The sequence below is a fragment of the Diplotaxodon limnothrissa genome, linkage group LG7, assembly GCF_057381915.1.
Source record: "Diplotaxodon limnothrissa isolate DT_005_m linkage group LG7, D_limnothrissa_male_GT1.1, whole genome shotgun sequence".
NCBI classification, from domain to species: domain Eukaryota; kingdom Metazoa; phylum Chordata; class Actinopteri; order Cichliformes; family Cichlidae; genus Diplotaxodon; species Diplotaxodon limnothrissa.
Genome location: NC_140602.1, coordinates 65,702,763 through 65,774,580, shown reverse-complemented (window position 1 = coordinate 65,774,580; position 71,818 = coordinate 65,702,763). Strand labels below are relative to the sequence as shown.

The following is a 71,818-nucleotide window of genomic DNA, read 5'->3' as shown; positions in this document are numbered from 1 at the left end:
CATCTCATGTTCTACTAGTGACTCAAGCAGAAGACATTTATGAGATTAAAAATTTAGACTGAAATGAAGTTTTTCTTTTACTTTTACAACACCGGTGAACATCCAAGGGAAAGACATTGAGATAGTGGACTCTTATAAGTACCTGGGTGTTCACCTCAACAATAAACTGGACTGGACTACAAATACAGACATCCTGTATAAGAAGGGCCAGAGTCGACTCCACCTGCTGAGGAGACTGAGGTCCTTCGGAGTCTGCAGGACTCTGTTAAGGACATTCTATGACACTGTGGTAGCATCTGCCCTTTTCTATGCAGTGGCCTGCTGGGGTAGTGGATGCACGGACAGGGACAGGAGCAGGATTGACAAACTGGTGCGGAGGTCTAGCTCCGTGCTGGGATGTCCCCTGGAGTCTGTGGAGGTGGTTGGCGAGAGGAGGATGTTAGTAAAGCTGACATCCATCATGAACAACCCACATCACCCACTGCATGAGTATGTGAGTGGGCTGAGCAGCTCCTTTAGTCAGAGACTGAAACACCCTCGCTGCAGGAAGGAGCGCTTTCGCAGATCATTCATCCCAACAGCAGTTAGACTCTATAACTCCTCAATCACGATGTCATAAGTCACTGGACACTGAACATCCACGGTCACCACTTCATGCATAATGGACCTTCCATGTGTACGGACATGTGCAGGTATATATGTATGTATATGTATGCATATGTATATTTAGTGTGTACATGTGTGTGTGTACATGTCTATACATAGGAATAGTAGTGGTACAATAGTTATGTCAAGCTATATAGTTTATGTCTTCCATATTTCCAACCATATCCATAATCACATACTGTGTATGCTACCATTGTATATAGTGTATTATCTTACTTTTTTTCATTGATTGTACTTATTTGTATTTTTGTATTTCCTTCTGATGTCTGTACCTGAGCTGAGGTGACGCAAAAATTTCCCCGTTGTGGAATCAATAAAGTCTTATCTTATCTTATCTCTTTCTTACTTTGAGTACATTTCAGAACCTGTACTTTTTCACTTTTACTTGAGAAAAGAATTTGAATCTGTACCTTTTTCAGCGCTTTTATTTAAGTACATAATGTTTATACTTTTGCCACCTCTGCCTCTATGTGAGTGAAGTTGCCCCCCCCACCTTCTTCAAATCCAACAAAAGTGGTATCAAACGTTTGTGCTAATTTGTGCTGCAAAAATTTTCTTTTGTGCTGCTATCATTTTAAAGATATTAATAAAAATTTCTAGAGGTCATCAGAGGTCAACCAGCCCCCCCACATGAATTAAATCAAACAAAATGGGTGTCAATCAACTGTGCTACGTTTGTGCTGGTTTGTGCTGCTAAAATTGTTGTTTGTGCTGCTTCTGTTTTAAAGATATTAATGAAAATGTAAAGGTCAAAAGGTCAACCAGCCCCCCCACATTACCCAAATCAAACAAAATTCATGTCAAACGTTTGTGCTGGTTTGTGCTTCAAAAATTTTCGTGTGTGCTGCTATTATTTTAAAAATCTTAATAAAATAACGTCTTGATGCGTGCCTAATCATCCAGGTAAGTAAATCCCAAAGGGTTGATACTGTTCATCTGGACATTTTCAGTGGGAGAAACATTTCATCACTCATCCAAGTGACTTCTTCAGTCTCAGCTGACTGCAGGAGAACCTTCCAGATGAGGCAGGTGCAGTAGATCTCCTGGGGAGGGAGGCAAGAGAGGTCCCCACAATGCTCTCGGCTGCTCTCACTACCCGTTGTCATTTTTTCCTGCAGAACCCAATGCAGGAGTCATACCACACAGTGATGCAGCTGGTGAGGATACTCTTAACTGTGCCTCTGTAGAAGGTGCTCATAATGGGGGTTGAATCTCTTGTGCTTCTCAGTTTGCAGAGGAAGTAGAGTCGCTGTTGGTCTTCTCCACATTCAGGGACAGGTTTTTGTTGCTGTACCACTCTGCAAGATGGTTAACTTCACCCCTGTAGTAGATCTCGTTGTGGGTCAGCAGAATGAAGAGAAGGGGGCTCAACACACATCCTTGGGGAGCCCCCGTATTCAGTGTTCTTGGGCTGCAGGTGTTGCTGTCGACCCGTACTGTCTGCTGTCTTCCTGTCAAGAAATCTAGCAGCCCGTTATACAGCAAGGTGCTGATCCCCAGCAGATCCAGTTTGTGAATGAGTTGCTGAGTTCGGTATGCGAACTCAAATGGATCCAGGTTGGGCGAAAGCGATAATTTGATTTGATGCATGACTAACCGTTCAAAGCACTTAATAAGGGTTAGGGTGAGCAGCACCAAGTTCCTGGGGGTCCACATCAGTGAGGACCTCTCCTGGACCACTAACACAGCATCACTGGCCAAGAAAGCACAACAGCGCCTCTACTTCCTGCGCAAACTCAAGCGGGCAAGTGCTCCACCACCCATCCTGACCACATTCTACAGAGGAACTATTGAAAGTATCCTCTCCAGCTGCATCACTGTGTGGGGCGGTAGCTGCACTGACTATAACAGGAAAGCTCTACAACGCATTGTGAGAACAGCTGAGAGGATAGTTGGTGTACCACTCCCCTCCCTGCAAAACATTTACACCACTCGCCTCGCCCACAAAGCCATCACAATTGTCAACGATGCAACCCACCCCGCGCACTGTCTGTTCAGCCTCCTGCCCTCTGGAAAGAGATACAGAAGTCTCCGCTCCCGCACTACTAGGCTCACCAACAGCTTCATCCACCAGGCTGTGAGACTGCTGAACTCTCTTCCCTCCTGGCTCCCAGCCAGCAGAATCACCAGATTGGCAGAAGTATAGGAAGACAGACTGGACTCTACCCCCCTGGGAGTTCCACAGCATAGTCCATCAGTGCTCGTCCAAGGATGTTATCAGGACCTGGAGCTTTGCGTGTATTGATTTTGGCAAGGGATCTCTGTGACATCATCGATGCATTTTGGGATGTAAGCAATGACAGTTTCTGTATATTCCTGAAAGTCTGTGGTGTTGTCATGTGTGGCAGCCTGTGGTGGAAAAGCAGTCTTGCAGTGCCTCTGAGGACCCTTCTGGCCACACCTGTACCTGCTTATGAACTGGTTTGGTGACTTTGACCAGGGGCCTGGGGGAACCCATGACACACCTAGGTTTCTGCCTAATAGGTGGAATTAAGACACAGTTCCAAAAGCAAACACAACTGATCAGTGCTGAGAGTGGTCCTGTTGCTGAGGTTGGGGTGATCCTGTAATCTCTTATGAACTACCTACAACGCTTCCGTGACTGGGATGCAAGTGAAGACAGATGTAACATCTCTCTCTCACTGTACATGTACTGTTTATAAAATTAGGGAAACATAACCAGAACAAAAAAAATAATTTGCAGGACAAATGTTTGACATCCATTTTGTTCGATTTGAAGAAGGTAGGGGGGGCAACTTCACTCACATGTATTTATAAGGTTGGGAAAACCTGCAGTCAGCTGAGACTGAAGAAGTCACTTGGATGAGTGACGTTTCTCCAACTGAAAATGTCCAGATGAACAGTATCAACCTTTTGGGATTTACTTACCTGGATGATTAAGCACACATCAAGACGTTATTTTATTAATATTTTTAAAATGATAGCAGCACAAATAAAAATGTTTGCAGCACAAACCAGCACAAACATAGCACAAACGTTTGACATAAATTTTGTTTGATTTGGGTAATGTGGTGGTGGGGGGCTGGTTGACCCTTTGACCTTTACATTTTCATTAATATCTTTAAAACAGAAGCAGCACAAACAACAATTTTAGCAGCACAAACGTAGCACAGTTGATTGACACCCATTTTGTTTGATTTAACCTCCTAGGACCTGGCGTCCACATATGTGGACATCACATTTTCGGTTATTTAGACCAAAATACTCAATCTTGCTCTAGAAGGGCCTGATATCCACCTACGAGGACATTACACTGCTACAGTTCTATCAAAATTTTAAACGAATATCCTCATATGTGGCTCTTATTTTTCTTAAAAATAAAAATAAGGTAAAAAAAATAAAATCTGGTAATTCTTTGTTTTTACATTCATCGGGCCCCAATATGCCCAAATATCAAAGAGAAATTAAAAATGAATGCCGTGGAAGAGTTCGGCTCATAGGAGGTTAATTAATGTGGGGGGGCTGGTTGACCTCTGATGACCTCTAGAAATTTTTATTAATATCTTTAAAATGATAGCAGCACAAAAGAAAATTTTTGCAGCACAAATTAGCACAAACGTAGCACAAACGTTTGATACCACTTTTGTTGGATTTGAAGAAGGGGGGGGGGCAACTTTACTCACATCCTCTAGCCTCCCTTTAACACTTCACTCCATCCTAAAAGGTGAGGGGAATGATACGAATCAGCGACTGAAACCTACTGAATGGAAGTATTTCGTGTGCTTCTCCACAAGTTTCTTCCCCTTTCTGTACCTTATTATAAATTATGGTGCCTAAATCAGTAAGCTCCTATATAACTGGTTACTACTGACGTTTCAAACTAAACTATTTAATGGTTGTAAGACCAAGCAAGGATATGCTATCTTTACTTTTATTTGAAGATTCTAAGTACAAGTGGAGTGTGTAACATTGTAGCGATCAGTGTAACTGAATCTGGGGATTAGCAACACGAGTTAAAATGACTATATTACAGGGTAATGGATGTTCACTCACTTTTTTTCCAGTTCAAGGTGGCGGCGGGTGGGGGTGGGAGCTTTAGCCTATCCCAGGTTAAGAAGGGGAAAAAACCCGTGGCGAATTATCAGAAGAATAGACTGAAAGTTGAGGTTTTAAAAGTCAATTTCGTAGGTCAACTATTCCGGAGGGCGCTATTACCTGTTTAGAGCCTGAAAATTATAATATCATTATACAGAAACCTTTTTTTTTTTAACATAAGCTAATTGTTACCTCCGAGGGCAGCTTCAGCTCCAGCCACAAACTGCACTTCAAAGGGACCGCCGAGAGTTCATGCGGCGTTCACGGACTTCTGTTAAATCCCGACTCTTGAGAGTTAGTGGAACGCGTATTAAAATATTTAGACATAATGCATTAGAAAAGCTAAGTGTATAAAATGGGGTTTTGTTTTTTATTGCTTGTAAATAGTTTACATTTCCCTGCTGTCACAGGTTACCAGTCCATCACAAAGAAAGACAGAGAGGTGTTTAGACTCATACTGGCTGATTTATTTCCATCAGACTTTATGAACATGTTTCTGGACTGTGAGAGAACAATACAAACTCCACAGAAGGACCCAACAAGTAAGCAATTTTCTTGTTTCCCACTAAGGGCAAGCACACTAACACTTTCACCTAGTGAAACACTGTCACCTAGTGGTAGACCAAATACTTTTACCAATAGTATTTTAAACTACAGTTTAAGACATGTACTCATAACAACGTATTAAAAAAAATTAAGGGGCATGGCGTTGGTGGGTATAAAAATCCATGAAAAAATAACGTTTTTTCACATTAAAGTGGCAAATTTTGGAGGAAAAAAGCGTGAAAACTTGGTGAGAAAATGACTAAATATATCTATAATTATATATTTAGATATATAATATATAAATCTCCCTCTACCATTGCTTTTTCTAAAGAAATTACTGTACTGTGATTCTATTATAACTTATGGGCAGATTTGGGGCTCAACATAGCAATATACAGTGCAGAAGTCTTGAGCCGCCAAACAACACAGCTTGAACTGTCTTAGCAAAGCGCTCCTGTAATTTCTTTCAATAGTCTTCAGGAATATATATATATATGTGTGTGTGTGTGTGTGCGTGTGTGTATATATATATATATATATATATATATATATATATATATATATATATATATATATATATATATATGTATGTATGTATAAAACCCTTTCCCTGGGAACTTTGCACATATACCAGAAGTATGTTTTGTGTTGCCATGCAGACTCCCAAAATTGTCAGCTATTTTTGGTCTGCCTGGGAGTTTGAAGGATGCTATGAGTAAGACTTTTGCTGCCCTGCAGCTCTAAATGACCGCAGTCTGTGGGGGCTGATGGGGGTGATTAACACGTATGACTCAGACGATACTTTGCCTCAGGGTGAGATTTCTACTCTTTTCACTCTGTTGTGGGTTTACAAAAGAATTTAGATACTAAAACAGCAACAATAAGCTCTGACACATGTGGAATAATCATTGTTTTTCGGTGGGGTCTAACATGTGGACTGATTTAAATCTCCTCATGTGAAGACTGACAATGAAGACCTATCAAAGGCATTAGCATGTTGGATGTTATTCCTATAATTCCTCATCTTAATGTTCCCATTGTGCTCCCACGTGAATCGTATTGGGAGCATCTCATTTTCATCTGGGGGGAGTTTTTCTGTTTCCATGCCAACCACATGGAGCTAGGCATCGAAGCTCAGAGAGAAGGGGTATGTGTGTATGTGCGAGTATGTGTGTGTCTACGTGTGTGTGTGTGGAGGTATATTTCCCTTCAGGTGTTTTGGTCTTAAATTGCTTCCCTCCCAATCTACCACTGTTGCACTCCAGATGACAGTTCACAGCATTACTGTGTGTGTGTGTCTCTGTGTCCTGAAAGAAGCTTTTAGGTGTGAGGTCTATATTTAATGCCATGCTGCACAGTCCTTATATACAGGGAGTGCAGAATTATTAGGCAAGTTGTATTTTTGAGGAATAATTTTATTATTGAACAACAACCATGTTCTCAGTGAACCCAAAAAACTCATTAATATCAAAGCTGAATGTTTTTGGAAGTAGTTTTTAGTTTGTTTTTAGTTTTAGCTATTTTAGGGGGATATCTGTGTGTGCAGGTGACTATTACTGTGCATAATTATTAGGCAACTTAACAAAAAACAAATATATACCCATTTCAATTATTTATTTTTACCAGTGAAACCAATATAACATCTCCACATTCACAAATATACATTTCTGACATTCAAAAACAAAACAAAAACAAATCAGCGACCAATATAGCCACCTTTCTTTGCAAGGACACTCAAAAGCCTGCCATCCATGGATTCTGTCAGTGTTCTGATCTGTTCACCATCAACATTGCGTGCAGCAGCAACCACAGCCTCCCAGACACTGTTCAGAGAGGTGTACTGTTTCCCCTCCTTGTAAATCTCACATTTGATGATGGACCACAGGTTCTCAATGGGGTTCAGATCAGGTGAACAAGGAGGCCATGTCATTAGTTTTTCTTCTTTTATACCCTTTCTTGCCAGCCACACTGTGGAGTACTTGGACGTGTGTGATGGAGCATTGTCCTGCATGAAAATCATGTTTTTCTTGAAGGATGCAGACTTCTTCCTGTACCACTGCTTGAAGAAGGTGTCTTCCAGAAACTGGCAGTAGGACTGGGAGTTGAGCTTGACTCCATCCTCAACCCGAAAAGGCCCCACAAGCTCATCTTTGATGATACCAGCCCAAACCAGTACTCCACCTCCACCTTGCTGGTGTCTGAGTGGGACTGGAGCTCTCTGCCCTTTACCAATCCAGCCACGGGCCCATCCATCTGGCCCATCAAGACTCACTCTCATTTCATCAGTCCATAAAACCTTAGAAAAACCAGTCTTGAGATATTTCTTGGCCCAGTCTTGACGTTTCAGCTTGTGTGTCTTGTTCAGTGGTGGTCGTCTTTCAGCCTTTCTTACCTTGGCCATGTCTCTGAGTATTGCACACCTTGTGCTTTTGGGCACTCCAGTGATGTTGCAGCTCTGAAATATGGCCAAACTGGTGGCAAGTGGCATGTTGGCAGCTGCACGCTTGACTTTTCTCAGTTCATGGGCAGTTATTTTGCGCCTTGGTTTTTCCACACGCTTCTTGCGACCCTGTTGACTATTTTGAATGAAACGCTTGATTGTTCGATGATCACGCTTCAGAAGCTTTGCAATTTTGAGACTGCTGCATCCCTCTGCAAGATATCTCACTATTTTCGACTTTTCTGAGCCTGTCAAGTCCTTCTTTTGACCCATTTTGCCAAAGGAAAGGACGTTGCCTAATAATTATGCACACCTGATATAGGGTGTTGATGTCATTAGACCACACCCCTTCTCATTACAGAGATGCACATCACCTAATATGCTTAATTGGTAGTAGGCTTTCGAGCCTATACAGCTTGGAGTAAGACAACATGCATGAAGAGGATGATGTGGACAAAATACTCATTTGCCTAATAATTCTGCACTCCCTGTAAAAAAGTCTCCAACATCCACATTTACACATCACATATTTCTTCATTATTATTCATTCATTCCTTCAAACTGACTGAAAATCTGACTTTGAAGCCAGACATATTTTTTTTCTTGTTTCCTTAAAGCTCACGATGGACTACTTAAAAACTTTCACTTTTTATCTTTGGCACTCATGGTGATTATTAAGTGTGTTTGGTTTCACTGCTTTTTGAGAGCCTTAAGATTTTTATTATTGTTAGGTTGAGGTTTTGAATTAATTCAATTATAATTTGAGTAATTTTAAGCATTTATTCTTGTTGTAGTTAAGCTCTAGTTATAGGTTTGTTTGTTTTTTAGACTTTTGGATGCGGATTGAGATGGTTTACAGTTCTGGTGCTGTCTTTGAATTCAGTCCTTGTGTTTTCCCTTCACTGTCTCGTCTTTCTGTATTTTTTCCCTTGTCCTCCCTCCAGAGTCTCTTTGTCTCGGTCTTTTGTTCGACTTTGTATTCAGTAATATGTCTTTTGGATTGTTTCCTGTTTGCCTTGATAGTGTATTATGGGATTTACTTCCTATTTACTCTGTTCTCTTGATTACTTTCACATGTTTCTTGTCCCCTTCCTTATTGATATTTGTAGTTTTGTGTAATATCCCTGTATACTGTTGTGTACTCAGACTCCTACATGCAGCTACTAGAGTCAGGTTAACTGGCTATTTCAAATTGCCCATAGGTGTGAATGTGAGTATAAATGGTGCTCTCCATTAGCCTTGTAACAGATTGCCGACCTGCCCAGTGTGTGTGCCCCGCTTCTCACTCTATAGCAGCTGGGACAGGCTCCAGTTCCTCTACGACCCTAAAGTGGGTAAGCAGAAGAAGATAGATGGACTTTATGTCTTTCATATACATTCAAACTACCGTCACAGTGGTTTGAGTGTGTATGAAATATTTGCCAGATTTACTACTACTCATGTTTGTAACATATTTTGTTGTCAGTTTGGGCTCTTTTGCCATTAGTCAAGTTAATTTATTCATAAGCAAATTTAAAAACAACAGAGGAAGACCAAAGTGCGGAACACACTGAAAAAAAAGGATGACAAGACACAAAAACAAAGAAAAGTGGGGGAAAAAAGCTTTAGAGTGTTAAAGTAACCAAAGAATTATTCCAGAGTGTTCTAGCTTAAAAGACAGGTCTTCCTGTCGTGTCCGATTTGGACTCAATGCAGAACTCATAAAATAGGTTTCATGTACAGGAAGGAACAGGAAAACAAACGCCAAATCAGACAAACGTAAGAATTCATAAGAGACAATTCCACTAACTGTTTGCAATTCAACAATCAACAATCAAATCCTCCACCTTAGGTAGAGAGCAGCCGAGTCATCCCAGGTGTGGGAGCTGAAGAGCGAGAAAAAAGGAGGACCCGCCCCTGAAACACAAGGCGTGGTTAACTTGCACACACTCAAACACCATACACACACTGACAGGGAGAGGGGGATAGAAAGATAGTTTAATAATAAAACAAAACAACTGCCTTCTCATCCCAGTCAGTACTCTAAGTGTTGACTTCTTGGCATCACTACAGCACCAATAAGGGCATCACCAAAGTCAATATAATTTATTTACTCAGAGCATCCACATAAATCAATTTAACTGATTTCTGACAGATACCAACACTTTGGCATTTTTAAAAGCCTTACTTTGGTTTGATTCAGTTTTATAGCTACCTGTTCTAGTTTGAAAGCCTTCGACAGATGTCAGGTTCACATTGTGTGGTAGTCACTGCTGGCCTTAACCGCCCAGTCCATGTTGGATTGATAACATTCAAAACTGGTGCCTTGACTTAGCTTTTAAAAATTGGTTTCAGGATTCCTTAGCAAGAGTGTTAGCTTGTAACAGCTTTCCCAAGATATTTTTTATCCATCAGTTTGGCTGTTTTCACAATCAGAGAGCTGAGTGCAGCAGAATAAAGTGAATTTATTAAAAGAAAACTGTATGAAGCTGAAAGCCAGAATCTGATGAATCGTAATAACCTACTTTTCAGCAGTTAGACTGCTTCAAATTGTCAGACAAACACTTTCTCTTTCAGCATTAAATGATGTACTCTGGCAAAATCGCAGAGATTGGTGGAATGTGAAAATGCCTTATCAAAGCAATCAGTCCAGCTACGTGTAGGGAATTCTGACTGTAGTAACAGTGCAGTGTGGTAGTAAAACCACGCCTCAGGTGGCAGTGTGCATCTCTGGGAGAAGAAGCGAGAGGCATGAACAGCTTGTAACCCCTACATCATAAATCCCACCTCCTCACCATTCTGTGTGCATACATGGAAAGGAGGAGGTGAGAAGAGCAACAGCAAGACCCTCAGCCCCAAATAGAGCAGGCATCAGTGGCAGCAGACGGCTTAAGTGGAGGTGGTGCAAAGTGGCCCACAGATGCACAGCAGTTTCAGCTTCAGATTAGACATTAGTCAGTGTGGGATAACATTTCACCTAACTAATGCAATCCTCAGTATTTTGTGAAAGCCTTACATTAGTGAAAACCTGTAACTGTCACAATCTTTTATACTAAACTGCATATTTCTAGCAGACTTACTCACAGGACATCTGACCTTTTTGTTACTATTTTCATCTGCAGCAAAAGCCCTTATATATGTGTGCAACATTACAGTAAACTGTTATAGATATCATCATTTCATGTTTCATGAGTTTTGCTCAAATCCCATCATATTTTTTATTCTTGCACTCTTCTAATGTTGCATGATTTACAGTTGGAAATAATCTTGTTATTGGGCTTTGGTGCTGCCCTTCAGTTTACTGATGATCTGAAACAAGTGTTTACAGCTTCCTACAGGGAATACGTTGGTTGTCCTACGTCCCCGTAGACAGAAATATGATTGTAACCCATGTGAAGTCAGGAAAGTGTTTACTGAGATTACAGAGAAAGAAAACCATTTCTTCATAGACTTCTAAATAACTGCCCATGGCAACTGTTTTCAGTGTAAAACATCTGATGATATGAATTGACTGGACTGATGAGCTGTGGAAACACAGTAGCCAGCTGGTGATGGTGTTTGCTAAGGTGATAATGTCAGACGCTGTGTTTTCACTGTATTCCATTTTCCACAAATGGTCAAAATGATCCATAACTCAAGATTTTAGTATTTAAATCACATGTGTGACAATCCACAGCCTTTAATCACACCCTACGTCTCAGTTGGAAAGAGCCACTCCTGCACTCCGTCGTTTGTCAATGTCAGCCGTCATCTTGGGACCTTCTAAAAGCCAAAACATCAACTGAAATAGGAATCCCCTTATTTACACCCCTTTACCTAGTTTTAATGCTTATGTTATTTAGCATTAATGCTGTTCACTTCTTTGTTTATAGCCTCACTTGCCCTTCTGGTGATACAGAGAGAAAGTCTTTTCCTTGTCTTTCAGAAATAAACCATCTTCTTACTTGGAGACAGAAATAAGGATTAAAAGAATACATCCGTCTCAGACAGTTTCTCCTGTCCAGTTTGAGAATATCAGGAGAAACACAGAAAAGCAGAAGGTAAAATACAACACTGTCAGTTTCCTTGTCTTTTTGGCTTTGCGTGCCATAAGAAAGTCTCTACACATTGAATGAGCATGAGGCAATAAGAATGACAAGGTCCTAAGCTAAGGTCAGAGGTCGCTGTAGTAGTGTCAAGGCGAGTGGAGGTCAGCCCGTCTGAGAAGACCCCATAAATCTTACAGGGCTGGTATGCAAACAACTTTAATCACTGAACACGAGACCTGTTTGTTGGATCAACGGGTTCAACAGCAGACTTCAGAGTAAAGCCAATATTTATGAATTAACATGTTTGCTTTGCATGATGGTTAAACACAAAAGGCTCTGCAGGTAAATCTAAAACCAATGATTTGGCTTTGTTGTCTCTGTGTGGATTTATAAATAAGACACATTTACTTCTTCTCTCACGTTTTAGTTATGAATGCTTGAGCTGCTTGGCATAACTAGTGATGCCGTCATTCCCGTTTTTACTCGTTCAAAAAGAGGTCAAACAATTGTCAGTATATCCACCAGGGATGATCACATTTCACGAGAGATGATTTTTTCTGCACTTTGTGAAGCGTTGCAATAAGACACTTGTTGTTTTTTGTTTAATTTACAGTAAGGAACAGCTCTCAGATTACAGTAGGTGTAGTGTGAAATATCAGTTTAATGCTGGCAAATTTAGCTGCCAGTACTTTACTGTAATTCGACAGCGTGTCATGACATAGACATCCCCGGCTCCTCCACATTTAGAAAACTCATACCTTTGTGCTTACCTAATATGCAGCGTATGTGCCCGTAATAAGGCCTAGACTTCTTCTTTCAAGTATAAGCTATTTGGTCCCGTGGCTCAATTACCCTTGGGGCACCTGTGACTGAAAACTAACCCAGACGTCTAAATGACAGAGCTGCACTGAGTGAGACAGGGAAGGGATGAATTAGGATTATTCAGATTTTGTAAAGATAAAAAAAAACGATATTGCTTTTTGTCTAATATAGTTTAAAACATTTACCTTCTGAATGCTGCAAAACTGTTATCAAAGCTTATGGGAGGTATGCCTGAGAGCCAAGAGAAGCAATAAATAAGGTTAAGGAAATACATAGTACAGTTACATGTTCCAGTCAGAGTCTGACGCTTTACAAAGAGAGAAATGATCATTTTGATTGTGATAAGAGTATTTTTTTTTTAAATGTCTTCGTACAGTACAAAGGGAACAACAAGCATCCAGCAAGTAATGCAACTTTTAGACATCATTAAACAATGCAACAATAAATGGAACTGGGCTATTTGGTTTAAACTAACAGGACAACTCAAAAAATATATCCATCCATCCATCCATTCGCTTCCGCTTATCCTTTTCAGGGTCGGGGGGGGCATTTTGCTGGCGTGGTTCAGATGCACATGTCCCCTTAGAGGGAACAGGACACTGCAAATCAATACACAGATTTTCTGAACTATTGCCTTTCTCCTGTAATGCAACATTTTTATGGTTTGGATGGTATATAAATGGTAAGTCACCAGTTCTTAACACTGATCACCTACAGGGTGTTACAGAGCACTCCGTAACACATAATCAAAATGCTGAATAAGGGAAAATCTTTTAGAGGATCTTAGATACTTAAAGCAGCAGGTTTATGGTTCACTGATGGTGTTATTGTACGCGATCACCAAGAAATCTGTATGAAAATGAAAATGATGTTTTCTTTTTTTAATAAAAATCCTCACTATTTAAATGTTTTTTAACTTAATAAAAAAGAAAAATGTGTAACTCTCCATGTATGCTTGCCAGTCATGGTGAAGACGGTGACGGCAGTGGCATCACCCAGCCATGCACCTCCTGAACTACTGCTTACTCTTTGATTCAGGATGTTTCCTCTGACGTCAACTTGGTGCAAAAGCTCTTTTTTTGGGAGACAAACTCATTAAGATAATGTTAATTCTTGGGTAAGAAGTCGGCGTAACCAGGGCGACTCCCTATAAGTCAATGAGGGTCATAAACCCATCCAAATGTTGCTGCTATTGTTGTGAGGCGCACGGGAGTCAGACAAAAAAGGTCACTTCAGATGTGAACTAATAGATCTGGATGGCTCACAGAAATAAAGAAAAAACAAAAGAGAAGCATGCTAAATTGAGAATGTGGAGAGAAGTTTGAACTGAAGCTTGGGAATGTGTAGTTTTGGACCCTGAAACAAGACCCTCTGTGTAGTCCCACTACCATCATCTTATTACAATAAGTAACTTCATAACACGATTCTGTGCCAGTTAGAAAAACTGCACTGTCACAGTCACATAGATAAAATGTCTCCAGGCGCAAAATCCCTGTGCATAAAAGTAGTTAATGGATCTGCAATATACCAACAATGCATTCATTCTGACAAAAGTTTGTGCGTGTAAAATAAGTGTGTGTGGGTATTTGGGGTCAAAAGCATTTATTTGCTCTCGTATGACAAAAGTGAAAGCCTGGAGTTCAGAGGCGGTGTTGTCATTCCTCTTCTGCCCCCTCCACGAGCTAGAGGTGTGACATCAACAGCAATAATGAAGGCAGCTCATCAATGGCAGGAGCCCGAGGATATAAAAAGGAACTTGGGGAGTCCTGGTCTAATCATAACTGATAGGAGCGGACCACCAAAGCAGGCTGACTCACTTTACAACACAGGTAAGTTCATCTTGGGCTATACTTGGGCTAAAACGGAGGCCCACTAAGGCTTGAATCTAATTGAAGTTATTAGTTGTGTAAGCTTTATTGTAATATATTAGCATTTTTATACATTAATACATTAATAAAATTAATATATGTTGAGATAAAGGATGCAGTGGTTTCAAGGTAGATTAAATTTAAAAATAAATTGACACTTTTAAGACTAAAGGTCAAATATTTTTTTCATTTCAGGCAGTTTTAAAAAAAATATTGAAGTTTTGTTCTTTTTGTATTTTTTGTTTTTAACAGGTAATCAAAATGGGAAAAACTGACTATAAGATTCTACTTATTTCACTCTGCCTTTTACACTTCTCCGTTCACTGTCAAGGACGACCACTAAGGTAATCCTCACAGACCATTTAAGATGATTTTTTTTTCACCATAACAAGTTCATCACTATTAGATCCTAGCTATATCACATATCTGTGCACAGTAAAAGGACAGTGAGTGAGGTCCAGTTCATGCACAACCTCGGAGAGCACAAGCAGGTGCAGGAGCGCCGGGAGTGGCTACAGATGAGACTCCGGGGTATCCACACGGCAGGGGCCCGGAACAGCAGTCGGGAGACGGCGAGCCGGAGGAGGAGAAGGTGGCCGCTGCGTCTGGAGGAGCTGGACGAGCTGAGCGATCTGACTTCTGATGAGATCCAGCACGCTTTGAACGTTTTGGACGAGCTCCTCAAGTCAGAATGAGTTTAGATTTTTTTTTAAATTGTTATTATTATATGACCGCAGCAACATTTCCAGAACCTTCACGGTGCAAAACTTGAGGCTACTTTGTAGATTCTTGTTTCTTTTATAAGTGTTAGCCTGCCTTTACTGTCAGTGTGCATTTTTACTCTATTTATTTAGACTGATTTTATTTATTAAACTGATATTTATGAATTTTTTTGGATTAGGCAAAGCTTCCCTGTTGTGCGTGCACTTTTATATGACAGGTGGTGTGTAGGCCACTCATAAAAACGACTTCTACATCTTGAAGGAGATAAAATTTTGGACCAAATGTGTCGTGTTTTTAATTTCATATATTTTTACATGTATAAATTAATTTATATGATTGCATTGCAGGTTTGCGCGCTGTTTACTTTACTTTTGACTGCAAAGCCAAAATAAATAAGTAGGCTGCAATGCACTTCAAAAATATAAAAAATATAGTTTAAATGACTTTAGTAAGAAGTATGACACTAATGAAGTGGAATAAACGGAATAAAATATTTAAATGTCATGTCATTGTTGTAATTCTTATTATGTGCAGTGTGCGCCTGTGTCAGCACGCTGAACTGTTTTCTCGCGATATTCCACGCTAACTCCGCTCACCCAAACCAAAACAAAGAGTCCTCAAGCTAACAGTAGTTTGTCTACAGAGGGTTTTCTTACAAAAACGCTCGTCTTTTTCTGCCTCTCCAATCTTCGGTGAAAGGTGCAGCGGGCTGTTTAAGCAACTGTCACGACTACAAATCGGAATGTAACGCAAAAAGGTAACAGGGAGCTTTTATAAACTCCTTTTTCTGGTAGCAGTTAGCTCCTAGCAGTCAGGAGATGCTGTAAGCGCTAACTTAATAGGCTAACCTGGTTTCTTATAATTTTATCAGATTACGCAGCTCAACTAAAGTTAACCAACTTAATTTGATATTAACTCAACTCTTTGCTGAGCTGGAGCTGCACTTTGTGTTTAGTGTAGTTCTGTTAAGTGTCAAAACTCTGTAGTGGGTGGTTGTTTGTAGTTGCTGTAAAATAAGAAGCTAATGTGATAATTCACCATTATGCGATATGAAAGCAGGGTACATTGCAATCCATATGGACAGACAGGTGATGTAATGGTTAATCCCAGCTTGAGTGAGTGAATATTTGTGAAATAGTTTGATGGCTCCACTACTTCTGGATCCATAAATTTATTACTGAGCTGGGAGTTGACCTTTGCAAAAACAGCTAATTTTCCCGTAGATGAGGAGGCGGTAGTGCTGTTGTTAATGCAAGGAAGGCTGTCTGTATTGATTTTTGCTGTTGTCCAGATCTTTGAGGAATGGTCTTATCAGTGCATGATGGTGAGAGTTATTATAAGTGCGCTTTGAAGCTTATCTTGGAGGTTAATGAACTGTGTCTTGATGCCGTGACAGCAGAATAGGATGCTAAGGATAGGGGTGAGATAGAATAAGTAGTAAGAAGAGTCTTGTTGCAGGCTAAAACCTTTATGGATTAGCTATATACACTGCTCCAAAAAAATTAAGGGAACACTGGATCATCACAGCATAACACAAAGTCAGCTCATGGATCACATAAATCATTGTGAAACTATTTAACCTGCTTTTTTGTGCAGATGAAAGTGACAACAGGTCAAACAGGAGAGGCAACAACAAGACAACCCCTGTTAAAGGGAATAGCCACAGACCTTTGCTCCCTTCATATCGTTCCTGACTGTTTTTTTTCCTCGAGTTTTGATTTTTGCTAGTGTCCTTGTCAGTGCTAAGACCGTGAGAGTATACCGAGGTATACTGATGAAACGGTCGATATAAAAATTTAACACGGTGTCAAACACAAACATGCATCATCATCCGTTCAGTCTCATATGTACCGATTTGTGTGCATGTAGACTGAATTTAGTATTTACGCCCACATTTGGAGGATGCAGGAATTAATTATTTTGTTGCTCATATCAGAGAACACAGTTCAGCTAAGACCGGTGATTTTTTTAAAATAAAATGTAGTTAATTTTATTAATTGACATTACAGACAACTTGGTTTGGGGTTTGTCGGTAAGTGTCCAGGACTAGGTTTCAAAAAGATTTCTCCTGACCACTACTCATGCGAGGGCCTTCAGCTGGGTCCGAATTTTCTCCAGGACACATGTCAGATTGACTACTTTTTCTTTTTAAATATTTATCTATTGCTATTACACACTGCGTCGTCTCACAGCATCACTATTATGTAATTAGTGTTGATGTTTCTGTGATCTTGCACTTTTCCAGCTTGAAAGCTGCTGAGAGACAACAAGGTTTTGTCCCCCTTTGCTACTCATGTCAATGCAGCGGTAACTCTTAGAGACCCGGGTCTTGTCTTTGTTTGAATGGTGTCCGTAGGTGAGTATGTGGAAGTAGTTAAAGATTTGAAGATTCTCCCACTGAAATACATAATAAATTATTGTTGAATAAAGTTTAATAATTGAAAAAGTATAAAAGTTAAAAGTAAGACAAATACAAGCACACGTGTCCAAAAGAAGTTCACAGGCTAGAGTCAAATGTCAATCATAAATATTCCACCCCTGTAATATTCTCAGCTTTGTAATTCTTTGTCAATATTCTTGATATTTATAATTGAGCGATTTTTATATATTAGTACTATTTCTTAAATTTGTAAACTCTGTAACATATTGTATTATTTAAATAGTTTAGTCTGTTACTGTTACTGTCTCGGAGCAACTGTAACCCACATAATTTCCGTAGGGATTAATAAAGTATTCTGATTCTGATTTATTTAGAGCAGGTAGTTGTACTGCCCTCTAGTGGAAGAGAATGTAATTGTTCTGCCCCTTACTCACTCCGATGGCTTAGAGCAGCGGTCCCCAACCCCAGTCCGCGAGAGTTGAGGCTCGGATGTGAAATTAATGGTTTCCGGGTTTTATCGGTTTTTATCATTTTTTTTAATAGTTTTTATCGTTAACTCGCTTTCCCTGGGTCTTTTCCCGTGTGTTATGAGTAAATCTTTTTTGGGGGGTACCGGTACTGGTTTTATTTTGTTGTATTTATCCACGACACCTTAAAGGCCGGTCCATGAAAATATTGTCGGACATAAACCGGTCCGTGGCGCAAAAAGGGTTGGAGACCGCTGTTATAGAGTACTAATCAGGTGGAACCAGATAACCTTCCACGGCACGCCTGATCATTTCTCACTGCACACCTATGTGCCGCTGCACAGTGTTTGAGAAACACTGCTTTAAAACTCAGTTTTCTTGGTTGCGATGGTGACGTGTTGAACTTTCTGCACAAAATATCTGCTGACTCGCAGAACAAACGTGGCAAGTTGTGTTCACAAACATGAGCAAATAATTTTAAGTAGTGCAGCTGGCAAGTCAATGTACAAGGTACATGTTGTTGACATTTAGTCTTCTCCACCTTAATTCTTCATGCTACAGATTCAACAAAGTACTGGAAACATTCCTCAGACTTTGATAAATGCTGTCATATCATACACTCTAGGAAGCTTGGAAAGAAAAGCGAATGGACTTCTTTATGTTTTTTAAAGACTTAGATTACCATGACCTGGGTGACTCTTTACAGACATGTCATATTTACAGTTGTTGCAGATTTGTCAGTTGTGCTTCACTGACCATGGAGGCCATTTGTGTACAGTGAACTCACTGTCATGTTTAAGAAACCCCTTTGATGAATTTCATGAACATGGTCAACAACAGTATTCAGGTAAGCTGCGGTATTTTAACAATACACGGGACTATGGTCCCCAAAGTGTGCCAAGAAAATATCCCAGCAGAGGCCTGATCCACTGATACAAGGCAGATTGGATCCATGCTTTAATTTTGTTTACGTCAAATTTTGACTATGCTGCCCAAATCCTGCAGCAAAAATTAAGCCTCAGTTTGCTGTCTTAGCTGACAGGAGTGGCACACATTGTGATCCTCTACCACTCTATCCCATCTGCTTTAAGGTTTGACGTGTAGTGCATTCAGAGATGCTTTTTAGCATACCTGGGCTGTAATGAGTGATTATTTGAATTACCGTTGCCTTCACTGGAAGGTTTCTCTTTTTCAGTCCATTCTCCGTTAAACCTGGAGCTGGTTGGGTGAAAAAATCCCAGTAGATCAACAGCTTTTGAAATACTCAGACCAGCCCGTCTGGCACTGATAACCTCTAAATCAACACCAACAAAGTCTTAATCACCTTTCTTACCATTCTCATTCTTGGTTTCAAGTTTAACTGTTTTTTACCATGTCTACACGTGATTGGATGATTAGATGTTTGTGTTAACGAGCAGCTAAACAGGTGTACCAAATGAAATGGCCAGTGAGTGTATGTTTTCTTGACATTTCTTCAACTCAAATATTATCTGACCACCGTGTTAAGAATATTTAAAAAGGCTATGCAAGACTCAAAAAAAAAGATTTGTTGCCAGGTTGCTGAAAGTTCAAGAGTTACGAATTGGGTATAAAGAATTTAGCATTTGTAGTATGCAGCACTTAAGTAGGTGTAATGCCTTAGACATCTAGCTGAAGATAGAAGTAGGCTGTGTTGAACAGTCAGTGCCCATGAAATGCAAGATTAAAAAAATGTATGTGTAAAATGTAGTAATAATTACAAAAGTAGCTCCATGTCTTAGTGGTCCTATCTAAAGAGATTTTTAACCCATTTACAAGGCACAATAAACAAGTTTTCCCCCACAGGAAATATATTAGGCAAAAAGAAATGGAGGAATAAGAGATAAAAAGACAACAATAAATAAGCAAAATACAAGAATATCCAGTTATAAAACGCCTGGGGACTAAACTTACCAAATTAAGAAACAAAGCAAGGAGATAAAATATATTGCTTTCAGATGCAAGTCCAGGGTTTCTGCTGTTTCAGTAGTTCAGCATTCAGCACAGTGAGGGAGATTCTGCTAATGATGTTGTTATCCAGGAATTCATCCTGTTTGTTCTTCAGTCACTTCAAACTGGAAGTTGTTGAAGGCACAAACAAAAAGAAAAAGAAAAAAAAAGCGTATTAATGCATTTTTATTTCATGCGAAGGGTTAAGTATAAAAGAGGCTGTGTTATCTCTGCATTTCATCTTCATCAAACTAGGATCCAGAGCCTATGAAATTTGAAGAATTAATCTCATTTGCGGTTTTTCAAATATATTTATGAGGAATGGGAAACTGGAGGATTTCCGTTTTATTAGATAATATCACAGTTTTGAAAATAATTTTTAAAGTTCAGTAACCTTCTGGATAAGCCAGGGTAAATTTTCTTTACGATATAATGTCAAACAAATAAATCGTTATAATTGTTGTGCGCAAAGAAAGAACGACTTAAAAGCAAACCAAAAAAAAAAATAAAAAATTAAAAAATACACGGAGCCCTGAGAAGTGGCAACTTACGAGGATCACGTGAAGGCAGCACCGCTCTGATTCAGCGAAGCACGCGGCCATTCACAGTTTAAGGTCCCTCCGGTGACTCTGAATGACTAGCCCGAGCGAGTCTTCCCCCCCTCGCCATCCAGACACGTTAAACGCTTTTGGTGGATTTTATTTGTGTTTTTCTTTTTTAAACCAGCGAGTTAAGTCTGGCCTGAGTGTGTGTGTGTGAAACGATGCTGATGAAGTTGGAAAGTAATGAGCGAGGATGCTGAAGCTGCCGGCAAGCCCGCTTTGTTCGGAGGAGCGCAAGGCTTTTGTGCCGCTGTCATCCCGCAGCTCGTTCCCTGCTGCTTTGTCTTCACTTGGCCCTCTGATACCGAGCGGTAGGTGCACGTCGGCTTTCAAAGCACCGAGGCTTTTCAGCTCTGTCATTGTGTTACATGTGTTAGTGCTCTGCTCTCGGTATGCCTCCCTGTCATGAAAAGAATTATAATAGTGGTCCAAAAAGGAAGAGCAGTGACAGGAGGTTTATCCTTGATGGGACTCTGTGGAGTGTGTGATGATATAATGATATTTATGGTAGTCTCACATCCACTCATCCTGGGCAAGGGGTGGCATTTATATCCTTGTTATGAATGGTAATTCCCATTTTTAATTAATTGTCCCTTTGTTGGATTTATTTTGTACAGGGCAGCTTCCCTGCCTTCGCCCATCAGTAGTGTCAGCTGCCCCTAAATAATAGATTGGACCCTCACCACTTGGGGCTCTCACCTCATGCTTTTAATAGACTGCCAGGACGCCATGCATCGTTGCCTGTCTTACTGTGTCTTAGATGGGTTGCTGACTTGCATTAAAACTGCACACACAGAACCAATGTACCTCTTGAGATGAATAAGAAAGTAGAAATGGTGGTATAGGAGGGGGGAGGGAGGGGTGTCCAGTAGCAGGAAATTAGACAAGTGAAATGTTAGCCCTGTCTGTGTGAAATCGTGGCTTCTGTAGACTTGCATTGCCATGTGAAAGATGAGAGGATCTGCCTGCCCTGAGTGAAGTATTGCCTTCTCAGTTCCTTTGTTCCCTCCACTCTGCTGGTGTGGCTGCTGGCTGGCAGCCTGTTTGGCTGCAAGACCCGCTTTTATTCTTAATTTCCAATTTCGGCCAAGCATTAGAATCCCATTGGAGATTCATGCTGTGTCAGGCACTGGTGTAAATACATATATTACATAATCAGCCACATCTTGCCAGAACTCTTAACTGTGGTGTTTTTGAAAAGGAGACTTCATTATTAATGAGCGTGTCATGAGTCGAGGTATGCTGTGTTGGATAACGGGCCGGGCTGTTGCTCTCTGTATGAATAATGGTGTTTTTCACATTTCAGACATTGGTGTTTTTGTGTGTGTCTGCACCCGTTTCTCCTTTTGCTCAGCTACTATGGTGACCCTTCCCTTCAAGGACACTGGCGGAGTCTGCAGCTCTGTATTAATACGGAAATTATTATTAATTTTTGTTTCCACTTTGATGTCTGAGAGGTTATCCTGCTTGAGAAGTTAACTATCTCCATGTGCATGGCTTTAAATTTTTATTTTTATTTTAGACATGCTAAATTTGTAGAAATTTGTGCGCAAACAGTTGAGCTTTTTGCTTCACAAGACTGATGGGTTGCCGTCTGGTAAAATGAATAAATGACCTTGAATCGCCATAGAGGCAAGTCATTGCTGCATTGCTTTTGCGGAGAATTCTTTTTTTTTTTTTTTTAATTTATCAGTTTGCTTGTCTTCTGACATTATGGTCTACCCTCCCGCTGACCCAGCCAGACAGTTAACCAATTAACCACTCAATCAGTCTGTCAGCCAGCCGGTCAACCCGTCTGACCAGCAGCAGCAAGCCGGCTGTCCGGCACGCTGAGATCTCAGCCGGCATCCAGGGAGCCTTTTCTAATTACCAGCCTTTGAAGCTCTGCCAAAACATGCAAAACCTGTTTAGTGGGCATGGTGCAGGGAAATAAAGTTCAGTTCTGCTGTGTTATTGAACAGCTTACTTAACCCTTGGTTCTAGAATAAACCCCAGTGATTTTCCTCACTTAGTGTCTTGTTAAAAACACAAAGTGCTGTCATTATTTGAATTATCCTAGATGTATATAAAACCATCCAAAGGGCGACAGTACTTGGAGTGTGCAGTCCTCCACTCTGGGTTGATGACAAATCCCTGGTGGCACTCCCGAGTTATAGTTATAGAGTTGCTATATCTAACAGTCTGGGGTATACAAAGTATCCAGAAATGCCACAGTGCACTTTTTAAAGGTTGTAATTTCAGGTGGAAAGGAAACGAGGCAAGAGACGTTACTATTCACAGCTTTCCTGTGGAGAAAACTTCCAAAAGATGGATTTCTCTCCTGGTGTATTCACTCGACTAAAAGAGCTCACGCCACAAATGCTGTTGTTTGTTTTGTTTTACGCAAAGACTAAAACCAAATAAAGCACAGATATTGAAGTACTGCTGCCTGTGACCACAAATCAAAACTATTGTAATGTAAAGTTTGGATGGGTTTTAATAGCAAAAATACTGTAGACATTTATTCCAAAATTTGATTTCTTTTTCCTTTTTTTGTGCTTTACTGCCACCTTTTCATGGTTGTAGTGTGTTATGTCACATCAAGAGTGAAAAAATGTCCCCACAAACAATTTCATTTAAGAATAATGATTATTTGAATGTTCAAACACATTCACATCCTAAATAAAAGTATCCCACATTGTGGCAGTGGATGCTAGTTACTATAAGTAGACACTCTCACCTCTTCTCTGTTATCATCTTTATTTTGATGTACAGTTTGAGTGATGCCCTAAATGTTGTCCTCCTCGATGATCATGTTCAAGTTCAAATTGAAAAGACTGAACAGAATACATGTTAGAAATCCAGACCAGACGCTTTTTAGTGTATGTTAATGTAACAACTTATATGTGTTGTCATTGTCAGAGTTGAAGCCACTTTTACAGGACCTTGTCTTTTTTATGGAAGAAGTCAGCCTGTTTCTTCCATTTTATGTCTCTCTGATGATATCACCTCCAGTAGACGGTCATCATCATATTTCATAGCGACTCCTCTCGGGAGACCCAGCTCTCTTCATTACTGAGACCTGGATTTGTTTCTGCCTTATAAGCTCAGTGCTATTGATCAAAGAGCCAGCTGTACTGTCGCAGTGGATCTATAATGGGTGCATTCATCAACACATCTAACAGAGTTATCAATCAGTAATAACTAAATAATGATTTAATTATCAGAACCTTTGGTAGTACAGTACTGTGTTAGTAACTGTTTGGTTACATTTTTGTACACTTCAGTGATTTGTCAACCTTTAGGTTCTGGACTGTTATTAGGCTAAAGACATTCATGTATTTTATAGTCCTTTTCAAGTTTTCTTTCAAACAAATAAATAATTGAGTCAGATTAATCAATACTGTCATTAACCGTTTGGTACAGACCTGTGTTAATAGTAAATGCAGTGATATAATTATCACACAGCTATCCAAGCAGATTTTATGTTCCCTATTCATCCTATTCGTCTGCTTGTAACTACATTATATGACCTCAGTGTACTGCACCTGTATTCTGTGTAAGCTCATTTTAGCTCCATCTTTTTATTTTGGGAATCTCCTAAGGCAGCTTTGTATGATTCACAGTTCAAACGAATCCATATTTGTTGATCCTGGGTTAAAATTAACAGAATGTACTGACGGCATCTGAATTTTAGTATTTTTTTGGGGAAGAATGTGGAGAAAATTGATGTTCACATCTCTAAGATCTGGTTGAAGGGGACATGTTAAGCTAGTGTCCAGCTCATATAATAGCTTTGCATGATTAACAGTTCAAAATAATGATAGAGTGAGAAATCCCTGCTCTGTGACATCACAAAGATTCACGAGCAGATAAAATGTCTGAAACAGTGTTTAGAACAATCTGAACCTGAGCTTTGGGCTCCTGGGGATTGTTTTGTACCTTTTTGAAACTTTGTCAGTGTTTAATATGAGCACCTATATATGTAAAAGTATAGATAATGCTTTACATTTGGTATTTGTCATGTAGTTTAACATGACTGAAGATCCGTTTTTGCAAGTATTTCTCTTTCAGTCTTAAAACAATGAAAGCCTGAAGCCAATAATGGAAGCGAGTTGCTTTTCGCTTGAGTGTGCGTGCCTGCTTCTGCATTTCTCGAGTGCATTAATGCACGCAGGAGCTTGTGTGTTTAACTCCTTTCTGAAATGGAGGGCAGATATTGTAAGAGCTCTCTCAGGGCTGCTTGTCTGTCTCTGGAAAAAACACTCAAGGAAGCATCGCTCACTCCGAAGCAAGGTGGATCGGTCGTTACCTATCTGTCAAAAACCTGTGAAAAACCAGCTTGTGGAGCAAATAAACAATCAAGACGATTTCTCTTTGTTGTCCTGTAGCCAAGTGAGTTCGTCTCACTCAGATTGTTTCACATGGATGCACCCTCTAATTGATGCTGATGTAGTGTGTGCCTGTAGCTGAAGGCTGAGGTCGGTGGTGCTCACAGTTTGGTGCAGTTGTGTTTCTGCAGCACTTAGGGCCTGTTGGGGTTCACGCGAGTTGACTGCAGACTTTTCTCGTCCCGCGGCTCGGCATGTAAAAAAACTACTCTTTTGCTCCTCGAGCGATTTCTGCACGACAGTGTGAATGAGTCTAGAGAGGATGCAGTCGACGCACAGAGTAATGTGCCTCGCCGCTCCATGAAGTCACGCATCAGTACTTTGGGTTTCTGTGCGATCATTAGTGCCGTCCCACTTGGACTCGAAGCTTTGAGCACATCAAACCTGAATGGCTGCTTTGAATGAGTTTCTAAAGGGATGCTTTAAATATAAAAACCTTTATGGAGTTGCTCGATTATCTACTCACTGTTCAGCTCCATGAAGTATAAGACGATGAGAAGCTGTCAGATATGAGGTGTTTTTCTAGAGCTACAGACACAGTTAATGAAACGCTTAATATATGTATATATATGGGATAAACATTTTAGAGATTGGTATACTTTAAAGTTTTGCGACCTAATAATTAATACCAAATCTTCTTATATTTTCCGTTTTGCTCTAATGAAATGATGCTAGTTGCTCTAAATATTAAGGAATAAATGAGAAGGGCAGATGAAGGTCATCATTGCAGCGGACAAACAAAGTAATGCAATTTCTGACTTGTATTGATTCCACTCTTAATTTATGAGAACCAGTATTTGGCAGTTGCTCTCATTAAATTAAAAAAACCTGTTTAATCTTTGCAATCATGGATTTCCATAAGACAGTAAAGAAATGCAGGATTATGCTGTTTTTATGTATATAAAAGCCACAGAAGTGATAGAGATAAATATACGGAGCCAAACAATAATAGCCTTAATTAGTCTAAAAGTATGTGGGCATTTATTGGCTTCACCTGGAGAAGGTCGTAGGTCTTAATCTGAAACTGGCTTATATTAGAGTCAGGACTCGAGGTCTAATCTCACCTGGTTAATTAGTGTACGAGTCAGTCTTTGTGTTGATGCACTTTCGCGGTCATTTACATGTTACTGCATTACACTATTAGCGCATAACTCGACATGTTCTGCATCCATTTCATATTAAAAGCATTGCAGGGTTTTATGTACCTTACACAGCTGTAGCTAGTTGACCTGACATGTATAACTGTAGGAGGCATCAAGTGTTCCTAAAAAAACTCTGTTAATCTTCTCTAGTTTTATTCTACTGCATCCTATTACTATTTATTTTTAATAATCGAACTTTACGAGATGTGCGTCATTGTGATTTCCTCCCATCTCTTCACAAGTGAGCAGTGTGGTGTGTCAGCGTTGGACTGCAACCACCAGCAGCGGCCGGAGGTCAGGACCATGAGTCTGTACGGGGGCGGTGCCAGTGGCGGTGCGAGAGAAAGAGGAGGAGGAGCAGAACATTACCGGGAACAGCAGCGGCGGCGCTCCAGCGATCGTTCACGCGACTCCTCCCATGAGCGGGGAGAGAGCCAGTTGACGCCTTGCATCAGGAATGTTACCTCTCCCACTCGGCAGCACGGTGAGGAGGATAAAGGTGCTTGTTGTAGATGGTAAAAGCAGGCCAAATATTCTCTGCATTAATTGTCCACATTTCTCCATCCATAGACCGTGAACGTGGCGAAGGAGGCTCATCATCCAGGTCCTCCAGCCCACGTCCACCCAGGGTTTCTCTTCCCCATTCCCACGTAGGACACATACCTCGTTCCCTGGCTTCCCCTGGAGGTGACCACCACTCCAAAACTTTGAGCCAAGGATCCTCTGATATGATCTACATCTATGACCTGAGCAGTAAAGAAGGACATCGCAGTGGGCTGAGACTGGGAGAAAGAGTAACACTCATTGTGGACAACACACGATTTGTGGTGGATCCTGCTATTTTCACAGCTCAGCCTAACACCATGCTGGGCAGGTAATTGTCCAGACCACATCAGAGCACATTAACTTTTAAGTTTTATTATTTTACCAACAAAAATAAGTATTGAGGTAGTCACTCTGAAAATCAGACGACGGGCAAAAAAAGAAGTTCTCTGTTAGATTATAACTGCATAGAGATAACACAGGCCAGGTATATCATCAGCAGCTTATGCATTTTAATGAACACAAAGCATGGCAGTACAGATAGATGGTCATTTATCTGTTCAGCCGTTGTTTGCAGTCATTAAAAAAACCCTGCCGTGTATTTTCAGGATGTTCGGTTCTGGGCGGGACAACAATTTCACTCGGCCCAATGAAAAAGGAGAGTTTGAGGTGGCAGATGGTATCAGCTCCACTGTCTTCAGAGCCATCCTGGTGAGAAAGGATGTACACGGTGTCTGTGTGTCGGTCACTTTCTGTGTAATCCTCTCATTAGTGTTTGCTTCACTGTCATTTCTTTCCCTGACTTTGTCTCAGACTTTTCCATTTCCCATCTATTAACCACAGACCCAATGAGTGTCTTCTCTTGTATTCTCTGTGTGATTATTTCGGCATATTCATTCTTTTTTGTAACCTTTCTCTCTCTTTTTCCATCCTGTGTTTGGGGCCCAGAACCTCTCTGAAAACGTTGGATTATTTGCATGATCTAAACTCTCATTTATTATGGTTATCATAGGTCCTAAAATAAATATGTAGTTACCCACACAGGGATTGCAATTACAGAAGCAGCAAAGTACCTCAAACAAGCTGATGTTGTATCCTAAAGACACAACATCAGCTCTTTTTATTCTAAGAAGCACGGCTCATTGAGGAAAGTTGGGGTCGTATATCTGCTGAGAATATTTGCAGTCTCAGTAAAGTGTCTGTTTCTGGTGGGATCCTATAGTTACAGTCAGACCTGTATGCCACATGCTGGCATATTCTAGTGGGTTGCAGAGGATAAGAAGCTGATGGGAGTTTATTTAAAATTGAAGCTCTTCTTCCATCTGTTCATATGATGTGGGCTAAATAGAAGCACCCGTACATTGCAGTGCAGTTCAGTCATATCCACCTATCCTGGTATAGTCTTGCTAAGATTTTGGGGGCTTTTGCTGCAATTCAGCAACTCTTGCGAATGATTTATGGTCCTACATTTGTGTCCCTTTTAGAGAGGGATTGTGTGACGGAGACATTCAGTCCTCCAAAATGCTAGAAGCGGGTGGCCTGACAGCAGGGACTTTATCCACAGGTAGAATGCTGGTTGGCTTAAAATTGACTTGAATAGTAGAGAGTAGAGTAGAAGAAGAAGAAGTAGCATTAAAAATCGCCACAGTGGACATTTTCATCTGTTTTAACACTCCGCTTCACTACAAATAATTTCTTTGTATATTATTTTTATAGTCACCACATACATGAACAAGAATATTACCATATTACTGCTTGTTCCACGTATTTTTCACACACTGCACCTATAAACTACCAGCACAATACCACACCATGCACTTTAGTCCCCACACTAGCTGTCTGCTTCTTCATTCTGTAGCCCATCACCAGGTAACAGGGATAACAGTTTAACACGCTCACACTCAGAGGTAGATTCATGTGAAAGTCCTATGTGCAGTTGTACTAGGTGAGTTTTAGTATCACTAAAATGTCAATTTGTGCCGTCTAAAGACGTCTAATACAAATTAAAGTTGAGGCATTGCAGTTAAATGTAGAGAGAGGAACTAAATGCTTCCTGCTCTTTCCTCTAACATAGATTATTACTCTTTTGTCATTTGTTTTGCCCGAAGAAAGAAAGAATCACTTTAATTAAATACTGCAGAATTTAAATTGTGCCAGGTGCAGCAGAGTACTTCCGGTGAGGATGCAAAAATACATCAGCCAAGTGTCTTGTTGCGTATCAGCTGCTAAGCAACTAGTAAATAAGGTGACATTTACCGGTGTCACTGTCCCTCATTTATCTGCTTTTGTCATGAAAGTTTTGCAGTGGCTAAGTGTAGAAAAATAACACATATCAGTTTTTAGGTATTTATCAAGTCAGATTTTATACCCTTAAATTCTTTTCTGCTAAAAGAAAACTGAAGGGGAGAATTATTACAGCGTGACACGTCGACGGCCGTAATTAAAAGCAAAACTGATAAAGAAGGAGCGGGAGGTAGGGATTTTTTTGTATGCACCAATTGACAACTAACCCCCAACATGAAAAAAAAAAACTGTCAGTATAAACTATTGCAAAAGCACTCAACACGTCGAGAACCCACAGCCCCTTGGGGCATGCTTTGATGGGAGAAGCTGGCTTATAATGCTAATACTGTGCGAACAAGCTGAAAACAAAGATCCCTTCTGAAAGAAACTTGGCCAGCTTTAAAAGGTGAATCTGACCCAGAGGCTGCAGGACTGTCTGGTTTGCTGGATCGTGTAAAAGTGTCTCGTAAGGCCGCGAAGGAAACTTTTATGTTAGTGGAGCTTTTTACAGAGGGGAAAAAACTGCAGGTGTCACGTTGCATGTTTTTATCTGAGAGTACAACGGAAAGAGGAACTGCTGGTGAAAATAATGTGAGATAACGTAAAGACTGTTATGCACAGATATGAATACAGTTGTGGTTTGAAATGTTTGGTATGTGTTACAGCATACTGCTGCTTCTTTTTCCTGGACTATTTACTGTCCAGCTGAAAGAGCACCCAGTGCACAGACCGCAGTGAACATGCTCATTCATTAATGCTGATTTCATCTGTTCATAGCAAAATAATCATTAGCACAACAGCAGCCTGAGGAGAGGAAATATTCTGAAAGCCGTCCAAGTTGTCTGCTTCCAAAAGTGTTTGTGGCAGGTGTAAAATGTTATGTGTTTGCCTCTTCTCTTTGGGAGAGCATTAGTAACAACAGGCGAAAAGCTGCTCGATTGTGGTCGTGGTATAATGGATTTTGGCAAAAGCCTGCATGTCTGTGGGAATTACACAAGGAGACATGAGGCAGAGCAGGAAATGAGATGTGCCAGAACTTTCTGTCCTGTGTGCCCCGAGTGTCTCCACTCTTTCTTTTTCTCCCCATCAGTAGAAAGTCTCCTGGGTAACAGCCACCGTGAGGGTGCACAGGGACAGACAGAGGATGGAAAGTGGGGCAGGGAGGGAGGCTGACGTCGGAAGCTTTTACTTTCATCACCCTTCACCCTTTCTCCTCTAAGCCTCTCTCTCCTCTGTGACGTTGCTTTTTACTTTCATCTCCACTCGCTCGCTCTCCATCCCTCCCTCCCCCCTCTCCTCATCCTCTCTTTCGCTCTCTCTCAGCAGCAGCAGCATTAATAATGGCGCCTTGTTTTTTCTCCCTTGCTCATGTGCGTGCATGAACATCCACCGCTCCGTCCATTTATGTGTGCGATCGCGCCGCTGAAAATGGCAGGATTACTACAAGTCGGGGATAATCCGCTGCCCTGACGGCGTTTCCATTCCCGAGCTGAGGGAGGCATGTGACTACCTCTGTATCTCCTTCAACTACAGCACCATCAAGTGCAGAGACCTCAGTGAGTATCTAAATGGCTAGCTGTTGATTTACTGCATGCACACTGATGTAGTTCCTCCTTCTGTCAGTGCACAGTTTGGTGAGTGTGTTGGTTTTTTACTTCTTTTGTTTTTTAATGGGAAAAAGTACACGTCTCTGCATGTTGCATGGGTACAGGCAGTTACTTCAGGAATAGGAAAGCAATAATTTCACACTAACAGGCTGGATATTGTTCACTGTCCTTTACTGAAGCCATCAGTTGAATGTGGAGCAGATTATGCGATTGATTTATTGTGAAAAAGAAAGAGCTGAAATAACATTGTTTGCTTAAATTTATTGCACAGCTACATTGTACTGGTTTGTGACAATGCTGCGTGTGATGCACGTTTGTTGTTGTTGTCGTTGTGCATGGCTGTGCCTCTTGTTTGTGTGTCTGAGTGTGTGGGAGGAGTGGCTTCAGCGCGCAGCCTGCTGCTTGCTGCTGCTCTATGCTGAGCTCTAAAGTAGGTCATGATTAGCTGTGAGATTCAGTGCTTGTTATGCAGGCACATAACAAGCCAAAGCTGGTAAAGTTAATTAATCCACAACAGGATGGGATTTTTTTTTAATTCTACTTTTTAGAGTTCTTTTTTTCAGTCAGCATGTCTCTGATTTCAATTGATTGCTGTTCCAGGTAGAAACACCAGGGATGTACTGATATATCAGCTCAGTATCAGAATACCCTGTTCAGTGATACTGGCAAATAAGATTACATTTACCGATGTCACTGGCTGATATTTATCTTTTGTGTCACAGTACAGCTTACAAATATTAATTAATAAACCTTAAATCTTAATAAACATTAAGTAAATACAACCACAGGTGAGCAACAACACATGACAAGATGATTGGCTGGTGTGAGGGGGAGGAGTCAGAGATTAATAATAACTAATGATTAAATGCAGAGTGGTGCATGAACACATGGTGAGTGAAAGGGGACACCCGATCCAGCCCTGACGGTATACTTTATCAAAAAGGAAAGTTTGGATTAAAAGTAAAAAGGGTGCCTGTCTCTTGAATCCAAACTGGGAGCTGGTTCCACAAAAGGAAGCTGACGGCTCTGCCTCCCATTCTACTGGTATACACGCTAGGATCCACAAGTAAGCCCACAGTCTGAGAGAGACTTAATTAGTTAACTAAGAAGGTAAGCAGCAGCCAGGTGCTGCTAATCAAATGCACTTGATTAACTGACCATCAGCAAGTGTGAGCACTTTTGAAAAGTTAGAAGTAAATCATCATCAAAGATCTTAGAACAGCAACTGTTGCTGCCATGATGTCAGTCTGGGAAAGGTTATAAGGCCATTTCTAATGATTTCAAAGTCCACCGTTATACACTGAGAAAGATTATCCTCAAGTGGAAAACATTCAGGACAGTTGCAGTTCTTCCCAGGAGTGGATGCCACAGGAAATACATCCCAAGGTCAGATGGCACAATGCTTAGAGAAACTGCAAAAATCCCAAGAGCTCAGGCTCTACAAGCCTCAGTTAGCTTGTTAAATGTTAAATGTTAAAGTTCATGACAGTATAATAAAAAAGACTGAACAAGGAAAGGTTGTTAGGAGAAAGCCTCTCCCCTCTGAAAAGAAAAGGGCTGCACAGTTTAGATAAAGTTGCATCTGAGCAAACCTCTACTGGAACAATCTCCTTCGAAGCGACGACACCAAAGTTGAGATGTTCAGCATTAATGCACCGTGCCACATGTGGTGAAAATCAAACACGGCATATCAGCACAAACATCTCGTATCAACTCGCAGCACAGCGTTGGAGGTCTATGCTTTGGGCCTGTTTTGCAGCCACACTGAGGCGTATTTTATAGTCAAATGTGAGGGCATCTGTCTGAGAGCTAAAGCTTGTGGTGGAACCTTAAGAAAGCCGTGCATAAACAAATGCCCGCAAACCTCAATGAACTGAAGCAGCATTGTAACGAAGAGTGAGCCACAATTCCTCCACAACACTCTGAGAGACTGATAAAGACATTCAATGAACGATTAAATCAAATTAGAGCAGGGCGATATGACCAAAAATATTTATCACGATATACATTTGAAAATTTGTGATAACGACATAACTGACGATATAATTGACACGAGACAAAATACTTTACAATTCCACAACTTTATTAGTGCAAAAAAAAAATCAGTATATTTTCACTTAAACAAGCAGCTGTTTTTTTTTATGTGCATTAAAGTTGTAAAAAAATATAAAAGTGCAAATGCAAATTCCTTGCTGGCAGTTTAACCAAAACGCATTTCCAGTGGAAACTGGCCGACATATCCTCAGCATAACCATGTATAATATCCACAAAACTTAAAAAGAGGTTATACACACACAATAAGGTAATATTATGTTGAAGCACAGTACGTATCACTCCGCAAGGAGTACATAAGGCACACGGGATTATAAGGGGCACTGTCGATTTTCAGAAAATCAAAGGATTGATTTTAAGTGTGCCGTATTTTCTAAAAAACATGATAATAACAACGGCCCGCTAGCATGCGCTACCAAAAATAGTGCTTTGTTGTGTATCTGACGGACGAAAGTTAAACCAGTTCCACACCACTGAAGTTGCAGCATTTTTACAAACCAGTTCTGGTTCATCCATTTCATTCAACGATCCGCTTTCGCTCTTCTCATTCTCCGTTGCCGCCATGTGCGTATGAAAGCAAAGGCACTGCGCATGCGCGTTTTACCCATATTCTATCGCGATATTTCATTTTCTTATCGTTGCCGAACATTATACCGGTATTACCGTGAACGGTATGATATGGTCCAGCCCGATTTCCAATTATTCCTGCTAAAGGTTGAATCATGTGGTGCCTCCACCACCACCTAAAGCTTCTAGTCTTCCTTAGAAATAACTTCTGTGGACACAAACTGCATTTTCAGAACTGTTAGTCAAATTTGATTAAAAAAACAACCCACAGTTAAAAGGCTCCTCCATATGCTTCTATTCAGGATTATCTGAGTGTCTCGACTGTTTCTATTATTAATCCAATACAATAACAAGTTTGATACAGATAGTCGTTCATGTGGGGTAATTAAAGTCTTCTACTTGCTTTGATTAGAGCAAGAATCACAGCTCAGTATCGTTTCTGGCTTCTGCTTTCTGTCCACAATGACGTCTGGTCTGTTCGTCCTCAGGCGCCCTCATGCACGAGCTGTCCAACGACGGAGCCCGGCATCAGTTTGAGTGTTACCTGGAGGAGATGGTGCTGCCGCTGATGGTGGCCAGCGCCCAGAGCGGAGAGAGGGAGTGTCACGTGGTGGTGCTGACTGACGACGATGTGGTGGACTGGGACGAAGAGTACCCACCGCAGATGGGAGAGGAGTACTCGCAGAGTAAGATTTCATAGTGAACCCTGCTGCTCCACTGATCTGGTTTGTTAGCCTCATAACTGGGTGACATTAATCTGATGGAGGCCGTGCTCCACTTTACAGAAACCAGGCTAAGGTGCCTCGGTGTGTGAAAGCAGGCCACAGTGGCACGAACACTTCCTGCAGCTCCCGCTTACTTTCTGTTTGTGTGGCTTTTTCTTGTTCACCTTTTAAATGTCTCAGATAGGGCAGGAAAGTCGTGCATTCGGAGAGTTGTCGGTTTTGCTTCATATTTTAATGCGCTCACTAGTTCGATTTTGAATGTATCTCTTGTCTTCCGCAGTCATCTACAGCACCAAACTTTACCGCTTCTTCAAGTACATCGAGAACAGAGACGTGGCCAAGTCGGTGCTGAAGGACAGAGGACTGAAAAAGATCCGACTGGGAATTGAAGGTACACCACAAAGGGGTTTTTTTGTTACTCGTGGCTTTCAGAATAGTTTTTGTCTTCAAATGCAGTCTGGTCCTTGAATGTCTAAAGCCAATGTAAAATATTTTGTAAAAGTAATTGCTTTCAAAGATGATGTCACAAAGAGTCCTTATCAGCTTCCTACAGACTGCTTTTTTTCATAGCCAGGCTGGCACAGGCACAGCCACAGTTGTCAGTGGAGTTCCTCAGGGGCCTATGATGGGCCCAGTATTTTTCACCCTATACCTGTTTCCCTTGAGTTTCAAAATAAAATTAAATTGGTGAGCTCTTGTCCTAGTTCAGGGGTCGGCAACCTGCGGCTCTGGAGCCGAATGCGGCTCTTTTGTCCTTATACTGCGGCTCCGGGTGGTTTGGGAAAATAAATTAGAAGTATTTAGCTGAAGTGTATTTTATTTGTGTTTAGTTCTTTTTTTAACTTTTAAGATTATTGTGATTTTGAAATATAAAAATAAAATTACATCTTATTATTTTTTCATCGCTCAAAATAAGCGCCACACTCGCGGAAACCGGTGTACCCACCGAAACGCCGTGCATTTATCGAGACTTTTGACCCCAGACCCCAGTTATGCATCTTCGAATCCACATTATGTCGGCAGCTGTTCTCCACCGTGAACTATGTTAAAAACAAACGCCGCTCACGCCTCACAGATTACAGCTTACAGTCCTGCATAAAGATGAAAGCCCCGATTTGCAGACGCTCTGTGCGCAGAGGTTCGGGACCATAAGTCTTATTGTAAACATGTCACGGCAGACCCGACGATGTTTCCATGAACACGCTTTTCAGCATCTCTTTATTGACCACTTTTCACACACGGTTGCTGTACGCACACAGCCGGCTGTAGCTTTTCCGCTCACAGCCCGACACACCAACACAACAGCAGAGAGAGCACAGACTTTAAGGCGGCGAGGCGTGATTGCGGGTGCTGCTCAGGTGCGTCCGCCTCCCCTGCAGCGGCGCTGCAGACCACGCCCCGCCACACACATTAACCAGGTAAAATACATATTTGTAATGTAATGTAATTTTCTCTGTAGCACTTCATGGATTTCTTAAGCAACACACCTTAGTTGCTCTGTGGATTCTTTTAAAAAGCAGTTAAAAACTTTTCTGTTCAAACAAGCCTTTTGTTGATCTACGTATTTTATATTCTTTACATTATTTACATTTGATCTTTTACATTGTGTATAATGTCTATTGATTGTATTGTTTATTTTAATTTTGTGTACAGCGCTTTGTGTTAATAAATAAACTTTACTTACTTACTTTAGTTGTTCACACAAAGCATAAAGGTAAAAAAAACCAATATATACAGTGTTATCTTCATTTTAGATTTCAAAAAGTATTTGCGGCTCCCAGTGTTTTCTTTTGCGTGGAAACCGGGAAACCAAGTGGCTCTTTGGGTGTAAAAGGTTGCAGACCCCTGCCCTAGTTCTTCTCTATGTTTAGACCACATTGGTATCTACCGTCTCCTAATACAAGTGACTTGGTGAGGTCATGTCTGTGTGAGGAGAGGATGGAATGAATTCATTTAGGAGACATCAGTCACCTTCTTGATGATGCTTTATGATGGACCGCTATCTAATCGTCATAAGCAGCATAAAAGTCTGCAGAGTACTTCAGCTCACATTACAGTACTTGTCATGATGGCTTGTTATGCCTGCTCTACCTCCTGTAGTTCAGGAGGAAGTTGCTCTCCGATGCATCCTTTGGAGTATAAATGTTAGCTAGTACTCCGCTATGTAAGAATCACTCCATTTACCAAGCTAAAAAACACAACAGCAAACCTGGAAGGAAAAACAGTTGTAGGTCATGGAAACAGTTTCACAGGAACAAACGGGAGCGTTCCTGCGGGCCTGCAGAGGGACGTTTTTACCCACACTACACACAGTAAATGATGTTGTTTAACAGGTTGTTAAAATCTAAAAGGCCAAATCTGAGGCAAGAATTTCCACAACAACAGTAAAATGCCAGTAAATGTGGCTTTCATTACATGACTTTTAGGAAAATGTTAAATACAAGCTCTAGCTTCATGCTAAAACTCTCAGTAACATTCGCCTCTATGCGTGAAGCCAAGTAACACTTTCTTCTGGCATGTCTCAAAGCTGGAGCTCGAAAAGAATCAGGGCCACACATCCCACATTTTTTCAATTATCAGTAATTAACAATATCCAAGTTGAATTTTTTTTTTAAAATATAGGTTAGTTTGATGCCATCAGCAGAGTCTTGTTGGTTTATTTTCCCATCATATTATATTAACTCAAACACCATTTGACTCAAACAGTGTTTGAGTCAAATGGTGAATCTCACAGAGTCATTAGTTATAGTTCAGCTGCTTAGTTTGGATTCGGGAGGCAGACAGCCTCTACTTTTAAGATTTGGCTTAAAACGTAACTTTTTGATAAAACATAGTTGGGGTTGGATCGGGTGACTCTGAATCCTCGCTTAGTTACACTGCTCTAAGCTCAGACTGCTGGAGGAGGCTACCCATGATGGTTTTATACCAATAACAGTATGTCATTAACTTGTGTGCACTCGCACCTGTAGTGAGTAGTTGTTTCTCCTCATCCTCCAACCAATAGATGCTGTTAGTGCGTATCTGTCTGCAAGCTATTTTGCAACCCAGCTCCACTCGAGCTTGTTTTGTCCCGATTACATATTGTTCCTTCCTTCCCAGGATACCCGACCTACAAAGAGAAGGTGAAGCGACGACCTGGAGGCCGTCCGGAAGTCATCTACAACTACGTGCAGCGCCCCTTCATCAGGATGTCCTGGGAGAAGGAGGAAGGCAAGAGTCGGCATGTGGACTTTCAGTGCGTCAAGTCCAAGTCGACCACCAACCTGGCAGCGGCGGCCGCAGACATTCCGCAGGACCAGCTGGTGGTCATGCACCCTCCCGGGCCGCAGGTGGACGAGCTGGACACTCTCCCCCAGCAGGTGGTGCTGGGGCCGGCGTCTGAGAGCAGTGCAGCCCCCCAGCCAGCACAGGCCTACGAGGGCCTGAACCAGCAGGCTCAGGACGGCTCGGGCCCGGCCGCACACAGCAACCAGCAGCAGCATAGCAGCGGCAGCCAGACTCAGGCCACTTACCGCTACGAGCCGGACCCCGACATGCCGTCACCCTCTGCATGAGACGGTTTGCTACACACTCCCCCTCTCCACCTCTGTGTTCACACCTCCAGCAACAAATGCTTTCACCTTCACCAACAAGGCTTCTTGCATTCTCATCACAGCTGCACACATGTTGCCACCTAATGAAGCACACACACGTGTGATTGGCCTTTAGCAGTCAGCAAGCGCACAAAGTTGTAGAGTTTAAGCGGCGTGTTGCTTTCAGTGTGAGCACAGACTTTTCCAGTGTCTCCTCCACCACCACCTCTTCCTCCTGAGTGGCAAAACACCAGTTTGCCTTGTGTTGCACCTCTGCTGCAGCTGCTTTCAGTCCACACGGCGTCCGAATGAATGAGAACTAGAAGCACATCAGCAAACCTCCCCTCCCAGCTCTGTTTACTCTTTGATTTGTCAACCAAAGGAGAGTTTAGTGGACCTTTGTGTACACGTGAGGAAAGATCTGTTTTACATGTGTGAATGCTGAGTGCTGTGTGTGTGTTGTAGAATACTGTACCTCACTGGGAAAGTGGATTTCAGTGCCTCTGCATATTTCTGTGGGGGGGGGGGCAATAATTTGATGTGAAGATGGACTCTTTTTCTTGTGTCACAACGTTTCACACAACATACATGTGTTTACTTCAGAGGGGTGCACTACAGAGCGGGTTCAGCATTGCCAGACTTTGAGTTAGCTGATTCGACAGTAATTAAAACCCCCAGTATCCCAGAGATGACGGTAATAATGGTGGTTATAAGTTTTCTCTGTCAACACAGATTTTCTGCACGCTTCCATAAAACCAGGTGTTTGATGTGGCTTTTTACTCTTCTTCCTCACAAATCTGATCGAGTGCCATATATCTCACTCTGAGATATTATAAAGAGGGGATAAATAGTGTGTGTGTATAAGTAATATAAATAAAACAGCAGAAGGCAACACTGCTGTGGATTAATAAATTAGAGCTCAGCATTCTCGATGTGCTGCTGTTTATTTGGACAGCTGGATATCCGAGCTATGAAACTGTGTCATGCACAGTTTGCAGAGCTGTAGCTTTACGGCAGGACTTGATGGTATGCTCTGCAAACAGAAATGTGCCACTTGCAACAGATTTTAAACCAAAACTCTGAATATAATTTGCTCCGGATCAGATTATATGATCATCACCTGTTAACTGAAGACTGATTTTCGTTTTGCAGTACACCCCTCTGATAAGTTAGGTGTTAGTTTAAGTCTTGTTTATTTTCTGCTCCACTCCTGAGTCTTGACCGCGGTGCTCTGAAACTCTGCACAGATCCATCATCACTGCTGCGAGCACACAGGATGTCAGAAAAGATGCTGAACACGTTTTTTGGTTTGTTTTTTTAAAATAAATGCTATTTACAACACCTTCAAGAATCACAGTCGCTTTCTTATTTAAGCTGTTTTCTTCATGTCTCAGAATTAATGAGGTCTTGGAAACATTCCTCAGATTTTGGAGGTGGGCAACTCCAGGCCTCGAGGGCCGGTGTCCCTGCAGGTTTTATATGTGTCCTTGAACCAACACAGCTGATTTAAATGGCTAAATTACCTCCTCAACATGTCCTGAAGTTCTCCAGAGGCCTGGTTACGAACTAATCATGTGATTCAGGTGTGTTGACCTAAGGTGAGATCTAAAACCTGCAGGACACCGGCCCTCGAGGCCTGGAATTGCCTGGAATTGCCCACCCCTGTCATAAAGGGGTAGACATGGTCAGCAGCAGTACTTGAGACCACTGGAACCTCTAAACCTGAAAGATGGTTGTTTGGGGAAATCCCAGCAGATCAGCTGTTTCTGAAATACTCAAATTAGCCCATCTGGCAGCAACAACATTAAAAGTCACCTTTCTTTTTATTCTGATGCTTGGTTTGAGCTTCAGCAGGTCACCTTGAATGCATCGAGTTGCTGCCATGTGATTGGCTGATTATAGATTTACTTAGATTAGGTATATATTAACAATTAGCTGAAAAGGTGTACCTAATAAAGTGGCTATAAGTATATACATGGCAGAAAATGAGTCCTCTCGAACCCTAAGGTGCTTATGGTGATTAAAATCTCCACCTCAGATGTTTCCAACACTGGCTGTTTACATGTTAATCACTCATTAATAAGTCAAACATTGTGTCATTTGAATGCAAGCCGTCCTGCTGAAGCCTTCTGCTGTTATAACAGCTTCACGTCCAGGTCTTGGCGCCGCACACTGATCCAGGCTGCGTGATTAGTGATGTTTGAAGCCTGCAGATGTGATCGGCGTGCAGTGACTCAGCTTTAGAAGACATCCCTCCAGATGCAGCAGCACTGAAAGTTTTGAAATATTAAAATTCAGATGCCTTCGCATAACACGCAGAGTCTCAAGAAGAAACTTTACTTTCAATTTTTAAAGCGGCATCTGAGGTGTTGTGAAGCTTTGGCAGAGGATGAAAGAAATGCTCAGTAACAGGAAAACGACCCAACCTCGGCTGGACAGATCAAATATAGATACGCTGCTTCCACTGTAACCATGATTATTTAATGTGCGTCCACAGTGTCTGCTCATGCTTTGAGCAACTTTACAGGGCCGCGGGAAGCAAACCACGACGAACCTCTCGGGTTAACCTACAAGCTCTTTGTCCCGCTGAAGTGTGCTTTAACCGCTCAGCTCTATTCAGCTGCATGTGGCGGTGGAGAAGCAGCAGCAGCGTTTCTCTGTTGCAGATTCTGCCCGAGCTGGATGGCAACACCATATAAAAATACCAGCGGGCTTCACCGATTGGCTGAGAGTTGTGAATGAAGCCAGCAAGCGACTGTAAACACGGGCGAATCTCGATGACAGAAACAAATAATTTTATTTGAAAAATATTTCACTGCTGATACATACAATACACTCATCATACTCATATATATTTGCATAAAGTATACTCTTAACATGATAATATTTAAAGATTTGATACATTATCGTCAGGTGGGGCAGGGAGATATCAACAAGGAGAACACTTTATTGTAGTGTGTAGAGTAGAAACACTTAAAACAGAAATAAACCCACTAGAACAGATACAGAGGGGACCTTGCCAGCTGCTGCCTGATTGGAGGAGGACGGCGGAGGCGGAGTCTGAGCCCGGCTTAAACTTAAGCGGCTGAGGTCCAAACAGCAGCTGGTGCTGCAGCTGCCACTCTCGCAGCATTCAGCCTCCTCAAATAAGGATTTCTTTTAAAAGCTGCTGCCACAGTTGGTCGATGTTAACATTGTCTGCCCACGTGGAAATAAAAAAGGGGACTTGTATTAGCCCAGCTTGTGTCTCACATGTATTTTCTTTGAAAGTTAAAAACAGAAAACCCATCATGAAAAAGTATTTTCCTCAAGTGTTAGCCCCGCCCACATCAAAAGTGTTCTAAGTTTGACAGGAAGCCTCGTGTTTGTATAAGAACGTGCTGGTCACTGTGAGAAGCTGAGAAGTTATACATCAGCCCTTTAAAGACCTTTTTCATGTCATACACAAGAACACAGTTTACTTTTGTTTATGCTTTGCAAATAGAGCGATGAAGAAAACTTCTGTTTCTGTGTTTTTTATTCATTTACTTTTTTTAAATACATCTCTGGGATTTCGTCTTTCAGACTCAAATCCAGGCTTTATCGCTGCGCCTCCAAACCGGAGCCTTCATAATGTATTTATAATGCAGCGCCATTAAAAAAATATTTCCAAACATCTAATTAGATTTTTTTTTTTGTTTCCAAAACTGATTTCAGAAAGTTAAAAGGCAAATCTGATTGTGTCTTTGCTTCTTTTGGTTTTTGTCATGTCTGCCTCTAATTTATCGGACAACACAAAGGCCTGGGGCTGTGACAGCAGAGAGGTGAAGAGGTCAAATTAGGGATCATCTTCATCATCGAGGGAAAAAAAAGTCTATTAAAAATCTCTCGTGACCCCCAGAAACTGTTGCAGGAAGTGATTAGAGATGTTGGTGAGCTCCATCTTCGTTACAAAGTCCTCTTTGTTCACCAGCAGTTAGTAAGGTAGTTTGAATTAACAGTTGGGTGAAACGGGCAAAAAAAAAAAAAAAAGACCAAATTTAAGAGTAAATGCAGTCTGGCAAGTCTGCAAATAAATCAGCTGAGAGGTTTTTTGGGGGGGAGTTTTCAGCTTCTTTTAGCCCCACCCAGGCTGGTTAAAAAAGGGGGTGGATCCTTCTGTGGGTGGTGTAAAGTAAAGCCCAAAGAGCCCATCCAGTCCCCTCTGCTGAGAACACAGTTCAACACAAGACTGAGAGGCTGAAGGATCAGTGAGGGGGTGAGCAGGTGGAGACCCTGTAACCCAAGCTTATTGGTTTTTATGTTAGCAGGCTGACGCCGCGTCGCCTCCCGCATTGTCAATAAAATGGCAGTGAAGAACATTTCCTCATGGAGGAGCACTTGAACAGTCCTGGTTTGCTGTCGAGCACACCGAGTGTGCCCGCCCATACAGCTGCTGCTCCCACCGGACTCAATTAACCACCTTTTCCCCCCATTAAAGCCTCGTTCTTTGTTCTGACAGCTGTCAGAGCTTCACTCCAGCTGTTCGCTCCTCTCCTGCGGAGCGCTCGCTGCAAACGCTCAGAAGCCCACCAGAGATAAACGAGCAGGAGGCCGTCCACGAGGAGGAACAGATCTTCGCTGATGGTCTTTTTGTTTTTTTATTATTCCTTTGACCTACAATGCTGGAGTCTTTCAATCTATGCACCAAGACTGTCTTATATTCAGAGCTGGTTTATGGGTCTCCCTGTGGGACTGTGCTGCTCGATTAGGTTCAGTGCAGTTTCACCCGTGTTTATAGGCCTTGTTTTTGAAATAATGAATGATGGGAGTAGATTTACACTTTTTAGCCTTTTTGGTCCAATAGAAATCAAAACGTTTATGACAGATTGGAGATTTTCAGTTGGCTAAGCTGATTAAGGACTGAGCTTGACTCTCATGCAGCACGTCGGAGCTGCAGACGCTGCCGACATTCTCTCAAGGTTTGGGTCTTGGATCGGTTGGGTTTTTCCCTCCTCTTTCTTCTTCGGGGAGAAACTTAACGCAAATAAAAGATTTGGCACTTTTTTTCTTTTTTCTTTTTTTAAATAGATGGCTTCAGTAGTTTGGACTTAAGATCACTACTGAGCACCAGTCATTTAAAAAGCTTCAGTGGTGAAAGGAAAAAGCTTAACGTTGGTTAATAAAGCATCACTTGCCAATAATGCAAAGATTTAAAACTGCAAGTGCAGCAGGCGAGCTGGGAACTCAGTAAAGATGACGCTGAAAAAATACGATTCTGGAGTCTGCTCGAGTCTGAGTGATGCAAATTTGTCACAAATTACGAACCAAACGGACCTTCGAGGCTTTGCAATCAGTGAGTGTGAGGATCTGTGTGGATGTCTGCTCGCCTGCCTGTTCTCTGTGACCACATGGACTCATCTGTGGAGAATCTACACTACACTGCGTCCACGCCCGTCTACCTGCAGAGAGCATTTGGATTGGTATGAGGAAGAACCGCTCTGTGGGCTGAAGAGAAAGACTAAGTTCTAAAACAAGAACCAGAGTATTAAAACCACTGCAGCCACTGTCCGCTTTTATTCTGCATCTTTTATGTTCATACGCAAGCAGACAGTGGCAGTACCATCGACTACGTCATGTTATTACTGCAGCCGTGTGGCGTTTGGTCCTTGGTGTGTGAGTTTAGACCCGTGGCTGTGTTTAGTCCCTCTTAAATCTATCCACGATCCCGAGGCTGTTCTAATCGCCTGCTTTATTTCACCAGCGCCTTTTAAATAGACGGGAACACGTGACGCAGGGAACCCCGACCTAACGGAGCTCTGCACACCCGTCTCGCTTACTGCTGGGATTTTTATTATATTTGCAATGTTTCAACTTATCCCTCCTTCTTCCGTATAGGAAGCATGTCTGCATTCACTAGAAAATAACAGTAAAAAGATCAGTTTGATTTATAAGCAAGGCCACACAGGCCAACCTGTTAAACCTTACTGGTCTGTTTCTCAACACACACACACAGGCACACGCACAGGGATCCTCAACCCAACAACCCCCCCCCTCAATTCCAGCGCTTTCGCCTTTTTTTTCTAGCTTCCTAATGCCTCTCTCAGAAGCACTGCAGGCTGTTTGAGTGAACACAGAAGGAAACTGAGAAGTTCGGTATTTCTGAGGAAACAGACGAGGATGAGCAGCTTGGAGTAAAAGTTTGCGTAAACTCTGGAAACAGCAGCTGGGCGGTGCCTTCCAAAACAATTCAGTCTTTACAAAAAAGAAGGAAGAAGTTAAATACATGAGATACACCTGGTAGTGGAATTTTGGGAATAAAGGTCCTCTGAGTATCTTCTGTTGTGTGTTCACGTCCTCGTGCTTGTACAGTATCCTACAGGGAAACCTCAGAGACAGGGGGCTCACCACCCAACACAACACCATTAAACTTCTGCCACCGTCTCGAGTGTCTTGGGGGAGGGGAGGGGGGCCTTCTGTTAATTTGCGTTGATGGGGTAGAGAGTGAAGGAGCATTGACATGTCAGCACCGCCGTTGTTAGAGAAATGGTTTCTCACCGTGGCAACGTTAGAAAACCAGCACTGGAAAAATTAGCATCTTAACAGGATCTCAGCTCCACCTGCAGGGAATGACGAACCAAAAACTTGGGGGTGAAACCTAACGGCCATTCAGTCTGATGGACACCTAAAGAGAGAGGATCTCCTCTGTATCTACAGAGCGTTTTTTTTTCTTCCTTTTTTTGTTAAGATGGACATTTTTGCGGTGCCGTCATGCACACAGGTTGGAAAACGTGGCAACCAGACGTCGACCCCACGTCAGCAGCTCCGGCTCGTCCCTCCCAGCTTCCTCACAACGGCCAGGGTAGGTCGCTGAAGTCGACGGGCCCCCCGAGGCCAGCGTCCGCCTCCAGCAAGGACATAATGACAGCCATGGCCGCCTCGTCGTTGCTGGGGCTGCTGGAACCGGGCTCATCCATGATGTCTATGCTCAGGTGGGAGTTGTCACCTTTACAGAGAGCAACTTGTTAAGAAGATGACTGATGAAGAGGTCATAATCATAAAATGACAGATTTACTCAGTGACTTACTCATGATGGACTGGTTGGAGTAGGGGTAGCCAACAGAGTCGGGTCCAGGAAGCATCCCCGTGCTTTGCAGCTCGGGCGTCCCGCCGTTCTGAATCTGCAGAGACGACATGAGTAAACATCAGTTCAATGTAAAAACATTGAACTTGTTCAGTGAGAGCGAACACTGAGGTTCGCGGAAGCATGAACTTGTATACACATGTTAAACTGTTAAGCAGCATTTTTATCATTATTAAAACAGGATAAAATAATTTTGTACATTTTGATCTTCTGGGTTTGTTCTAGGGGCTTTTTTTTCAGGTTTTAGACAGACCCATGAAGTTCCTGCACTATAAATACTAAGATTAGACCAGACGAGTTTGGTGTTTCAACAATGCAATTATGTCTAAAGTAGAGACGAGGACAGTTATTCTGTTAGGGTAGTGCAGGAGCTAGAGCAGTGGTGTCAAACATGAAGCCTGGGGCCCAGAGTTGGCCTCTGAAAGACTCCAGCCCACTGGATGGCTCTGAAAAATGTGAAGGAGTGCATAGATTTGAAGTTTTAACAGTTTTTACAACTTCTCCTAATGATAAAGAACCCCGATTAATTGCCATTCACACAGCAAAGTAATTAGGTAATAGATAAACACTTAAATGACATAAAGTTCCTGGTTTTTCCGTATTTACTATATAAAATTATGATTTTTACATTAAGTACACAGGACATTTTCTCTGAATTAACAAAAATGTAATATTTTACAATTTCAGGACCATCTGGGCAAAGAACTACCAGAACCTTTTCTGTAATTATACACATTTATCGTGTAGTCTAAGGAGCTTCTTGAAGATGATTCACCTCTCATCTGAGAAGTGAATCATCTTCAAGAAACTCAGACTACGATGACCTGAATGACTAAGAACCATCACAGACATTCATCGTGTAGTTTCACTGATTCAGCTCACTCAGAGTCAGAGTCTGGATTTGGCCCACATTGTAAAAGGAGTCTGACATCCCTGCCCTGGAGGGTCAAACTGTTTAATTTTATCCTAAAATAAATAAATGTGCATGACAACAGAGAGATGACAATACCGAGCAAGTGATTTACAGAATTATTTTATTAGTAGTGACTTTTAAAGACACCATCTCAAAATAAAGGACATCTAAAGACTTTATTTTTCACGTTTTATTTACAGATATATGAATATTTTTTTTAAATGTCCTGCAGGAACCCCGAGCACGTGGCCCTCACCACAGTGCACGTTCACAGAGAAGCACACAAATTCAACTGCTTTCAGGTCAATTAGGTGTGTGTGTGTTACCTTCTTGCCCCCTGGGGAGCAGGTGTCGGGTGGAGGTGTGCTGGTAATATTCAGAGGGCTGGAGCCACAGCTGGAGGGGGAGGAGCCTCGAATCCTGATAGGGAGAAACAGATAACAGCAGTGTTTCTGAATCAGATCTAGGCTGTCTCCAATCGTCTATTCCTGTATTCACACTCGCCATTTTGAATGAACTGAAAAGTACAAGTACATGAAACACAACAAGTACACCATTCCAGGTACTCGTAGAGTCGATATCAAGTACCAACACGATGCTAGTGCTACAATAAGCCTATTTATTTTGTGACTATGTTAATTGCTCTCAAACACTTAAAGAAAGGTTTTTCCATTGCATGTATGCTGATCCTTTGTGGTTTCTTCTCCTAGCAACCAGTGCAGCGCTGAGGTATCACACACTAAATACAAGGGAACTGAACAGATTATACCTGAAACAGCTCTGTGAGTCCAGATCAAACATACTTCAGATTTAAATATCAGGTCGGTAAATCCCTCGTCATGGTTGGAGAGACTCTACGAGGTTTGCAGCTGGCAACAATAATTTGTTTTCCTGCCTCAGAACCTGCACCAGGTGGAGAATGTCTTCATGCTGCTCTCTTATGTGACATGCCAGAGCAGAACAAGGACGACTAATCCTCTGTGTATTTGCTAAAGAGGCAGCCAATTATTGCCTTGTTATTTTTTTGTCCTAAAGGATAAAAGAAAATGTGCATGTTCACACGTACTGCATGAGTAATTACACACACGCGTGTATGTATTGTATGTATCGCTGCATCAGGCATGAATTCATGTGGTCTGCAAATTTGACCAGTCTCAGAAGGTCAAACAGCATCTTTCCCTAAAATGCCAAAAAATCTTCCAGCACATGAAAACCCCAAATAAAAAAAGTCCCTCTTCTATCAGCCTCACTGAACACAATCATTTTTCAGAACTGCCATAACAATCGGGCGATCATTTATCAGCAGAGACAGTCTGTGGTATTTTGGCTGGGTTTCATCATCAGCCTTGAAGTTTCACAAAGCGAGGAGAAGAGCCTGCAGCGCGAACACACTGTCCTACTTTAGACAGCACAGAACATGTGCCTATTCTCCATTTTATTGTAACCTGACATTTGAAATGATTCAGTGCAGAAAAATGAGGTAAAATCCTGCATATGGTTTGTCATATACTCACCTGCCAGTGTGTACAGCTGGCTTGTAATACCTGATAATTCATTCTCTGTGTCACCTCTATCAGCATGATCTGAGTAAGAAACTAGGCCACGGTGATTTTCCATTAGAGCACTAACGCTGGTTTTCTGCTCGACTGGTTTGAGATTGTAAAAACCACAGAAATTCTCCTATTCTCACCTCTGGATCTCCATCACTTCCTCAGCAATCATGCGTCCAATCTTCCCAGCTCCCGCTCTTGTGCCGCCGGGGATACCAGGCACCGTCTGCAGCGCCCGCCTCCCCCCACCTACCAATCAGCAGCAATCAAGAGAAGAAGAATGTATGCACTGTGAAGAATAACTGTGGACATGGGCTGATGTTTTTGATAAATAAGCAGGGAGTGAAAGAATGAAGGAAGTCATTTACCCTCTGAGGTCAGGACGCTGTCCATACTCTGTGGAGAGGCAGCAGACTGAGGGTAATCTGATCCCTCCATCATAGGACACCTGAAGAAGGGGGGGAAAGCGCACAGGTGATGTACCCGAGTCTTCAAAGAGCCAAAATATTTTTGTTTATAGCTTAAAAACTTCCAGGTAAAGCAAATAAAATGCGTTTTCAGATACTTACGACACCACAGTGTTGGTAGACACGATGTACTCCACCTCCTTGGTCCAGGGGTTCATAAAGCTGAACCATCTGCTTCTTAACGTGATGAAGGAGCCATCTTTGATCTTGAACTTGTAACAGTTGGTGTTGATCTTCTCCCTCATCTGTAGCACTGTGGACATTTGCGATACATTCGCAGTGAGCACACGCATTCATTCATTCACATCTTCTCTATTAAACTCTAACAAGGATTCTAGAGGTTTCTCAGAAGGCACCTTGTCTATGACATTCTGCCAGGTGGCTGATGTCGTCCTGGTGGAAATACTCATAGAAGGAAGTTCCCAGCAGCTCCTGGGGTAGGTAGGCTAGGATGGCTGTGGCTCTGGAAGAACACACAGACACAAAGAGGATTGTTCGCTTGCAGCTGCTGGTGAGAGTCTTAATTATGGGCAACAAAGGTTTTCTAAGATAGTGAATCACCCAAAAACAGATCACTGTGTCCTGAAACCTCACTGCACTTAATGCACTGAGCAAGAATAAAACTCATTTAACTGAAAAGCTTTTCATCTGTACTAAAGGCCGGTTGTAACACAGCACCAAGGTAAAACAGTGTGTACTGAAACATAATGTGTTCATCTAAACAGCTAAAATTAAAAACTCAAAAATCACCGCATCCTAAACAGGGGTGTATTTGACTCCATCGTGTTTGTTGCTAACAAAGGCTGTGCTAAATGACACAGCGCTGCAGGTAAAAGCAGACTATTTGTGGCTCTACTCTGACATTTTATGCACTACAAGTTATTTCGATTTCTCTGAATCCATATTTCCTCACAGCTCTCACCCCTCCACCCTTCAGGAGGCAATTTCATATCAAACTCTCATATCAAAATTACAGTCTGTTCAATTTTTGGCCATTTTATCCTTTTATTATCCAATCTTTTGCTCTCTAAATATATCAACAAGCAGGCGGACTCTGAGGATAAGCTGAGGGAAATGCGACCTTGAAAATCATGTGAGTATGCAAGCAGCTGAACTTTACTGTCCTGTCACATAAATCAAGACGAGGTGACCTATTCGGCTCTCCCCTTTTGCCTCTCACCTCTGGTCAACGAAGACGAACTTGCCGTCGATGGCGTGCCGGGAGACGTACTCTGTCGGCTTCACCCTGATGTCTGCCAGGCTGGGCTGGGGGACGATGTGGGGGTGCAGGCGGCCGATGGCCACCAGGCAGCTCAGGTTGCAGCCCTCGTTGTCGGGTTCATTGTCTTCGTCGAGACCCATCTTGGTAGGTGGCCAGCTCTTCAAGTAGCCTGTGCTGTGGATAGTGCAGAAGCTCTTACGGTCCGCTGTAATGAGAGTGAAGAGGCGCGAGAGAGAGGCGTTAAAATTAGAAATAAGCAGGGCCATCTTAGTGGGATACCGTCACCATGCTGTGGGGTATGATGGAGCATTTTTTACAGTTCACTGAACTGAATGTGATGGGGATTTATTTTTGATTATGAACCCACATCTGAACAGTTTGGCTGATTGATTCAAAATCTCTTACAAAACGCTGAGGAAGCCACAGCAGTGATGCAGTTACAGCTAATTATCAAATACAAATCAAAACACTAGGCTGAACCCTTGAAGACAAATCATACGGTCGTCCCTGCAGGATTAAAGGATCACAGTTAATCAGCTAGTGCTGTGTGGACTTTGGCCTGTACCCTCTTTAAACTATTTTTGACAAATGAGCCCATCTGTGATTTTCAGGGCTGTTTATTTCTTGCTCTTTGCCATAAAACTACAAGATTAGAAACTACAAGAACCTCCTGCCTGGCAACTTCATCTTCAACAGCCTTTGTCCAGTATATCTGCCATCCTTCCTCTGCAAACGCCCAAACCATCTGGAACACCTTTCCACTCTCTATGAAGACGGGAGTACTTCTCCCATCTCCTCAACACATGTTACACAAGTAAAATACCTTCTTGGCGGTTTCACTTCTGTAGCTGTACTGAACTTTGCAGCCCCCCCCCCCATGTAACACAGAGAAGTGTGTCTCCATGAACGTTAACTGCTAACATTTTTTAACATGAACTGTGACAATCAGCTGCATGTATGTGCCTGCAAATGTTCCTCTGATTATAAAAGACGTTTTACACTCCAGTTCCTCAATAAGCTACTAAGTAGCTCCAAACGCAGCCAGCCATGTTTTCATTTGCTCTTAGACCAGTGGAGCAGATGCTGCAATGTATTCCAGGAAAATCTTCTTATATTGACTGATCGAAGTGCAAATGTCCCGTGCGTCACTTTCCGACGAGGAAAATTGAGCGACCCAGGCTCCGTTCGTGTCTTGTTCTAAACCTTTGATTTTTAATCTTAAAAACTCGAGTCCAGGCGTGATGTTACACTGCACTCCAATGTGTTCCAGCTAATTCACCACGGCTGAAACCACCGTCTGCCAAGCTGACTCAGACTGCTTTCAGCCCTGACCTGCTTGGCACACAGCTAATGAAGTGTGATATAGAGGTTGCCAGAACAGCCCAGGTGCAACTTCCAAATAAGATTCACACAAATCAGAATTTGGTCAGTTAAATGTGATTCAGCAGGTCCCATGTGTTGTTGTCGTTCATATTTTTTTACTTGATTAATGGGCCATCACGTGTTTCTGTTCAAATTAAACTACCTCAGTGCTTCTTAATTGCAACATAACATTTTCTTGTAGTTTGTGATGTTGTTAAATGATAGTCTGGTTCTTGCTCAGAGTTCAAATTCATTTTTGGCTTTAGCCGTTTTTGTGTTAACTTTTACTGTTTGGACCAACTCTGCAGAAATGAGCCGGAGGCAGAGCGTGACACCAGCAGAACCAAACTGTTTTCTGTATGATTTAATCAGCCTTACACACTGTTGCGGATCAATTTTGGCCCGCCCACTCTACCTTACAGTGTTACTTCATTGAGATTTTTAGGCATTTGCTCAGCACAGCTGAATCTTAAGGTCCAACCACATCATTACATTCAGGGTGAGGTCTGGACTTTTACTGGCCCATTACAACTGTTCATCAACAACAAAGCAAACTGTTAAGGTAGTTAGGCCAAAGTTCACTTTAATGAGAACGTTGTCATCTTGCGAGAATAAAAATCCATCTTCACATTTTCACTCTGTGGATCTCTTCACAATAAAAGTCCAACTGAAGTAATCGTAAGAGTGAAGAAACAGCTTGATACTTTTCTTTCCAGCCACCCAGCTGTAGATTTGCTGCTGTGCAGGGGATCGCTGTCGTGTCACACGACCCAACTTCGTCATTTCCAAGCTTTATTAAGGGGCAGACGGCCTCAGATATGTCTCTAGAATACCTATGTATACAGCTGAGTTCATGATCTTTTTCTAAATATAATGTTATGAACTTTAACAGTTAACATGTTAACTGAGGCCTGTAGAGCCGGAGATGTAGCTCCTGGGTTATTTGTAGTGCCTTTGAGCATTGCACAGTCTGACCTTGGGGTGAATTCTGGAAAGATTATAGCGTTATGTTATCACCCTCCTGAATGCTCCATAGAAGCAAACTGCACAACTTCTGCTTTTACAGAGGTAGTCATTCTTGCTCATCAGTTTGTCAAGTGCATTTGATTATCAGCACCTGGCTTCTTCTTCCCCTTTAAATTATAGAAGCAGTTAATAAAGATCATAAAGATTCCGGCAAAAATCTTCTTCATCTGACTTTACCGAGCAACCGCCTATCAGGAAAAAAAGGCCCTGCGCCTCAGGTTTCAGCTCCTCTCATCTACAAGTGCAGCGCATGTTGTTTGCAGATAAGCGCTCGCAGTCTCACTCAACTGAAAGCATCTTTGATTGATGCTTCATAGCTCTGACTTTCAGAGGCAGCCCTATTTTCAAAGATTATCACTGGTGAGATTCTTTTATGGCGTGTAAGCTTTGCTGATTAATTAAAAGGTTTTCAAATGAATAAATAAACTCTGTCCTCTCATCGGGTAATAGGACGCATTCATACACAGAAAACACATCATTCAAATAACTACTTAAACACAAAAGAAATACCTGAAACATGAATAAATAATCACTGCTCCATCATTACTGTTATAGCTTCCCCACCTGAGCCCTCATGCATTACCGAAATAGGATGCATCTATTTTAGCCAGTTCTAGTATAAAAGACAAGAAAAAAGCTGATAACTGTCAAATGTATCGTTTTCATTATAATATGAAAAATTTGAATAGTTAAACTAACAAAAGCCGACCAAAAATTTAACCTTTTCAAGCACTAAAATCTAAGCAGACAGGTCTTTCTCTAGAATTTGTTTTTGACAATATAGAGCGGGTAAATAAAGGTTAAATAAACACCATGCTCTCATGCCAACTGAGGTGCAATTCCTTGTTATGAAAAGGATGTGAACCTAAAAATAGAAGAACAGGAACACCAGGAAATGAGGGCTTTTGGTTTCATAAGGAGGTGATGGAGATATTTACAAAGCACTGTGTGAGATGTAAATAGAGAGGAGAGAGAAGCCGCTCCAAAGGTCTCTTAAGACACGGGATGCAAAACACTGCTGGCTTCATCGAGCTGATATAGTGGAAGCTCGCCGCAATTCAGACGTGGCTTATTTTTATGTTAATGCTCCTCACCCGTTCTGTCAGACGATGTGGGAGAAACGAGCCACAGCAGCAATACCTTTTACCCTTTAGGCCTGACAGTGATGTAAAATGCTTGAAATTAGAGTTTGTTTAATACGACGATACTTTGGTAATTACAGATGCTACATCCTACATGTAGTCATGATGGTGCATCTACACCCTTAGATAATTGTTAAGGGAAAAACACACCATGTCATTTATTGTTAGATCCTGACCAGTCCTATCTCTGTGTCAAGGGTAATTAAGTTCTTGCTGTAGTGCTGCGTGCATAAATGAGTGCATCCTTCTTTATTTAGAGATGCTTGCACACGGACCCTGCAGGTATGTCATTAACTTAGAATAAAGAGTTTTAGAAGCAACTGGGAACAACAAACTAACTTCAGCTGTTACTTTTTGTCAGATCTAGACACCAATCTCCAAAAGAGTAAGTGGTAACTTGACTGCACGTGCTTCATAAGATTGCTGTCACAGCTTTTCACAAGGCTGTGATCAGTCCACCCATACAGAAACAGCACTGACAAGCAGAGACATCAGATTTACAGAAATGAGTGGATGTCAGAAAGGGACCAGAGAGCTGATAAGCACAGAGCTTTTTCAGGTGGTGCTCTGACAGAGAGGAAGGTTGTCAGGTTTTAATGAAGACGATGGCACGCTACCTTTTTTCTTAGAGCAGGTGGAGGGAAAGTCTTTATCTTCTACTTTGACAGACTGCCTGTTGCACTTCATCCTGCAGAAAAATGACCGCCTAGCTCCAGAACAGAGTCTAGAAGGACCGGGGGTGATGTCCGTCTTCACAGGAAGACCAGCTGCAAAAATAAAGGAAAGAAAATAATCAGTCAACAGAAAACGACTATTCTTTCAAGCCTCAGCAATTTTAGAAAGAAGGACTTGCACACAAATAACAAAGGAAACGCACATGTGGAAAATAAATCCATTTGGAGCTCTTGGTTGCATTTTCTATTCTTAGTGCCTTGAATGATGCACACTTCCCCTGTTTTACCTCCAGCTGTGTTTGCCATCGTTAAATCAACAGGCTTTTCCTTTGAGAAAATGCACTGACTGTTTCTAGCCTTCAGTTCCCTATATGGGGTTCCTTTTTCACACCATTTGGTGTGACAGATTTTAACGGCATTGACCAAACTCTTGGCTCTACAAAACAGATTACACACGTCCATTTTTGCTTACTTTTAGCATCGATGAGTCTCTCTCGTGGGGCTGTATCAGAGGACGACAGCTGCTCTTTGACCTTGGCGATGTCCTTGGGGTGAAGGTAGTCAAACAGGCTCTGACCTATCAGGTCATTCTTGAGAGGAGAGAGAAAGATGAATAAATTTGAATTGTTTAATTTGTGGAATTTCAAATTAGGATGGATAGACAGATGTTTGCTGGCTATGAATTGTCCACTTGTTTGTGTAGTAATAGTGATTGAGCAGATTCACAGCATCCTTCTTTTGCTTTGTAAAGGAACTAACGCATGCCTGTCGCAGATCCACAGTAAAGCCTTTTAAGGTGGCTTAAAAATCATCCACCATTAACAAAAAGATCCCTTCATTCCTCAGGCTGTCAGCGTACCTGGCTGTAGTTGAGAATCTTGTACACGGATTCAGAAACAAACAGGATCTTGCCACGATCGCATCCGACCACAAACAGGAAGCCATCAGCAGCCTGCATTATTAAAAAGAACGTTAAAAACTGGATTAAAAGTTCATTTCTGGAGGTTTTTCCCCCCCTTTGTATAGTTATAAAAAGAACCTTAATTATTTTTGATTTTTCCACTCACCCTTAGTATCAAGTGCTTCAGTTCATCATCTGAGAGGAAGGAAGGCTTGTAGTTTGCCTCTGTGTACGGGTTGGCTGCACCTGCACACAACATTAAAACACACGCAGGTCACACCTGTGACTATTCAGACTGCACATGCACACATAAGAGCATTTTTAGAAAGCTGTATGCTCCCACTTAATCTTATTTGCTTTGAGTACCATGAATTTATCTTCCTTTAAGAATTACACACAGTTCCATATTTGGAAATGTTTACCAAAGGATTACCAATATCAACTGACCAGCTGCTGACCAGCCCCCACTGACCTTCACATTTTTAACAGCGGTCTCCAACACGGCACAGGTAAGTATTTCACTGCATTAACATCATCCATCTTAACTATCCTGACCTGCCCGTTCCCCGATTAGGGATCCATCATCAATTATCTTCTTTATTTGTCACCTGATCAGTAAAAACCTCTCACGTTTCCCATGTTTATGAATATGTTTCGTTGTTTAATCTTTATTTAACTGGGATGGAAACCCTCAGGTCCTCAACAGCGCATATTTCACATGTTAGTACAAAAACTGATGCGAGCAAGTGTTTGAATGAGAAGACTTTTCACTTCGTTGCCTCCCCAACCCTCCCAGTTGATTCTAACCTCTGAGCGTCTTCATGTGTTGGACAGCCATCCGGAGGACTGTCAGTTTATCCAGCTTGCGGGACATGGCATTGCAGGTGGGCACCAGTGACGCCAGCTCATCGATGAAGCTGTTCATCTTGTCTCTGCGACGTTTCTCAATCTGGCTATGGGCCTCTCTGTGCAGGAGAAGACATCAGACATCAAAAAAGTGTCAATGAACAAAGTCATTTTCCACCCATCTTGCTGGCAGAAATCCACAGTAAATAATAATAAACCAGCTTGGCTGAACTTTACCTGCTCTACAAAATACAAACTCCTAGCACCTTATCCAACAGACTCCACTGTCTACGCATTCATAGTCCCGTCTAACATGATATAAATCAGCTAGCAAGACGCAAAGAAAACAGCCTCAAGAGACATGAAGAAATCCAGTTTTTGTTGTTCTGCCGATCCTCCACGACTATAAGGTTATATCCTTCCTGCTTGTCTGCTCTCGCTTTGCACAGAAGCAGCTATAAAAGAGAATTCTTTCCATGTAAGAGAAAGACAGCTTGGCTTTAGCAATTAGGTTTGCTTTTACAGTCCCCTTCCACATAATGCTTGGATCTATACACTTCAATGTATAAAGTTTCTTATTATCAGTGTGCACAAAGATCTCTCTGTCCCCATCCACAGAGTGACATTTAATTCATGCAAGGGAGCTTAGCAGGTAAGGGGGAATGGGAGAGAGAGAAAGAAAAGGAGTGTTTATACCTGGCATTCTTAATCCTGCCCTGTTGGTCACTGAAAAGACAAAACAGAGAAAGAATTAGAGAGAGAAATTAGAGAGGACTGAAGGGTTTGATTGTTAAATAAATGCGATAGCACATACTTTAAAAGGGCAGCAAGAGGGCAAATCTGATGACTAATGCAGTACAAACATGACACATCTCTTTATCTCATATTTACAGTTAGGAAAAAAGAGCAACAACAAGGAAAATGTCCACTCCACTCTACAGACACACCCAGACGATGACTTCATAGTACATGCAAATGATTCCTTGACTTTCCAAAAACAATTAGGACGAGTTAAACTCGTCTAAAAAGTCAGGAGACTGACTTTATTTTGAGATAAAGCATCTCTCCAAACTCGGCGTTGTCTGTGTCTTTTTTGGGTTATTTCTGCTAGTGGAAGATTTGTCTAATCCAGTGTGTGGCGAGCACTTAGTTCAGTAAAACCAAAGTAATACATCCAAAGCCCCTTAAGTTGCTATGTAACGTGACTACATCATTCACTCTCCTTCAGGCAGCACTCCCTACTGCACCCCCAGCTGAACTGCAGACATGTCTGTACAGTAGTGAAATGGTTCTCCTCGATTGGCTTTGGTGTCACAGTGCAGTGTGCAAGAGATTTTCCCCTGGAGAGTAACATGCATTACAGCAGCTGTAGTAGTTTATGATACTTTTCCTGTGCAGCTTATTACATTCATTCAACTTTGCTTTAACTTTATGAACATTTCTGCGAAAAATTATTTTAATACACCCATCACTGCCTTTCTTTCCCTGTTAAGTGAAATTAAATTGCACTGATGACGTCCGATGCAATAAAATGATCGAACATGCAGTCCTAACATGGTGAAAAACTCTGACGTGTCAGATTTGGTCATATAGATCATGGCAAAAGTCCTCGTGGCGGAAAACTTAAACATCTTTACTGGGTGTTTATTACCCGATCGTTCTCTACTGTGCTCTAAAGGACAAACCTTGGAATCTGTGTAATATTCAGAGCAACATGGATTTTTATTCTAGTAAGAGCTGCTGTTGTTAAAAATAACATCTCTCAATACTCTGAGCAGCATCCAGTGTAAAACCTCCATTCACCTCCTCTGTGTTTATGTGGGCACTGAAACATCCAAATACAGATCTCTGAGATTCACAAATGTGAGTGTGAAAACACGAACGTTATGATTTGGCTCAACGGACCCTTTAAGTTGAAATCAACAGGGAACCCAATCGTGCCAGAAGCAGGATATTTCAAGAGCAATAAACAGACACATCCAGCAGATTAAAGCTCTATCACCATGGCAATAATGGCGCCTTACCTGCCCAGTTTATCTTTATCTGGGTCCATGTCACTGAGAAGGAGAAAACAGGAGATATAAGTTTCAGCAAGACCACAGGAACACATTCAAATAACCAGAGCACTTCACAAAGGGTTCACTGGGTTGAGTAGGTTTGCTTTTCAGTCTGTTCAATATTTCATGGTGCAAAAGATTATGTGTGAGGGTTCAGTGGCATTTCAGGCTGATTAATTGAGTTTGCTAGATCTACTAACATCGAGTAATGTTTGAACTTACTCAAATGAGAAGCCATCAATTCTGCAAAGAAACACAAATTTATCAATCAATTTTTTGTCACTGAATGATTCAGATCATTATGTTTTTTTTAAACAACGTGTAAAGTGTTAGCAACATTGGCTAACAGTGTTTAAGGACACAAATGTTATGAATATTGTAGCACACCTGCACTAATGAATGCAAAAGACTTTGTGTCTCCATAATCAGACATGGTTAATAGGACCAGAAACACTGTCTATCTAGTCATTTCACTTTATCACTTCTTCCCATAATTCTCAGTCTGTATATTTTTCCCCTTTCTCTGTGCACCTTATTGCCAAGAATAAATTCAAGGTCTATTTATGTGATGTTACAGTTACCACTGCTGGTAAGTCAAGCAGTAGTAGCAAATATGTTTATATTACCAATAAAGTGAGCATTTGAGCTTCTCTTTCTTCCTTGTCTACTTACTGGTAGTCGGTGGTGCTGCCTTTCCTTTTGCGGGTGTAGTCCATGCCAGGCGTGCTGATGGAACTGGAGATGAGGTCAGTGGAGCTGGGGGACATGAAGTCGGTCATTGTAGACGAGATGTCCATCCTTTGGTCTGCCATCAGGTCATCTGCACAGCACAATGAGACACTGAGCTTAAAAACAGACATCTCTCTGTGTGCGGATTTAAGGCCTTTATACACAGTGTCACAAAAAAATAAATAAAAAAATAAATAAAAATAAATAAAAAAAACCCCCAAGATTCCATTCTTTTGTTGGTTTGTTTTTGGGGTTTTTTGTAGGTACGAACTGGTCGTGTAAAGCGTATACACACTGAAAGCAGTCTGTTTTTGTGAAAAATGCACTGCAAAAGTTGGTGTTTTTCCTTCATTTATTTGTCACCGCATTTGTGGCTTTACCAGTGCACAAGTGTTTCACCAAATTTAAAAAAAATACTACATACACATTTTTAGTAACCATTTTTATTTCACCGGCTGCTGAAGCTACATAATCTTAAGACAAACTGGCAACCTAGTAAACCACACTGCCAAACCAGAATAACAACAGTTGACGACTTTCTTTGTTGTGACTCTTTCTGGGTGACTCTGCAGTGGTTATCAAGCCGCCTGCCTGCACAGGGCTCCAGATGAGGAGGAGTGACTGCTGTGCCACTGCTGACTGAGATCACAACACTCTGCGTGGTTGGAATAATTACATTTGCCCCAAACGAGTTGGTGGCTGTGTGAGTCTATAACTCATATTCATAGCAAAAAGTAAAACAAAAGCTCCCACTCCTGTATGAGACATCATTGCGGCTATATAAAGCTCTTGCAGTTTGACCAAGTACGGTAAATGTTATTTTATTCACTTATTTATTTTTTTTAAATTGAAGGACAAATGCACATATTTAAAGGGGACCTATATATTGTTTTATTGGTGTAAAGATTCTTAAACCACAGTCTGTTGTTGTAGACAGCAAACCAGATGGATGATGCCTCTGGCACACATTTCAAAAATCCAAAAGGACTATCCAGCAGTTTCAAATACAGCACAATAAACCAGCAACTGTCATGATTGCCAGATTAGTTCAACAGCTAAACAAACGTATCAGCTGCTGTTTTGACAATGTAGCACAATTACATGAATAACCGAGCTGACGCTAATCTGACACGTAAATGTATTAACCAGGGGGCGTTAAACAAGCTGCTCAGAGGACAGAACCGGCCAGCAAAAACATCCACTATGGTTCCCTGGATGGCACTGCAAAGTGTGAAAATTTCACCTCATTAATATCCAGAATTGTTCATTAAATGTAAATCATGGCGAGGTAACGTCAGCGTAACAGCACTGACAAACGCTGAGAAATTGCTTCAATCGTAGGAGGAAGAAAAAATGTTTATTCATAGACGAAGGCAGGTAATTATGAAACAGGTTTGCTGCCTTAAAGATGTTTTCTGTGGTTCGTGAACTAAATTTTTAAATATTTTTAAGACAGGTCTACTTTACTAATAGAAAATGAATGGATCCTACGGTTCATACACAAACACATTCTTGCTAAATGACAGCTGCAACATAAGGACGAATATTTCCCCAGAAATATAAAAATACATTTGCAAATCTAAAAAGGCTCTTGTGCCAGATTTCAACAGACCCGTGTGCAACCTTGTTATTCAGTCTTTTGGTGATTAAACCCTCTCTTTTAAGAAATAGCTGCAATGCAGGCGTCTGTGTGTATTAGAAGCTAAAATAAAAGAAACAATCCACTGTTTCTTTGCAGAAGAAAATAAGCAACACAGAGCAGACAGTCACACAAATGTCGCATGCTTATGCATGCATAGACCGAAACTACTGGGTCTAAGTATGTAAATGAACTGACAAATAATAAGCGCGACATGTGCGGGATTACTCATATTATCCGTGCTGACAAGAAATCACTATAAAAGGTCTGAGGTCAAGATCAAAGCGGAAATACTGTAGTTGTGAGAAACGGAGGTGACTATCTGCACAGACCTTTTTTTCAATAAAGCGTGCACACTTAATTGAGAGATGCACAGAGGGAAATACTAATTTATTTTTTAGGAAGGGCCAAACTCACCACAGATGTTCATCACAGCCTGTGTGTTAAAATCATCTCCTTCCATCCACTCTGGAGCCCTCAACTGTGAACACACAAAAGCAACACTTTAAGATGGAATCATTCTGAGAATCTGCAAAGACAAAAACAAAGAAATCCCAAAACAAAGAAAATACAGACAGAGTAACTGTTGCCTGGACACATGCAGCAAACATCGTGTCATCTGGGTCAAGTGTGCAGGCGCAATAAACAGGAAGCCACTATTACAACTGCATGTATTGAAATACTGTAAGCTATTTAGGTCGCACCGTATCAGTTACATGACACATAAATCAGACTGGTTGAGATGTGCCATGTGCATTCCAATTCGCCAACTACAACCCTGGCAAGTGTTTAAACTTCAGAGATGATGAAACCTTCCCAAGTGACTCTGAGCTGACTGAAGAAGGCCTGTCGTTAACAAGAGTTCTTGCTTAATTATTCAGTCATTTTCTGTAAAGGTTTCGATTAGAGTTTTCGAGCACATGCATGCGCAAACAGGTGGCATGACTCATCAAGAGCCACACTAATGTTTCAGAGGAATGGGTGAACCCCCCCCAAAAAAAAACACAATATAAGCAAATGTATTTACTGTGAAGCCTCTAAACCAGGGGTGTCAAACTCAATTGCACAGGGGGCCAAAACTCAAGGCACACTTTAGGTCGCGGGCCAAACAAGATAAACATTTATTGAACATGTTTATGTTTTTTTAAACATAAATATGAATAAAAACAGACAGGAATATTATTCCAGATTAAATAAACTTAAAAAAATAAACTTTAACTTTAAATATTTTGCTCTTCATAAAAATATATCCTGTCAAAATTATGCAAGTTAGAAATATGAACATGCTGCCAAAAACCCCAGAAAAAATAAATGAAAGCATACACAAGGTTGGAGCCGCATGTAGACGGAGCTGAGGCATTGCTTCAGGAATGGAAATAATAAACTGTGCGGGCCATTCAGTGTCGTACTTTCCCTTGAGTGTATCATTACACTGCAGCTCCATCTGAATCTGCACAGGTGCAGTTCAGCAAAGTCCGCTGACTTGGTTCAACATTACTTGGCAACAGGGAAAGTGAGGCAGGTTGCACTGGTGCATTTGTGACAGCTTCACTTGAAATGCCTTCACCGCATCATACATGCCATGTCCATGAACTGACAGATTTCCTTGCTGAGCTCAAAAACTCTATTGAGAATTTTTATCCCAACTCAGCCAACCGACCTCTGTATGATGGCATGTCGGCAAACTCTGAATCTATTTCCCACATAAAAGACTGACATTGATGGTGATTTAAACTTTTAGCTCAGATAAAATTTACGGTTTACGTTACGGTGATCATTACATGCTCCATTTTTAGGACTTTACCACACAGCGTTTCCTGGTGTATGATGCAGTGATATGCTGTTAACTCACCGGTACAGTTCTCCTCCTGCATCTTTACTCACAACCTGCTGACTAGTTGCTTTTTTCACCGCACAACACCGGCGCACCATCTGTTGTAAGTCCAACAAGTTTGTCCCAGGGCAGTTTCATGTTGGTTACACTTTAACATACGTTTTAAAAAATGTCTTTCCCTGTCGTTGTCCTGTGCATCGATTTAATGTTCAATATTTCCTCTCCAAGGATGAAGATGGCCAGCTGTGCAATCAGCTGTGCAATGTCCATCATGTCTGTACTTTCATCCACAGCAAGAGAGTATGCGATAAAGTTTTTGCTTCTTTCACACAACTGTGTTCTTAAATCAGTGGCCATCTCACAAACCCGATCAGCAATTGTATTTCTTCTCAGGCTCACATTTGCCAAAATCTGCGTTTTGTCTGGACACAAGACGTCGCACAGCTTCATCATGCAGCTCTTCAGAGTGGTACCGGGCTAATTTGGCTCCTCTGCTACAATAAAACTTGCTTTCACAACAGCTTCACTTTGTGATTTTGCTCTGGTGAAAAACGTCTGCTGAAATGTCAGATTCTTCTTTAGCTCTTCTACTTTCTGTAGTTTCTGCTCTGCGTTTAGGTTTTTCAGCTATCCTGACGTTTTGTCTCGTAGTGCCGTCTTAAATTAAATTCCTTAATTACAGCCACATTAGCTCCACTAATAAGACACACGGGTTTACCAGCATGTCTGTAAACATATATTCAGTCACCCACTGGCGCTGAAAGGCTCTGCTTTCAGAATCAACTTTTCTCTCCACCATTGTGAGCGGCTAGCTTCGCAATAACAGAAGTTTGACTTGTTTGAGGCGGGAATGTTCCCAGTTAGCCTAGCGTTCAGCAAGGAGGCTGCAGTGCTGCATTATGGAATCTGTAGTTTGTATATCATTAGCACCTCATATTGCCGGGCCATGCATAACAATAATAGTACATCTATAAAAAATATTCTCACGGGACACGTGCTCTAAACGAACAAACCTTTGCTATTGAATGAGTTTGCCAAGTAAATGCACTATTCATACAGCTCCAGGTCAAAACAATATTTGCCTCGAAGAGCTTTATACTGTAAGCTAAAGACTAGAGAAAAGCAAAGAGAAACCCAAAGATCAGATCATCCCGTACGGTTAAAGAACGCCTGTCAAAGAACTCCTTTGACAGGAAGAGACCTCCAGCACAACCAGGCTCAGGGAGTGGAGAGGTCAGGTGAAATAGAGGACAGAAAAGAGAAGTAAAGAGGAATCTCTATCTCTCACTGCAACTCAACACCACAAAAAAAAAAGGAAGTAGGCATCACCTCGTCATTCAGGAGTTCAGGATACGAAACAAGAACAAAACAAAGACAAAAAAACTAGATATTCGATGCCATTATCTATTCACTCAACCGCAAGCAGGTGTGTGCACTAAACCACTTGTTCAAGGCCAAGCATACCATTTAAATCTTTTGCAATGGGAGTGCTGTTTTTATATAAGATGCTAAAAATGTCAGCAGCATGTGGAGGCGGTGAGCCTTTTTTCTGGGGTGAATGCTGATAAAGTTAAACAGCAGTCAGCCAGAATCAGATGCATGCAACATGTCACTGCTCTGAAAACATGACTCCTTTAAAACCAGATTTAGTCCTTAAATTGTGTAAGCAAATATAACAGAGGTGTATTAATACATAAGTTCACTGATAACTTAAATTGAACCAAACACTACAAATATTACATGGAAATAAAAATACATAAATATCACATTTTTAATGTCACACTTATTCCAAAGCAAATGCTGGCCTAGTTTTCAAATATGTTAATTATTTCTCGCACTGTGAAGGAGGACTCCTTGGTTCAAATTCACATCTCTGAAATATGAGTAGGCACCTCCTACAGATGGCGTGCAGAGCGGCTTCAGTTACCTGGACAGGAAACTGGAACAGGCTTCCTGGAGGGGCCTGGTATCGTCTGAATCAATCTGGTCTGCTCGGTTGTGATCTGGTCTGAGTCTGGTTTGATTCAGCCTGACCTAGTTTCATCCACTTTGAAGTGGTCTCCCCTCATATGATCAGATCCTTAAGCAGCTGGGGCCCGTCTACATCTGCAGGGGGATGAAGAGAAATCTGTGAGTCAGGTGCAAAATCAATCTGTCGCCAATCTCTAAATGTAAGCAAAATGTATTCAAGTAACACACTCAAAATCCAGGGCTAAACATTCATTCTGGTACGAGATAAAAGCCAACTACAAGTCACATTCTGCAAAATATTTACTCATTAGTCCCAGCAAATTAATGAATCACTTTTTGGAGTATATCTCCTGCACAGATTCAAGCTCAGTTTCATTGTCAGTAGCTTTATATTAACTGGATACATTGCTTCAGAAAATGCCTGAGTGATGGAGATGGGAGAAGCGCAGCACATCAAGGTGGCAACACGGCTGCCAACATAGATCTGTATGAGATTTAAGAAAAAGTATTTTCCAACACGGTGAGCTACCCAGCTGTTCCCACTGTGCTATAGAAATGTGAGGAGTAACTGGGTAAAGATTCTACTTTACATTTATGAAAATGTCAAAATGACGTCTGTGTGCAGAGACAAGTTATGGAGAAAGATCTTTTCAGCTTTAGTTAACAGGTGTATCCATCAATTCCAATCTTAAGAGTGTAATATTAATGAACCTTTATTAGAAAAAGTAGATGAAGATAGATGTAGAATGAGTGCCGATCGGGTTCATAAAACAACTATCTAATTTTCAGTAACAACACAATGTGAAACTCAAGATGCAGGCAGGAGAGTACTAGGTCAGGACGAGTTTGGTGAGCTCTTTTATTGGGACAAAGCCCTGGGCTAGAAGGGGAAAACCACTATGTCATGATTGAGCACTGAAAGGAACTGGTGCTGGAGTAAAAAGTGGGTCAGCCAATCTCTATGGTCTCTAACCAGCCAGCCTCGATTTCCATCCACCACCTACTTCTACTTCATCAGTGAGTCAGCAAGGCATTCTGCTTTGATTCCCTGTTGAACAGGGAAACACCCACTCAGACAGGCAGGAAGCAGGCAGAAAGCCCGTTCATACACGAAAGACGCATCCAGCCGGCAAGTCAGCTGCCAAATCTCCCAAATACTTCCACCATGGCCAGTGATGGAACGTTTTTGTAAAGATGTGAAAAGATTTTACAAATATCAAATACACTACAAATTAATACTCGATGCTTCAAACAGGGATGAACCGAAACCCTTGCACTCTCATCTTCTCTTACCCAGAAATATCAAAACTGTACACTGGCTTGTGCAAAGACCTCTGGTCAGTGAAATAAAATGGAATATTTTAACGACTGCTATTATATCCAGCTTCCTGTGAGATTTAATAGTTTCAACCCCAACATGAGTCATTTAAAAAAAAATTTAAAAAATTATTACAGCTTTCAGAGCTCCACAGATGGAATCTGCAAGCATGACATAATTCTGTGGGTACTTGTAATGTGATTTCACTCAGCATTAACTCTTAACTGGTGACTTTTAAACTCATAAAGCTTTAAATGTGCCCCTTTTGAATGACTAATTTAATTAAAAAATAAAAAATAAAACTCACAGTACAATGCAAACCTTTTGGACAAACATCACAATACAGGCAATTCTGAAATATGCAAGAGACTACAATAAGTTGACCTGTAAAACAACCTGATATACAGGTACAACTATGTCAGACTTTAAGTCCCTGCACACTCACACAGGTGTTTTCTTTTAATTCTATTCGTGGGTGGAGCTATTCTGGGAATTTCTCTACGTGAGGTCACCAAATCTTACGTGCATAGTTGGGGTTTGTATTGTTGCAGCAGTCAGGGTGTAGCAGCCTGTCTGCAAGGATGTGAAAGGGTTTACTGCATAGATTGAGTGCAGTGTGCTCACATTCAGCTTTTTACAGCCAAGAACTAACTGTGTGCCGAGTTTGAGTTTTTCATCATCACTGGGCAGGTCTTGCCAAACGATAACAATCCCAGCTACATTTCTAAACAAATGATAAACAACCGATTTAAATTTAAGCACTGACAAGGAAGTAAAGTCTGGTTGTCAAGTCTCAGGGCTCAACATTGCTGACCCAAGAAGACCCTAGCAGCGCTGTATGTGGAAATTATAATCTCAGATTCAGGGCAACAGGTCCAAGTAAGTGTCTGGATATGCTTGTTATCTAGAAAGACCTGTGCTTCTCTGGCAGCATGAGATTGCGCCCTGTCCAGCTGAAAAAAAAAAAAGCACAGGTCAAGGTGCTGCTACAAAAATGGCCCGAGTACAGGTTGGAGCATTTCCATTGCGAACAATCAGATCACAGATTGTGCTCTCATGGATATGCATGGCTGCTGATCCAGCTGGGACACTCATGCAGGCATCCGGCATGCCAACAAGTCCAACCTCGGTTGATGGCAGCACTCATGACAATGCTGTGCACACACTGCTTTTTGTGTTCTGAGACGAGTGGCTAGAAAATGCAGAAATGTATATATTCTGTTCTTGTGCTGAGTAACATAGCAGTCATTACTGCTGTTATTCAAATACAAAGGCATAAGCTTATGATGGAAAAAGTAATGAATTAATACTCTACAGCTGGAGAGTGTTCAACAGGGAAAACGTCACATAGTGCCCAGTCTGTTGTTACATAGAGCGAGTGTCAATAACTGCACCTTAACTGAGAGACATCTCAAATGGCAAAGAGATTATGCAATCACTCAAGCCAGTGCTGGTGGCGACAAACAACATGTGCAGCGACAAGAGCGAAACCAACTTTCACTTTTGAGTGACACAATAAGCACCGATCCTCTTTCCTCATAGTAATAATAGACCCCATCCATCAAGACCCATCACAATGATATGACAGCACCAGCAGCCCCAGACACCAGTTTTAAATCTTTGCTTTTCTTGTTGCCATGATATCTGAAATCTACTTTGACAGAAGGCAGGTAATTATTACAGATGGCCATGACATTATATTTATTTATTACAATACAAAGTAATAAATAGAAAGGCAATTACTAAACAACAGGACTGCCACGATTACGTCGACTATTAAAATCGTGGATGTGTCGTTTGAAGCTTTGTAAGATCCTGAAAGACGCAGGAATAAGTAGTAGGATTTAAGAGTGTAATAACAGACTGAAACAGCAGATGGCAGCACTGCATGTCCAGGGATGCCAGCTGCCGTTAAACCCCAAAGAAGAAGCAGCAGTGTCTGGTTTCATAGCTGTGTCCAAATTTAGCGGCCGCATCCTTCGGAGGCCGCATTTGTAGGCCAATTACGTTACAGCGACGTGGCGAAGCCTGTCCAAATTTGAAGATTTCCCCAAACGTGGCTGAAAAATGCATCCTTCATTTCCCCAGATTTGAAGGATGGGTCGGGTGTATCCTTCGTGGCCCAAACTATTCCAGAATTCATAGCGTGGCCCAGCCAATTCCAGTTTTCAACAATGGCGGCAGCTACTTAGTTTTAATATTATTCTTATTACTATTTCTGGGTCACAAAATAAACTTTTAACATATTTTCAGGCGAGAATGTAGCTGTGTAGCTTCAAATATCTGCTCGGTTTATCAAGACATCACACTTTTGCAAAAGTGCTCCGACGTTTTCGGAGACGTCTGTTACCCACCAGCTCGATAACTAGAGGGTTCAAGGCTCACTAGAGCCGGTGAGAACGGCAAACTCCCGGGACATCATTTTCAAACCCGCCGCAGTCTTTCGCTACTCAGGTTAAACATGATATAAAAGCCACTCAGATCATTTAAAAATGTTATTGTTTGGCTTTTTTTTTTTTATGTTTTATTTGTTCCTCAGTAAATCGGTTTGGCTGAGATTAAAGTTATAGTTTTTACACAGCTGAATAAACGTCAAACAGAGAACTGATTAAACAGAAGTGTGAAATGGTAGAGAATTTACTCCAGTGTCCTGTTATATTTCACATAGAAAGAAGAGATGGCCGAGTTTATTAAACTCCACCGAGACAATCTGAAAAATTCATTAAAAGTTTAATAAACTGTCATCTTGTCTTTATTTTTAGTTATCACATACATTAAACACTTCAAGCTGTCAGCTAATGATAGTTATATAAGAGCAGACGCATGCTGGTGCAATAAGCTGTACGTTTTACATCCAATGGATGCATGATCTGATTAGTCGACTAATCGCAAAAATAATCGGTGACTAGTCGACTATCAAAATAATCGTTTGTGGCAGCCCTACTAAACAATACAGTGTCCATCATTTTATTTGACAAAGTTATTCACAAGAGGAAAACATTCATAAAATCTTCACAAAAGTGGTCGTCCAAGCCAATTCACCCCAAAGTCAGAGAAACTTCTCAGTTAACAGTTAAATGTTAAAATTCATAACAGTAAAATTAGAAAGACTGAACAAATACAGCTTATTTTAAAGGGTTTTCAAACACCTAATCTCTCTAAGAAGAACATGGCAAATGACTTAGATTAGCAAAATTACATCTGAGCAAACCACATGACTTCTGGAACAATGTTCATTGGACATTGAAAATGTCTGGGCAAAATCCACAGCACCACGTTTGTCAAAACCAAACCACAGCATATCGGCACAAACACCTCATACCTGAAGGGGTGATGATGTGGGCACCTTGCAGTAATTAAGGCAACCACGAGCTCCTTTGTAAGCAAAGTATTCTTGAGCCCAATGTGAGGCCATCTGTCCCAACAAGCTACTGAACCATGGGGTATACTCAGTTTTTACTTTAGTTTTTGTTAAACAAATGACAGTGCAATATGTTGTGAGTTGTTCCTCAACACAAACTGTATTTAAAAATTTTTAGAAGTTGATGAGGACCAGATGATTGTTTATTATCTCCCTAACTTGAGAATTGAAAAGAGGGTGTACTTTATTTTTTCCACTTGTGACTGTAAGTCAATTTTGAGTACAAAAGCAGTAAATAATTTCCATCCACCTAGCAACCCCTTCTTGTATACCTCAATTTCACAGTTGTACTCAACGGCCTGTTTAAGGTGGTAAACACGTTTCTTGTTTCCACATGTAGTGGAAACTGTTTTCTTGCTTATTGTTTTGCATATTTATAAGCTGGCATTTTTGGTGGAGCTTGTTGAAGTAGCTCCCTTTATAAACACTAAATACATGTCCCACTTTGTGTTGTGTATGCCAGCAGAATAAATGTATGGTGTATAGAATAGGACAGCTGGGTTAGACTTCCAACACCCTTGTGATTCTGATCTGGACAAGCAAAAGAAGATCGATGCATGGATGGATGCTTCGAATCCCTTATGCAATCTATATGCAATGGGGAATAATGAGCAATATGTGCAGAAAGAATCCTTGGGATTTCAGGAAAATTGACCAATCAGGCCTGATAATATACAGGCCTGAAAAACCTGCATATTTGGAGACCAAAATTAGTCCAGCCAAGGATAAGGTTAAGTTTCCTTTTAAACATACTTAAACATACACCTGAGAACATTTTGTTTTTAGAGAAATTAGATTTTAATTTATTTAATATCAGGAAAAAATTACATTAAAATGCATTATTTGAAGTACAATGGAAAAAATTGTTTTTTTATTTATTTATTGTATTTACACGAGTTAAAATCTTTTGGCTTGTTATCTCTACTTGTGTCTTTTTATTTAGATAAACACATTTATTGATCAATTTTCCTTTCAACCCCAACAATTCTTTACCTTTTCCCTTTTTTAAACCACAGAAGCTTACAGGGGAGAAATAAGTAAGTGTCAAGCATCGTATCTTCTTAGTTACATGCAAGGGTTTCCTGATGGATGTGGAACCTCTCTGTTTAGTCAATGGCATGGCTCGTTAGGTTTGTCCGGCCAAAGCATATGGCCAGTCACTGTGGCCAACATCTCCTATTGGGAATTAGACAGGAGGCATCTTTATTAAACTTGGCAGGGTGCCTTGGTTACATCCATCCATTTTCTTAACTGCTTATCCTACTTAGGGAAATGCGGTGGAGCTATCATAAGATCAGAGGCCGGGTACACACACTGGACAGGTTGCCAGACCATCACAGGGCCGACACAGAGATAGACAACCACACAATCTCTCACCTGCAGTCACAAGTAAACTCAACATGCATATCTTTGGACTTTGGGAAGAAGTGGGAGTACCCAGAAGAAGCCCATGTAGGCACATAAAGAATGTGTAAACTCCACAAAGAAAGACCTCAGCAGATCAGAAGATCCAAACTTTGTTGTGAGGCATCAGCGCTACAAACTACACCTCCATGCCATGTCCTTTATTTATTATTATTCATTACTGACAATGCTATTCACCCCTTAAGAAGGACATTTTCAGTAGCTCTCATACATTCACCTCTAAATAAACTGTGTCCCGTAATCTCATTTAAGCAAGCCTCACCAATTGGAACTTTCCTTGAGCACTTGTGGGCTCTTATGTTGAAGAATTATCCAAATGAATATTCATTACAATGGTTAACAGGAAATAACAGCTACATGTGTAGGATCACAACTTAAATCTCATTAAAAAAAATATGTTTAATAAGTTTACTAAGGTTGCCCTAAAATAAGGTTTTAAAAAGCTTTTCCCCCACTAACGTTATACTTCTACCACAATATTAGGCATTGAAGAATTTTCCACATACATTTTAATACAAGAAACTTTTAGTGTGACAGTCTCTCTCACATAATTACTTAGAATGATCTCTAGTTAATCTAAATTAGCATCCACATAGTCATGACAAGGATCTTTTTCTCTATAACGTTTTATATCATACAGTTTCCTCATAGAAACCAGAAGTTTGTCATCTGGCCTTCATGATCAACAGGATGGTTAACTGCAACCCTTCTGAGTCATCACAACAAATGTCTGCTGTAAAAATGTCTTTGTGGCTACATAGATCCGTACCGATAAGATCTGATATAGGTTGCTACCTGGCTAGAAACAAAAACAAAGACACAGTCTGAAGTTCACAGCAAGTGCCTTTCATGTGGTGAAACAGTTAATGGATAATCTACTCAAGGCAGGCATGAGAAACTACAAAAACACAAGGTGCACCTGTCAAACTAACACACGAGACAGTAATCCAACAAAAAAAAAAGATTAACAGCAAACTGCCTTTAACACAACGTCCAAAGGTTTAATATGATGTATCCCCAAATAGATCCATAAACCCTGTGTACTAAAAAAAGGCTTCAGTGTGGTGAGAGTGACTCAGATGATGAATCAACAGTGACAACCAACTGTTTCCTATCCTGCTCAAGACCATTTCATATCCTCCCAGTCAAAACCAGCTGGTCCTCAGCAGGACCCGCCTGAAACCAGGTATGACATGCAAGGAGACCTGCATGCTCATTGGCTAACACCTAATCCTCCTGTCTGTCTCTAATAATGACAGTACATTAGAAAATGTATTTGACGTCTTACTCAATGTGACCTGAAATTAGTTGCTGTGCCCATAAACACATAAGGAAAGTGTTTATTGATGCCAGGGCAGAGGGCTGTTTTCCCATAGACTTATACAGGACAGGAAGGCTTTTCTACAACCACAGGTATCGCCCTCTGGTGCTCATTAGCCTTGCCAGCTGACATCCCTGGGTATTAGGCCTTCTGCACTTGTTTCACTTTTAAGCCACGTCCACCCTTTATGATGCCCAAGATGTGTAACAACAAACAACTAAAATCGTCACTCACTCAGCTTTCGAGCGGTTTGGTTAGGTTTTGTTTCGGATTTTATATTATCTATCACACCCCATATCCTCCTGCTTCAATAATACACTAATTACATGCACAGTATAACCACAACCCAATCAAATAGTCTTTGATCAACCACAGCAGAGGCACCTAGCGGTGGCCACATTTCCACAGCAAGTGCATACACCGTCGCGATACTTAAGACAAGCACAGGTCTCCAAATAAATAGAAGAATAGCACAGTACCGTTGAGGCCTTTTAAAGAGACAAGCAATGGAGGCTTTGAAGTTACCGGAGCAGGATAGATGCTGCTGAGTATACCCACCAAGGCCCGTTTTACACAGCTAATGCGCTAGCACTGGAGCTTTACTCACTTGGGTCACGTTCAGTTAATAAACTGAAAGCCACTGACCGGCACTTACCCACGCCCGAGCTTCCTCTAAGTCCCGGCGATTCCTGGCACCACTTAAACCAACCCCGCCAAACTAAAGGCGTTTTCCGCACTTTTTGACCATAACGGCATTTCTCCCCCGTCTGCTAACATTAGCATACAGCTCACTGCTAGCTACTGACTGTCAAGACTTGGCCAGCAAAGCTAAAGTCCCTCCTCCTGCTCTAGAAAACCACACTGACATGACCACAGCGCTGGGAAAACATCGACGATATCCATCACAGACTGAAGCCCAGCAAAGTCACACAGACGCGGCGTCAACAAACATATCCTCGTTCTTGTGTTATACTTACAAAAGATCCAGGGGGACTAATCCATCCATTGAACGCCGCTGGTAATATGTAATAGCAACACACAGAAGTGTGACATAAACGATTTTCAATCGGTGACCCAGTTTCTCTTCACCGTCATGCCTGTCGGACCACTAACCTAGTTTTTCAACCAATAGCGTTTGCCCTACCGTCGTAGGTGTCCTGTCAGCCAATCAGACGCGAGTTCAGGCTGGGAAACAATGACCGACGTGCTCATTAGCCAATGACGGTCGGAGATGAAGGGAACGCAGACGCTAGCCGTGTGTGAGCCGTAGGCCCGAGTCCAATCCGTCCACTGCGCCCTCCCACTTCGTGACGAACCTAACCTCTCTTCTCATTTCACAGGTTGTCCTGGAGGTTATTCTGCTCCGTAACTAGTGTTCAGAAAAAAATCCCATTTAATTGAATAATTTTTCATCATTTTAGAAAAAACATTAATGTACTTTTTATTAATTTTTTTTCTCTGAAATTTTCATTTACTACAGAAATATTTGCTT

The 71,818-nt window shown here is 41.4% G+C and overlaps 3 protein-coding genes across 4 annotated transcripts; 2 read left to right on the top strand and 1 right to left on the bottom strand.

Annotated features, from left to right (window-relative positions):
* The first annotated feature begins 14,666 nt into the window (after positions 1–14,666).
* Positions 14,667–15,100, top strand: LOC146629573 (parathyroid hormone-like). Its single transcript, XM_085358719.1, has 2 exons — positions 14,667–14,749; positions 14,842–15,100. The coding sequence occupies exons 1-2, from the start codon at positions 14,667–14,669 to the stop codon at positions 15,098–15,100; spliced, it is 342 nt and encodes a 113-aa protein (XP_085214845.1).
* A 467-nt stretch (positions 15,101–15,567) lies between these two features.
* LOC146629572 (BTB/POZ domain-containing protein 10-like) lies at positions 15,568–38,740 on the top strand. Its single transcript, XM_085357141.1, has 9 exons — positions 15,568–15,583; positions 15,774–15,885; positions 26,300–26,541; positions 26,628–26,931; positions 27,209–27,311; positions 30,319–30,439; positions 33,598–33,795; positions 34,115–34,225; positions 36,934–38,740. Exons 1-9 carry the CDS (start codon positions 15,568–15,570, stop codon positions 37,386–37,388), a joined length of 1,662 nt encoding a protein of 553 aa, XP_085213267.1. The 3' UTR covers positions 37,389–38,740.
* A 1,580-nt stretch (positions 38,741–40,320) lies between these two features.
* Positions 40,321–71,426, bottom strand: LOC146629571 (basic helix-loop-helix ARNT-like protein 1). 2 transcript variants are annotated; one of them, XM_085360139.1, is made up of 20 exons: positions 71,304–71,426; positions 62,798–62,976; positions 59,454–59,517; positions 57,341–57,488; positions 56,891–56,911; positions 56,636–56,668; positions 55,308–55,337; positions 54,573–54,730; positions 53,932–54,011; positions 53,724–53,816; positions 53,337–53,454; positions 52,808–52,957; positions 48,619–48,865; positions 47,795–47,901; positions 47,541–47,691; positions 47,340–47,419; positions 47,112–47,220; positions 45,748–45,841; positions 44,452–44,545; positions 40,321–44,370 (listed from the first exon to the last, which is right to left on the bottom strand). In XM_085360139.1, the coding sequence occupies exons 3-20, from the start codon at positions 59,497–59,499 to the stop codon at positions 44,213–44,215; spliced, it is 1,917 nt and encodes a 638-aa protein (XP_085216265.1). In that variant the 5' UTR covers positions 59,500–59,517; positions 62,798–62,976; positions 71,304–71,426; the 3' UTR covers positions 40,321–44,212. The 2 variants fall into 2 exon arrangements, with proteins under 2 accessions (XP_085216265.1, XP_085216266.1); XM_085360140.1 differs by lacking the exon at positions 71,304–71,426 and adding an exon at positions 70,982–71,276.
* Between the last annotated feature and the right edge of the window lie 392 nt (positions 71,427–71,818).

What these genes read in the sequence shown, in the direction of transcription:
- LOC146629573 (XM_085358719.1), top strand. Translation starts at nt 14,667, where the DNA reads ATGGGAAAAACTGACTATAAGATTCTACTTATTTCACTCTGCCTTTTA. An exon ending in TGTCAAGGACGACCACTAAG is followed by an intron (nt 14,750 to 14,841) that starts GTAATCCTCACA and finishes ATCTGTGCACAG; the next exon opens with TAAAAGGACAGTGAGTGAGG.
- LOC146629572 (XM_085357141.1), top strand. An exon ending in TCGGAATGTAACGCAAAAAG is followed by an intron (nt 15,886 to 26,299) that starts GTAACAGGGAGC and finishes TCTCTTCACAAG; the next exon opens with TGAGCAGTGTGGTGTGTCAG. An exon ending in CCTAACACCATGCTGGGCAG is followed by an intron (nt 26,932 to 27,208) that starts GTAATTGTCCAG and finishes GTGTATTTTCAG; the next exon opens with GATGTTCGGTTCTGGGCGGG.
- LOC146629571 (XM_085360139.1), bottom strand. Translation starts at nt 59,499, where the DNA reads ATGGAAGGAGATGATTTTAACACACAGGCTGTGATGAACATCTGTG. An exon ending in GGCAGAATGTCATAGACAAG is followed by an intron (nt 47,692 to 47,794) that starts GTGCCTTCTGAG and finishes AAATGTCCACAG; the next exon opens with TGCTACAGATGAGGGAGAAG. An exon ending in CAGCGTCCTGACCTCAGAGG is followed by an intron (nt 47,221 to 47,339) that starts GTAAATGACTTC and finishes GCTGATTGGTAG; the next exon opens with GTGGGGGGAGGCGGGCGCTG.